The sequence below is a fragment of the Leguminivora glycinivorella genome, chromosome 4 (assembly GCF_023078275.1).
Source record: "Leguminivora glycinivorella isolate SPB_JAAS2020 chromosome 4, LegGlyc_1.1, whole genome shotgun sequence".
NCBI lineage: Eukaryota > Metazoa > Arthropoda > Insecta > Lepidoptera > Tortricidae > Leguminivora > Leguminivora glycinivorella.
Window position 1 is genome coordinate 5,638,638 of NC_062974.1, and position 72,089 is coordinate 5,710,726.

At 37.8% G+C, this 72,089-nt stretch overlaps 4 protein-coding genes across 4 annotated transcripts in view; 2 read left to right on the forward strand and 2 right to left on the reverse strand.

Moving 5' to 3' along the window:
• The window catches only part of LOC125225699, a 6,556-nt gene extending 5,578 nt beyond the window's left edge, over positions 1-978 (forward strand). Inside the window, exon 2 of the mRNA XM_048129529.1 lies at positions 407-978. Coding sequence (XP_047985486.1) covers positions 407-771 — 365 coding nt within the window. The 3' untranslated portion in view covers positions 772-978. The remainder of the gene's footprint in view (positions 1-406) is intronic.
• A 25,642-nt stretch (positions 979-26,620) lies between these two features.
• LOC125225760 (alpha-crystallin B chain-like) lies at positions 26,621-28,035 on the reverse strand. The gene has a single exon (XM_048129604.1). The coding sequence runs from the start codon at positions 27,988-27,990 to the stop codon at positions 27,154-27,156; it is 837 nt and encodes a 278-aa protein (XP_047985561.1). The 5' UTR covers positions 27,991-28,035; the 3' UTR covers positions 26,621-27,153.
• A 2,457-nt stretch (positions 28,036-30,492) lies between these two features.
• On the forward strand, positions 30,493-31,822 carry LOC125225168. Its single transcript, XM_048128745.1, has 2 exons — positions 30,493-30,769; positions 30,867-31,822. The coding sequence occupies exons 1-2, from the start codon at positions 30,586-30,588 to the stop codon at positions 31,820-31,822; spliced, it is 1,140 nt and encodes a 379-aa protein (XP_047984702.1). The 5' UTR covers positions 30,493-30,585.
• LOC125225785 lies at positions 31,799-34,469 on the reverse strand. Its single transcript, XM_048129637.1, has 2 exons — positions 34,220-34,469; positions 31,799-33,947 (listed from the first exon to the last, which is right to left on the reverse strand). Exons 1-2 carry the CDS (start codon positions 34,309-34,311, stop codon positions 33,146-33,148), a joined length of 894 nt encoding a protein of 297 aa, XP_047985594.1. The 5' UTR covers positions 34,312-34,469; the 3' UTR covers positions 31,799-33,145.
• Positions 34,470-72,089: the final 37,620 nt, after the last annotated feature.

The window sequence follows — 72,089 nt, forward strand, 5'->3', positions numbered from 1 at the left end:
CGGCGAGGATATTTTGCCGGTGTCGAAACGCTCCGTGAATGGCACGCAACGGTGATAGAACGGTGCGTGCAGGCGGTCAAACGGGGTATAACCGCGTATGGTGACCGTTTGAAGCACGTTATACACGCGTTGTCATACTTCTTTCAGTCACTATACTCGCCTATGCTACGGGGATGATACGCGGACACTACGGTCACTATACTCGTCTATGCTACGGGGATGATACGCGGACACTACGGTCACTTAACTCGTTATGCCCGGATATGAAATGATGTGGACACGTTGTAGTGGGCATAGCCATCCGTGTCGCGTTACATTCCGTGCCTGACACGTTCATAGCACGGTCATAGCATGATATGGTGTAATGGGTTTCCACCTTTAACATCATCATTTTTTTTGCCCCCAGGTCATTTCGCCTACACCGTGGTAACCAAGCTGGTCATCCTCAAAATAGTCTACGGCTTCATTCTCGCCGCCCTTCTTTTCAAGGGATGGAAGTTCGTTCTCTGGTTCATCCATTATCTCAAGGAAACGAAACGGGACCACCATATAGAGATTGACCATGATTATCATGATTTTGACCACCATGGTCATCATGGTTTTAGTCATCATGATTTTGGTCATCATTACGACCATCATGTTTTTAAGCATCATGAATTGGATTATGATCCTTATCAGGGGTACAGTTCGTACGGTAACGATGAGTATTATCCACAAAAGAAGAAAGGGATGTATGATGCTGATGGGTCCTATTCTGTAAAAGGTAGTTAAATTATTAGAAAGATACTGTTTTAAAGTATGTTTTTAAATTAGGGCCAAAAGGATGACAGGCGACCCATGGAATACTTTTTTGTGCTCCGACCGGAAAGCGTCAAATTTTAGGTCGCTGCGCTAAATAAAGTTACCTATCACTTTCCGGCTCCATCGAACAGAAAAATAGGCTGAAGCGGCCGAAAAATTTAATAATGTTAAATCCATCCAGGGGTCCGAACGCCTTAAAATTTAAAGAAATTTCAGAAAAACTGACAGAGGTCAGCGGAGACCGTAGACGGCTGGCAGCTTTCTCGCCCAAAGAATAAGCCTAGCGATACAAGGAGGAAATGCTGCCAGTGTCTACGGCACCATGCCTAAGCAGTTTACTTAGGTTTTAATATTTGTGAGTGTGTTTAGTAAAACGTCCCACTTTGTCGGTTACCATTAAGGCGTGATTTACTTGTATCTTTATATGAATAAACTGACAAAGCGGCTTTATAGTAATCGACAAAGTAGGACGTTTTCCCGCGCACACTCACATTTTTAGTTTAGTTAGGTATTTATTTTAAGATTAAGGGTTAGTTTATGATTAGTATTATTATTTTTAGTTTAAGAGTGTTGTTATCAAATAAAGTTTTACTATATTTAATATATACTTATGATGATGATAATATAGGTAATTAGAAAATAATTTCATAGCCTGTTATTGCCTCCTCCCACCTGTCTTTTGTTACTCCAGTATCTAATTGCTATTTAATAATTTTATGTTTATAAAAATAAGCAGGATCATCCTAAGTGCGTTTTCACATTATCCGATCCGATATCGGATGTCGGACTGATATCCCATACATTACATAACAGGCGCCATCTTGGATTTTTTCTATTGAAATCCTTCCGACATCCGATATCATGTTTTTTTAATGCGTCTAATTAAAAATAACATTGCATTTTAATTTGTTAATCCTCGATCCTCTTTAACAACACTAATGATTTCCTAGTACTTTGCAATTAGTACGTAGACTTATTTTTGAGATTTTTACTTATTAAGTTCCGACTTACGTTTTTCTAACGGCGTGTCTTGCGTGGGCGACGGTCGCGCGACCGTCGCCGTCGCGTCTCATACTGCCATATCGATAAGGTTTGATTTCGTATGCGTCGCATCGCCATCGCGCGACCATCGCGCGACCGTCGCCCACGCAAGACACGGCGTAAGAGTTTATTTGTCTTTCACGGAATGATATTGTCTTTTTAACCGACTTCAAAAAAGGAGGAGGTTCTCAATTCGACTGAATGTTTTTTTTTTTAACCGACTTCAAAAAGGAGGAGGTTCTCAATTCGACTGAATGTTTTTTTATTTTTTTTTTTATTTTTTTTTTGTATGTATGTTATTCGATATCTCCGAGAATCGTGGACCGATTTTCAAAATTTTTTTTTTGATCGAACCCCGAGATGGTCCCATTGGCACCAAGTCAGGGTCTGATGATGGGATCCTGGAGAAATCGAGGGAACTCTTCAAATGTTATAGGCACATGTAATGTTTTTAGTCTATTTTTCAAAGGTACACCAGTATTTACGTCTGATGGTAATAATTTTATGTGGCTGAGCTGATGATGGAAGGTCAACTCCTCAATGGTTAGGAGTTAAAGGATAATTCTTTCACTACTGTACATGTATTCGGACTGATACATATAATATCACTAGGAACCACTAAAAATCAACAAATAAATAAACTTTTTAACAAAAAATAAAACCGCCTTCAAAAATAAGCGCGTTACAAAACACGGAGAAACTAAAAAGCCAAAAATAATAAACCTTTCAATTCAGATTTCTTATCGTATTGCAATAATAAATAATAAATAAATAAATAAATATTGGGAACACCTTACACAGATCAACTTAGCCCCAAACTAAGCAAAGCTTGTACTATGGGTGCTAAGCGACGATATACATACTTAAATAGATAAATACATACTTATATACATAGAAAACATCCATGACTCAGGAACAAATATCTGTGCTCATCACACACATAAAGGACCAGCGGTTTCGGCTGTGCGTTGATATGTCAGTCAGTCAGTCAATATCTTCTTTTATATATTTTTTGATATTTAAACCCCATTGCACCACAACAGGGGAGAAGGTATTTCACTTCCGCCTCGTTAGATTTTAAAAACGTTGTATTTATCGTGATCAGCGACCCGATAAACCATAAAAACGATACCCATATTGATTTTTTGACTTTATCACCCCCATTTTCACCCTTTTAGGGGTTAAATTTTCAAAAAACCTGAAACACGTATTCAGTCATATGTCTTAAGGAATCTTCCTGTGAAGTTTCGAATAAAATAGTCAAACTAATCTTGTTTCCCCATACAAACTTTGAACCCCCATTTGACCCCCTTAGGAGGTGAATTTTGGAAAATCCTTTCTTAGTGCTCCTCTACACTATATAAGGAACTTACGTGTAAAATTTGAGATCTCTAGGACCAGCGGTTTCGGCTGTGCGTTGATATGTCAGTCAGTCAGTCAGCTTCTTATTTTATATATTTAGATTTCTTTAACGGAATAATTACTAATTTTCACATTATTTTGCCATTCCTTATTTCTTTAACGGAATAATTACTAATTTTCACATTATTTTGCCAAGATAAATTAATAAAATCACAATGCGTTTGGAACGCATCCGTCATTAATGTAAGTTTGGAACGCACCTGTCATTAACGTCACGTCATTGTCAAGTTGTCAGGTAGGAACAATTTGTATGGGAAAAAAGAATCACTGTTTTCTAATTATCATCACAATATTTACGTGTTTTTACACTGCCTAAACCTTCTGCGGTCTAATACAAACATTTCAATACCAAAATTACGTAAATCGGTCCAGCCGTTCTCGAGTTTATAGGTAACTAACAAACGCATTTCATAAAATAAGCTAAACATCCAAATTATAAACAAATCAATTATTTTTGGAGTCGGTACCAGCCTGTGTATGGTTGGGTGGTGCAAACAGGCAATAGCAAGGCGACGAACAGGTCTGGTACCGACTACAAAAATAATTGATTTGTTTATAATTTGGATGTTTAGCTTATTGCAATACGATAAGAAATCTGAATTGAAAGGTTTATTATTTTTGGCTTTTTAGTTTCTCCGTGTTTTGTAACGCGCTTATTTTTGAAGGCGGTTTTATTTTTTGTTAAAAAGTTTATTTATCACATAATAAATATCATCAAAAGAACAGATAATAACTCGTTAAAAATAATAAGGATTCGTGACAAAATATGACGCCTTGGGTAATGGCATCTTCGATCATCATGAGAATACCTCTACCATGTGTTTTTTCTATACGATAGGAGGCAGACGAGCAGACAGATCGACTGAAGGTAAGCGATCACCGACACCCATGGACAACCGAAACACCAATGGGTTAGATGTGTGTTGCTTAACTTCAAACTTTTGTAAATCCATTCTGCTATAAGGTTTATTATCTCTCAAATCATAATTAATACATTTTTTATATATTCAACCTTAAAGCAGAATGGATTTACTTACCCAAGTTTGAAGTTAAGCCTGGTTAAGCGACACATGTGCGGTGCGCTGCGGTCCTTAAGGCACTTGTGAAGGAGAGAGTAGTTCGTCGCCGAGTGATTAAATAAATCATCTTTTACTCGCTTTTTGGCGGGAGCAGGGCCTTAAGATTACATTATACTCTTTTGTTTTTGTTTGAAAGTTTTATAAGCTCGGAAATGTTGCAGACAACAGGTTATCCCACAGTTTAGCTGTGCGAGGCAGGAAGTTTCTGGAGAAACCCAAAGTTGAGGACTGCCATCCATTCAAGTGATAATGATGGAAATGTGGCGTAGCCCTTTACACTCTAGTTGATACGATTTTATGTCATTAAAATTCAAAATTAAGTTAGCAAACCTCGATTTTTTCGGTTGTAAAAGCGATGGCGGAAAGTAGCGAACAATAAAACAATCCACATATAAGTGGCCACGTGTTTCGATAAACTTGAAATAAGAGGCCCATTACGGCAATCTATCTATCAAGCCAGACCCCTCGGGACCCCAGCCCTGTCTAAATCTAGATTTAATGCGCTCTAATGGAGATGGCTGGCCTTCGAACACGTACTGGTGATTATTTTGGGTGTTTAATGTCGTGCAATTTGGTTAGATTTCTATGTGAACGTGGATAATTGGTTTCCAAACACACACACACACACACATATACATACTAGCTTTAGCCCACGGCTTCGCTCGCATTAAATTCGAAAATTGCGGAATGCTCCATACAATCTTCCACCGCCCATTTTAGGGAAGTGGGGGGTTAGAAAGAGACAAAAAGTAGCCTATGTCACTCTGTACCCCTTCAACTATCTCCACTTAAAAATCACGTCAATTCGTCGATCCGGGGCTGATGAGGTGGTGGAGTATGTTCGCCAGAAGACTGGCTACACGCTGTGTTCCAGCTGCAGTCGCGCCACTACGTGCACTTCAGTTCGTTTGTGTTGCGAGTGCCGCGGCGGCTGCAGGACACCATCGCGGGCGCAGACTTCTGGCCGAAAGGCGTCGTGTTTCAGCGGTTCCGGGGCAATCTGCCGAACCCTACGCCGTGTCAGTCGACGCAACGGAGCCACGCTGTTACGTCGTCGCCTAAATAGAATATTGTTTTTTCTTTCGTCTGTTTTTGATGAGTTTATTTTTTCTTACTTTTGTATTTTTATGCTTTTGTGTATTTTTAGTTACACAGTGCTTTAGTTTTTACTCTCTGTTGTATCCGGAATTAAAACTATTTAATTTTATAATAGTATTAATTTATTGGAGCTACACAATATGCAAGGGCTGACAAAGCAGAAGAGAGCGTTCCGATTCACACATACTACACTCTCCCGGACTTATGCTAAAACTAATCTAGTTTTACTTAAGTCTAGATACATCATAAAGGATCATTGAAGAATCCCATTATAGCTAACTGTACAGAAACTACAGTTAACCTAAGCACATATCTTGGCATCTTATAAATAAATGCAAGTTAGACTTGGCCTACGATACAAACTTAACTCTAATTATTATCTACGTCTTCATTACAATGCATCATCTGATCGTTAATACGAATATGACGTTTCCACCGCATACCTTGAACCTCAATTATATACGTTAAATCTGGGACAGAATCTGACACTATTGTGCCCACTATCCAAGGCTTATAACCTTTTCTATAGTCTCTCACCATCACTTTTTGACCTACTATAAAATTAACTTTTCTTTTACCTGCCTTTCTCCCCTCCATTTCAGATACATCTTCCAATATAGGTGGAGGTTTAAGACAGCCAAATCTATTTCTTAATTCTCTCCCCAGCAACAAACAAGCCGGAGTCTCACCTGTTGTTTTATGAGGTGTGGTTCTATAATCAAATAAAAAAAATTGATTGCCGAGTTAATACTGCATACATTTTCTCTTATTTTGGTCACCGCGGACATAAAAGTGTGTACAAAATTTTCTGTGGCTCCGTTCGTCGCTGGGTGGTAAGGTGTATGGTGAAAATATTTGTTTCATGTTATCTTCTTTACAAAAGCTGTTAAATTCCGTACTTGTGAAAGTAGATTGGTTATCTGTGACCAGCTGGTCCAGATATCCAAACCGACTGAATAGCTTATTTAGTACATCAATTGTTTTAGTTGCTGCCATGTTTGACATTTCAAATCCAATGTGCTTTGCACGCGTGGGTCCGGATTCCATCCTCGTCGCCAATGTTGTATCTGGAATTAAAACTATTTAATTTTATAGTATTAATTTATTGGAGCTACACAATATGCAAGGACTGACAAAGCAGAAGAGAGCGTTCCGATTCACCATACTACACTCTCATGCCATGTAACGTATTTGAAATAAATAAATTGCAATGAACGTACCGTATGCGACACATCAAAACCAGATTACTTATCAGCAAATGAAAGTCAGCGTGAATCCGACATCTTTGAAAACCTCAAAGTTTGACACTATAATTTTATTCAAATTAACATACGAGCCTGATTCTGATCACCTTTATTTTAATACTAACTTCTGCCTACGCCATGTAAGTACATATACTATCAGCTGCAAAAGTGGATGGTGAATTCATCAATGAATTCATTCATATTTTCTCCATGCACTTTTGCAGCTGGTAGTACACGGTCCTAAGTCCTAATATGCACGCCCGTTATCAATATGGTCTGACAAAAACTATTTCAAAAAAGTATTAATATTAAGTAAGGTACAGCGGGGCAAATCTAGACTGGGGGGCAAATGTAACTGGTCCATTTTTCCATGTTCTACAATGTTTGCATTATTAAATAGAGTGTCCAACGGTTATATATGGTAGGCGTGTTCAGTAAATACATGTTAAAACTCAACATCATAGTGTAATAATGGAAAAAAAATATTAGTTACAATTGCACCCCAGTCGAGATTTGCCCCGCTGTATCTTAATGATATTTTTTATTGCTCATCACTATAAAATACATGGCATACAAATTAAGCACTTAGGTAACATAAATTAAGTTAGACGATAGGTGGTGTTATCGCGTGACACGTTTTGCAACCGGCATCTGGGTACCTTTACCTTGCCTGCCAAGTTGGCACAAAAGTAATGACACACTCTACAAAACTCTATACATTTCCTTTCTTAAGTTAATTGTTTTCGATAATATTCTAGTATGTTGTAGAACATTCTAGGTACTTCTAATGTGAGAAGGTATATAAAGCTGCCCTCGTGATTGGTTTAGTTAGATTGAAATAAAATGGACGAGCGACAAGTTCGAACACTTTACTTATACGAGTACTTGTTAGCACTGGACAACACTGCATTGGGCGCTGGAAGTACAAGCCATGCCACGGTGTCCAGATGGTTTGACCGTTTTAAATCAGGAGACAGGAGCCTTGAAAGTCAGTCACGCTCAGGGCGACCACCTGCATTCAATGATGACGATTTACGCCGCGAACTACAGTCGAATCCTGATGCTACTACTCGTGAATTAGTGGAAGCACTTAACTGCAGTCACCACGCTGTGGAATACCATCTGCATGAGCTTGGGTATCGAAAAGTTTTGGCTCGATGGGTACCGCACATCCTTACCGACGCCAGTCGTGCAGTCCGTGTCGCCATCTGTCAGTCACTTTTGCTGCGACCCCGACGTAAAAAGTTTTTGACTGATCTGGTTACGGGAGATGAATCATGGATTTATTATGAGAACGATACACGTCGTGCTTTTTGGCTGCCTCGAGAAGAAACGCCACCAACTCAACCGAAGCTGAGTCAAAAGAACCGCTTAAAAGTTTTGCTTTGTTGTTTCTAGGACTCGCAAGGCATGCTGTTTCATGAACTATTACACAATGAAACTGTAAACGCTAACAAATATTCAACACAGCTCACCGAACTCTTCTGCTATCAAGAAAAAACGACGAAGACGAGTCACTGTAATTTTACTACATGATAACGCTCGACCTCATGTCGCATCTACCGTTCGCCAACAGCTGCAGAACTTGGGCTGGGAGACGATACCCCACCCACCTTATTCTCCAGACCTCGCACCATCAGACTTTCATTTGTTTAGAGCCCTGAAATGACATTTGCGGGGTAAACAATTCAATGATTTCCATGATGTACAGGTGGAGTTGAACAAATTTTTCGAGGCACAGCCATCAGAGTTCTGGGCGAAAGGCATCCAAACTTTGCCGGATCGTTGGCAAGAAGTCATAGATGCTAATGGTGATTACATCATCGACTAAGCTTTTTGTATTGTAATAATAATAAAAAATATAAAACGTAAACCAAGTGTCTCATTTGTGCCATCCCAATACTTTGCAAAGTACCTTGCCAAGATCCGCTTACGCATCTTAGGGCCCCCTCTCAGCGTCTCGCGAGCGTAGCTTCGGGCCAACTGTATGGCAAAGCGTCTTTTTCCATACTGTTGGCCCGACGCTGCGCTCGCGAGACGCTGAGAGCCAAGACGCTACAGGAGCGAAAATACTAAAATAGGAAGGAGCCCCCCCCTTTCAATTTGGGAATTTTAGTTAAATATACTAGTGCTAACCAGATTTATCGAAAAATAATTGTCTATTCAGAACAACGCAGTTAAAAGATATTGCGAAAAAATCTTTAAAATCGAGGTTCCACTCTCGATTGTTTCCTCCTTCAGAACTTAATCAATCGTAACGAAATTTGAAAATCTGAATAACAATGAAATAATCTTTGTCGGACCGTTTAGTTTTTCACGCTGCAAATATTCACTTTTGAAGCCTAAGGTTCAAAACCGTAACGAGGTAATAAATTAGAACCAGGCTCCCGTCTCCTTTGAGCGCAAATGACGAAGTTTGCCGAATTTCGTTATAAGTTTTGATTCGAAACTGAAGTTTAGCGACGGCTTCGGGGTGATACGTCACTTAAGTTTACGCTATTGGATTAGGTAAGTTATTGTCGCTCAAACCCAAATTTATCCGGTCTAGAAAGCTTATTGATCTTCTACCTTGGCCCCAAGGTCGTTCAAAAATCATGTGATCAATTTTGGGGCAGGGGCGGGTCAGCAAAATATCACGACTGATCACGATGGAGGAGGAGGAGGAGGAGGAGGAGCGGGGGGGAGGGGGGGGGTTCGAGTAGACATCACGTGATTTCGTGATTTTCACGACACAGAAGATATTGAAGATGGTAGCGGTGCGTCCTCCACCATCTCAACAACCTCTGACGTCTGTCCCATAGTCACCGTCGGGGTCGGTCGGATTCCGATCACCAAATATCACCAAGGCGCCCTTGCTTCCACTATGTATTTATTCGTAGGCATTCGGCTTCTCCATAAAATGAATGTTATTTTCCATAATGTATTCTAAAACAAAAACTCAGTTCACTTCGGGTACAGGTAAAGTTCAAGAGATTCACTCCGCCGAGATCGGAACGGAACTGTAACTGCGTCAGTCGACATGTCGTTTTGTCGGGAAAGTTACCTACGTTCGCTTCTGGCGGTCACATGCGGTGGTGAAAAGCCAAGAAGCAAAATTTTGCAAGCTTTCATTTAACTTTGTACAGACTAGCTCAGGACCGGAACAAGTGACTTACTAGAAGAGAGCAAGGGCTGATTTGATTTCGAACACACAGGAGTTGGATGACAATTTAAGACACCTATAGCATAAAATGAAACATAGGTACTAAAATAAAATTAAAAAAAAAAACTGAATGAGCAATGGCAAATGGGTTCCAGTTCCAGCATAAGATTGGTAGTCTGTCGCTGGTTTTCAATCCGGTCCCTGAGAGAGTGATGGTGATTAAATGTATTTTACTAGTCTAAGACGGTGTAGAGTTAGCTTAGACAAACTGTTTACTGTAGACTAAGGTCTTACCGCCTCTATCCTAACACTATTGCCCACAGCCGGATATCAGCAGGGACTAATCAGTTTAGTCACTTCCTGCCCCGGATCCCGGTCTGGCGACTAATTTTGTTAGCGTGATCTTCCGGCGAGATTCTGAGGTACTTGTAGATTCCGCTGTATAAACTAGGTCCAAGATAAGACTAGGTTTTGGTCATAGAATGTTACTTTAAGTATTTGTGGAATGTTATACGTATAAAGAGATTTTTTTTTTAAATGCAATAAATAAGGTTCAGGGGGACAATTTCGACTAGCGGGTAATTTCTAATTACATTTTTTTCTTCGCAACATGTTCAGGATCTAATTTTAGAATTAAATTGAAATAAAGTGAGAAGTAAAATTCATATTAGTTTTGGTAAGAATCTCTCAGTGCGCTAGTTTATCCAATGAACACAACGACGGTAAATAAATAGGATATTCTTAAACAGATTGACTGAGTCCCGTGGGTAAGCTCAAGAATGCTTGTGTTGTGGGCATTCAGACAACGATATATAGAATACTAGCTTTTGCCCGCGGCTTCGCTCGCGTTAAATCCAAATATTCGGCATGCTCCATACAAAATTCTACCCCCCATTTTAGGGAAGTGGGGTGTTAGAAAGAGACAAAAAGTAGGCTATGTCACTCTCCATCCCTTCAACTATCTCCACTTAAAACATTACGTCAATCCGTCGCTCCGTTTTTTCGTGAAAGACGGACAAACAAACAGACACACACACTTTTTCATTTAGAATATTAAAGTAAGTATGGATAACATATGACTCAGGAACAAATATCAGTTTTCTTCACAAATAAATGCCCTTTCAGGGATTCGAACCCGGGACCATCAGGAGCAGGCAGGGTCACTAAGAACTAGGCCAGACCGGTCGTCAGTCGTAAATCCAGTAAAATGCATTTGTGACGTCTCATTCACCAGTTGCCGGAGAAAGTTCTACGTTTTGGCAGGTTTTTAATTACCAACCTAACGAATCACTAAATGACATAATGAGCGACGGTGGTCCTGGTATTGTGTACCTTATTCTTATGAAGTCTAAGTCGACTTTTCTTTAACATGAAGAGGTGACATGTGTAGTAATGAGTGGGATATATATCGACGACTTTTTCCTGGTGCAACAGGTGCCGTTAAAATGTGATCTGGTTTATAAAATGTGATGTCTGGGTAAAGGGACCTTATTGTCAATGGCGCTTAAGCCTCCGCCACACGGGCGCGTTTCGAGAGCGTTGCGAGCGTTCCTGCCAGCGTCCGGCGGGCGACACGCCGGCCGCCTGCGGGCGTCACGCCGGCGTGTCGCTCCGCTGACGCGACGCCGACGCTCTCGAAACGCGCCCGTGTGGCGGAGGCTTTACGTATGAACCTAACCTATATGTACTGAGAAAAAATAGTGCATGGAGTTCCTCCGCACGGAAGAAGTGAAACTTCGTTATGTGTTTTTCAAATTTCGAGAATTTAAAAAAAAAAAATATTGGACATTCGTGCCTGTCGGCCGAAAAAACGGTTGCCCACGTCATCCTGGAATGCGAGGGAGTGAACACACAACGGGATCAAATCCTCAAAACGACGAGGTCACTCCGAGAAGCCTGTGGAGACACCAGGAGGATCCTGCGCTTCTGGGCGGAGTTAGGCTGGCTAGACCCCTAGCTGGCAAATACAGCACGCACAATGGCCTCTATCTTTGAGGCTAAGTGCGGAAATCGGAGCCCATAACCATAACCATAACCCTTACACAGATTGACTGAGGCCCACGGTAAGCTCAAGAAGGCTTGTGTTGTGGGTACTCAGACAACGATATATATAATATAAATACTTACATACATAGAAAACATCCATGACTCAGGAACAAATAACTATCTGTGCTCATCACACAAATAAATGCCCTTACCGGGATTCGAACCCGGGACCGCGGCGTAGCAGGCAGGGTCACTACCGACTGCGCCAGATCGCAGCCAGCCGGTCGTCTTTGTACACGAACATCATCGACAATAAGGTCCCTTTACCCAGACAATGTCACAAATATGGATTTGGATCTGGATCACTGATAGGTGGGTATACTTAGTGCGCGATTTGAATTTTTTTTACGTAGCCTATTTTATTTCTATTAACTTCTACAGGAGGTCCGTGGAAGAATAGGAAGACACTTTGAATTACTGAATTGTTATTTTATTTATTACAGCTTCATTTATTCAATGATTTTTATAAAAAATAAGTTTTTATGTGTTTGTTGTAATTCTTTGTTTCGCTAATCCCTTATTGGGTAAAAGCCTCCTCGAGTCCCTTCCATTGTTCTCTATCCAGAGCTATTTTCATCCAATTTTTTCCTGATGTTTTGACTATATCATCTGACCAGCGTTTATATGGTCTCTTCTTGAGTCGTTTTCCTGGTGGTCCTGTCCATTCAGTCACAGTTTTTGTCCACCTTTTGTCCGTACATCTTGACACATGTCCTGCCCATTTCCATTTTAGACGCAATGTTTGTTTTAGACCATCCACAAGTTTGGTTTTTTTCCCTAATTGTTATTTATTTCTATTTAATATCCACAATACATGTTTACAAATGGGCTGCTGTCAAAAGAGTAAGCTGTGAAGTCTCAGACACTACACATACAATCTGAGCTTCTAAATTTAAAACTTAGTCAAGCATGAGTCGATTGCATATTCAACCTTCACAATAACAATTTCCATCTGCTGGACATACACCTCCCCTTATTTTTTTATCATGCCGAAACGTCTGCGAGCGATACTACAAGTTTTTAAATTTCATCATCACATATCCGGCAGGATTCGAACTGCAACTCCAGTCGAGGAAGGGCATGGAAAAATTCCCACGCATCCAACAGGCCTCCGTGGCTAAGTTGGTGGCATAGCAACTGCTCCGGAAAAGCAGTTGGTCGCAGGTTCGAGTGAAGGAAAACCTTTACTTTAAACATACCTCTACATATATAGCTTTCTTCGCCATCACGGTTTGCTGCCTGCACCCGTCAGGTGCTACAAAATGCATCTTGGCTGTGTTGCTAATTTGCTATTCCTTTGGTATGCCTATGTAACCTGCGGTGTCCAGTCAGTAGTCAGTTTGGAGCACCGATCAAGTTCAATTTGTGCACACATGTCCTCAAAAGACCCCGCTTGAGTTTGACAGACTACCCACATCTACCAATACCTAAATTAAACAAAACAGTTAACATTTAAATATCCGATCCAAGCACTATACATACAAATACTAGAACACTATATAGAGCAAATTTTTTACATACGAGTAAGTAGGTGTATTAAAGTTCTAATTAAACCGTCAATATTTTGTTGGTGGTAGTGCTTTTTTTAACCGACTTCAAAAAAGGAGGAGGTTCTCAATTCGACTGAATGTTTTTTTTTTCTGGCAAAAGACTAGATGAATTTGAAAAACAACTTAAAGATAATACGAAACTTAAAATTGAGAAATCCAGGAATTTTAACGACGAAACTTTAACGCAGTTTGGAGTCAAGCCTTTGCATTAATTTCGGAAGTAATGTAATGCAAGTTCACCGAAGAATGCCAATGTTATACAAAGTAAAGTTTCTATGACTCAGCCGAAATTACTAGGTAATTCCGGAAATACTAGTTTAATACCTGAAGGATAAGACTAAGCAATGGGCCAAGGAAATAGACTGTACACTCAGTACACTATTAATCTATTCTGGGTCCCAAGAACACAAGACAAAAGAAATGACAGTAATTGGAGAATCTGAAAGAATGCCGAAAGAGAACATAGCGTAGCCTAGACGAATTTAATAGGTGAGACTAAGGGCCTATTTAGACGGTACGAGAACTCGCATACGAGTTTTATTACATTGCGGTATTTGATGGCTGTGCAAAATTGTATGTAACCTCAACAGGCCGCAATGTAACTGAAATCGCATTCGAGTTTGCACGCCGTCTAAATCAGGCCTAAGGCACATCGTCTCCACTGGCTTGGCCATCTCGTAGGGATGGCTGAGGATCGGGCAGCAACTGTATGCCGTCCTATTGCTTATCCTAAATATTGTTGGGCGGATAGAGTGGATGAGGATCTCTGCAAATTCGGCGTCGGCGAGGGCTGCCGTGATATCTCTCTGGCCTGGACCGAGCAAAGGGGCGTGCTCTTGTATTGGAGGCCAAAAGTTTGGGATGCGCCAACAAAGTGTAGTATAGTAGCCTCCAGTGTGGTGATGGATTCACCACCCTCTTTCCTCTTAGCTGACTGACTGACTGTTGAGTTGGCTATGGGTTATAGGGTAATTCTGGTGTAGGTAGGGTGTAGGCGATAGGCTAGCAGTAGCAACCTGTCACTGCAACGCCACAATGTCGCTTTCCTTCTCTCTCCTTAGTTGTTAAGAGATTCACTAAAATTTGCGTAGTTTATGTGTGCCTTCCCCTTTTGGAAATTCAGGCGTGAGTTTAGGTAGTACCTACGTGTATTTGGAGTGTGAGTGCAAAACCTCACACTGCTTCTCCTCAGGCTGTTATGTAACATTAGACACAACTCGCTTGTATCGATTATGGGTTTATTGTGTCTAATGTCATATAGCAGCTGCTTTGTAGGGTGAGGTAAAGCAGTGTGAGTGAGATGTTGCACGCTACAAAGCTTAAACGACCTGACACTTGTCTATGCGCTCTGAAGGCAATTTATTAACGTCTCACTAGTCAAACGGCTGGGTCAAACGTACTATAGTCCTTTAACTTTATGAAATTAATTACATTCCGGGAACTATATGCATTGGATCGAATCTGGCTACCTTAATTCTAGGAAATGCTTCATCCCATTGGTATGAAAATAGCAGATTAATTTGAGCGAAGACTGACTTCATCCTTTATGAGTTTTTGACGGTAAAGAATACGTTTAATCAATAAAAATCGTAAAAAGATGATATATATATATATGTTATATATATATATTAAAGAAAAAATGACGGACGCCACCAGTAGCGAAGGCCGGATTCGAACCGACGTCTTTAGTAATCCGGGCTAACGCTATGAAGCCCTAGGCCACCCCGTCACGCAAACACAGCGTCACAGTGAAAAACTAGATGGCCTGAAAGTGGCATTGTGTCACTAGTGTGTAATGATAGTATTTAATAGGTGGCGCTATATAATCGAGGTACAATTCTTAGTATGAAGTATGTAAATCCTATATAAACAAAGACATATGTAACTCCGTACAGAATGGATAAAGTCTAAGAAAAAAAACGTACTTCAAAGCCCTAGAGAAAAAGGCACGGTGGCCTAGATGGCGTTACACCCTTTGGGGAACGCTCGGCTAGATGGTCCTAATAATGATATTTGACATTTTAACACATACATTTTATCAAGCTAACAATATGGGCCAAATTGTCAAAATGGAGGTTCAAAAGTTTTAAGCTTGTGTCAAGACAAGAGATGGCAGTCTATGATTACAGATTTTACTTTGACAGTAACTCTGTATAATACTTGATCCTCTTTGTATATAAATAATCCTTGATGACAACTATAAGATTCCTCAGCTTTCTCAAAATAATATTGTAGTGTAGCCTGTCTGTCATTTTAATCTACAGGAACATTGTACAGAATAGCATTTTAGTGTCCGTTAAGAAACGATAGAGCTGTAATAGAGTCGTAAAGAGCGAACAAGTGTCCTAACGCATTGGCTATAAAGTGAGCACATTGTAGTTTAACTGTTTCACTGTTTTCAAGTACTATTTATGGTTTTTGGAAACTAATTTATAGAGACTACTTTATTACTCTACGTTGCTGTTATTTAAATGAGCAAAGCGTTAAAAAACGTAGATGCGTTTTTGTTTGCCTTTTGTTGTATGTTATATTAAATGCACAAATCCACGCCTATATTCCTAAGAGGTAGGCAGTTTCTGTCAGTGTCGCATAGGGTTTAATGGATTGACAAAGACTACCTTCCTCCTAGTAAAATCAGCTTATTTTTAAGAACTGAACGATTTAGAACGATTTGATAATATGGAATTAATATAAAATCGAGTTGAGCGCCGTCACGGTCAAATGATTTACTCTATATATTTCTATATTACTTAATATACAGAGTGGGGCCTGTAACAAAGGCGAAGAATTGAACTGTAGGCTATTCTCCTTATACTGATCAACATTTGTTCAGTGACTTTTAAAAATTATGAAGTCTTTAAATTTTTAATTTTTCATACAAAATAAATATTAGCTTCAATGTACGCCATTATTGTTGTCATTGACGTTGTCTGTCTTGTCTGTCACACTTTAGACTTAACAGAATTCGCAATACATTACCTCTTAGAAAAAACTTTCAAGGGTGATAAAAATCAAAATACAAGTTATTTTTAAAAGTCGCCGAACAAATGTTGATCAGTATAAGGAGAATAGCCTATAGTTCAATTCTTCGCCTTTGTTACAGGCCCCACTCTGTATACAATAAATTGGAGTTAAAAATAACTTCTGTTCCTGTTCTTTTATAATTATCTGATGCTTTATTTCGTGCATGGTATAACATATTTTCAGTCAAGTTCCCTTTTGACGAAATAACCATGGAGCACATCATACAGCGGTACTTACCCACTTCACGCATACTCGGTTGGCCCTGATGATCTACACGAGTTTTTTTTAATTTTGCTATTTGTATACATCGCCATGCGATTCAATAAATAGGTAGGGTTTGATGATTCGGTCCAGTCCTAAGGAGGGGTTTAGACCCCCTGAACCTCCCCCCCCCCTTCTCCGTTATACATATACGTCAGTGTACGTTTGAATTGGCCTGTCAGTCTAGTGTAGGTACTCTAGAGATAAGGATTTTTTTATTATAGATTTGAAGGTTGCCGGGTTGCAAATGTATATATTATTATTATTTTCATTAAATTTACCGAAAAGTAAAAACAGGTTGAATTAAAACGAAAACAACTGGTGTCATTTTTCAAACATTAACGAAGCGTAAATAAACTTATTATAATAATCACAATTAAGAAGATATTAGACACCGTTTGTACCTTTTACAAAGGCGAAGTCTTAATTTAAGCCATAAATAATATGAACACCTATGAAAGTCGAACGGATAATATGAACACCTATGTAAGAACGAAACCGCAAGGGCACAATACGCCCGTCAAAGGTATTATTTGTCTCAAAAGAAATTAATATTATGAGATTATCATCGTGTAAAATATTTCGAGTGAAGTGACTGCATTATTATGAAAATAATATTCGTTTAATATGGTATTTAGTTAGGTACTTGAAGAAGAAAAACAGTGCGTGGAGCCCCTCCTCGCGGCAGAAGTGAAACTTCACGACATAACCTCAAAAACATTTTGAATATCACGTTTTTGCGTTTAGTTACGTCCATGTTTTTAGTGTTTTAAATATTTAGCAATGTAAAATTAAAATTGCTCAAATTATTTTGCATTCGATCTAAATATAAAACACAGGCACACACTGGCCGCTAGTTAATGAGTAAAACAAATGAATTAATCACGAGACAAGACCGCTAATATGGCGCTCGAACCAGAAGTCCCACATTCGAAACATTTTGTCATGTGACCATCACGTTTTCGCATCTAGTTACGTCTATCTAAATATAAAACACACACATTCCAACCAACCAACCATTCCACTATTCAAAACCATTCTGGGCATTCTGTTCTGTCACTGACTGAGTGAATAAATGACTGAATGAAATGAGTGAGCCGCGTTGAGCGCAACGACACTGACAGAATGTTACGCGCTGAGTGAGCGGGATTTCGCGCAACGTAACAATAACTGAGTTAAAGGGACTTCCGATTCGAGCGCCATTTTAGCGGTCTCGTGTCGTGAATAATTTATTTTTCTTTTGCTCATTAATGTTGTTTAAAGTGTAATATCGATAGCTTATTATGCAGTAAACTAATGTTGTAGTGAGAAGCTGATGAATAATTAATCTCGAAACGCGTTTAGCCTCTTTTTTGTCGTCAACGGCCGGTACTCCACGTGCTCTTGTAAAATCTAGCTATCAATTTACAAGTGCTAACTCACCGTTCACTGTCGTACTTACCGTAAAAAATCACTAATTATAATTCATATTAGCTCATATCACCTTGACACTGGCAAAATAGTCCCAATAATGGACTGAGGCCATTTAATTAAAAAAAAAACCTAAATATGTAACTGAGTGTTACGAGCTGTCAGTTGAAAGTCGCATTAGAAGTTTCACTTCAAACACTTGGGTTATTACTATTTTGAGAAATAAGATTTGAATCAGTTATATCGGCCACTATAATTCGAAATACTACTTACTATACAAGTGCAGATACATTTTAACACGACCAAATGGAGTACAGATGGCCCTCTGAACTTTCGACCTGACAAGATATAAAACATTTTGAGCACAATATATCTGAAACCAATGAATTATATTTTATTTCGCTCCTTGAAAAACATAGTGTCATTAAATGAAAAACGTCTTTTTTGGGTACAACGGTTTAAAGTTTTGAAATTTTTGAATTGTCAAAAATTGCTATTTTTACAACAAACTTGTAATTTTTTGGCAGATCTTGTTAGTTTTGTGACTAAACCTGATAGATATAATAGTAAATTGTATTTTTTTTATTTTGTTTTTAAGATAATTAAGCTTAAACAAAATGGTAGTGACACTTTTCCATTTATTTTTGTTTAGGGACACATGACATCTTTATATCTTCGTTTTACTTTGTGGAAAAATGACACTATAGCAATTTTTTTTATGAAATTTACCTTTTATTTCAATGAATAATTAGCAATCAAACCACCTTTTATGTATATACATTAAAATGTATTGAATTAAATGACATTCGGTCTCAAACCCTGTATCTATTTAGCATTACTGCCCTTAAAAACTAGTGTAAACACTCCTGGCTTGCCCTCTTAAACAATAAAATATAACTAAAAAAATATTAGAAACAAAAATCACTTTCAGTCTTGACATTTGCGTTAGTAATACAACATTTATTTTAATATCCATTAAATTCATGATATTTTATACAAAAAATTAAAATTGTCAGGAAAAAGTAACCAAAGTGCATTCAGGTTAAAATTAAAAAAAAAACAAACGCAATAAAATCAACAAATATCGAAAAAAATGACTTAAAATTAACCTTCAAACCCAGTGTTCCTCCCTCTGGCCCTTCCTTTCCTTAGCTTCCATGCGATCAGTTATGGACCTGATCAGTGTTACGATCAGTTTTTGAGGAATATTTTCCCATTCCTCAATAACTATAACTACGGCTTCCAGCTCTTTGAGGGTGGCTGGAGCAGGATCCCGTGACCAAACAAGCCGTTTTAACATCCCAGAGATGTTCGATGGGGTTCAGGTCGGGGCTCGTTGCTGCCACTCCATTACGGTGCATTCCGACCTCATGCATCAGGGAGTCCCGCACTATATATCAAGGCAGTATGGCAACAGGCGTAGACGTGCATGAATTGGAAATCAGGTCCAAAAAACTCAGCGTACGAGACCATACGTTCTTCTAAGATCTCCATAATGTAACTGCCTGCAGTTAAGGATCCGTTTTGCCGTCGATGAAAATGCCGCCCCAGAACATGCACGAGCCGCTCCCGTAACTGACTGTTTCTTCGGTGAAGACTGGTGTAAACTGCTCTCCTTAACTCCTGTACACCCTTTTGCGTCTATAGTTGGTGTAAATGATCTCCTTCGTCTCGTTGGGGAACAAAACTTTCCTCTATTGCTGCAACGTCTAATCGTTAAGCCTTATAGCAATTCGATTGGGGTATTGGCTCTGGCTTCAATTGGTAGCCTCTGTCAGCTCTTCGAGGTAACATTTTCTTCTCCCTCAATCTTCTTCTGATCATGGAGACACTCACTACAGTTCTTCGAGCTGTTCTAAGCAGTATCTGCAGCTCAGGAGCGATAAGAAAGCGGTTCCGCAAAGAGGCCGATACAATGTACCGGTCGTCTCTAGCGGTGGTGCAGCGTCTTCTCTCAGATCCTGGCCTACTGATGTAGTTACTGGTCTCCAGAAACCGCATCAAGACTCGTCGCACCCGGAAACGGATTATGCTTAGGCGTTCAGCAACTTGCTACTGCCGTAGTCCGTTTAGGAGCAGTACCACCACTTGAGCTGCTTTTTCTGGTGTTTTACCCCTATTGCCTTCAAGGTTTTTTTTTCTGCAGGCGTTTGTCCTCGGTGACTTTTGGAGTGCAAAAGATCCACATGACACCTTTACAGCTCCTTCTAAAACCGTCTGGGGTAGCACACCTAGAGTCCCATTAAAATCGCATCAATACTTTTTTTTTTAAACCACGGCAGATTGGCGATTATTGTTTTTAAGAAAGTTGTACACCTTTTCTCTTAAAGGGCTTTAATTGTACTTTGAAATGATACAAATATTGATAGATTACAGTCAATAAGATTAGAGATATTTTTGCCTGAAACGATTTTGCGCGAGGTGCGATTTTTTTTTGACGACGTGGTATACCCTAACTTATACGAAGTTTAGTCGGCCGCTTGAAATGTGCATGCTCTTGGCGATGTAGTAAATAGGTGATCTGTAGCAGATGCTGGTGTATTTATACTATTGATGATTGCTTTGAATTTTTGAGCCTTGAATATCGTTGAGCCATTTTTTACTGTAACAAACAAATATACTTATTTATGGCTAATAATTTAGTTATATTAATGCACAAGAAATTTATCCACTAGCAATCATAGTTTTTATATTGTATCTTAAATTAGTAATTGTGTCTTGTAGATCACAAAAATAGAAATTACTTCGTAAAAAATAATTATACAAAAAATAACCTTAATTTTTATTAGCGCTGTTTATAGGTATTTTACAAACAAATAGAGTAAAATATCTTTTTTATAGAATTTCATCAAAATTATGTAGGTTTATGTGCTAAACTTAAATGGAACAATGGTATTAAACGTAATATGTCTAGAAGGTAATTAATCATTAACTATTTTGTAATTTTAATTACCGCATAAGCATGACATAAAACTTAAAGTGACAATAATCAGTCAACGCGCTTAAAGCTACCATTACCAGTTAAAGTGGCTTTAAACTCATAACAGCGGTATTCCATTTCTTTGCAAGCGTAATTACGGTAATTCATACAATCAAAAATGACACTAAACAGATAATGACGATTCATTCATGCAAATTATTTTTAGCGAGTTAAGACCATAACGTCATTTTAAGTAAAAGTACAGTACAACCTTATTTTTAACCTGCATTAAGCCTAATAGTTTAAAGCCAAACCGTCATTACGTGCACAGTGTCACTATACCTATCTCAAAACATTTAGAATTGTTAAAGTACTAGTGTCATTATAGCAAAAATGACACTGTTACTTTAAAATGAAACTCAATATTTAATAGTTATTACAAGTTCAAAGTGACACTTTAAGGATTGATACAATGTTTCATAAGAAAATTGTCATACTTACCATTCAATCTCGCGGAACACCGTCACTAAACACAAAATGACAACTTTCGTCTTAGAGTTCACTACATTTTGATCGGCGTCCAGGTCATTAATGCAAACATGACATTGTTCCCGTCCCCCACGCGTCTATTCCCACTATTCGCCATAGTGACATTAGCGCCCCCTGTCGCTTCTAAGCGAGCTAAATCGATAGGTGTCTTTGCATTGCGTTCGTTATGAACGCGCGACCTAGATGGCGTTGTTAACTAAAAACCTATGTTTTTTGGATAGTGTCACTATGTTTTTCAAGGAGCGATTTGTCATTTTAGGTCGTGCCGTGACAGATACTTAAAACCCTACATACTTGATGTCAGGACAAGTCTATGGTCTATTCCCCAAAAATACATTTCTGTGGGCCTAGTGAAAAAGGGTATAACTCAAATTGACTCGGTGAAAAAGGGCACAAGTCCCACCTCGGACTTGTGACCTTTTTCACCGAGTCAATTTGAGTTATACCCTTTTTCACTAGGCCCACAGATTTATGCATACAAGCAGTACGTTTTAAACTATTTTAAAGGTAAATACCACTTTAAAACACATCACATTGTTACCAACTTAACAACCCAGGAAAAACATGTGAACCATACACATATTTTTTCAAGCTGTCAAACTTTGTGTCAAAATCCAGGAAACAATGTCGTATTTCATGAAAATAGTAGCTCTACATTCTACAAGAAACACAGTAATTACGGTAAAAAACAGTATAAAGGCGAACTTATTCCTTTAATTGATCTCATCCATTTAACCTTTTTGTGAGCGAGAAGAGTAAAAAGAGAAGAGATAGGCACTCTCTATACAGCATTTCGCATACAGCAACATGAAAGTTATTCTAGATTTTGATTATCATAAATTTCCGCAAAGCAGCGCCTGATTCCATCGATCCAAATTACAGTAGCTACACAAGTCGCTTAATAGCATCTCCTATTATTATCCACTGAACCTACGGGTCCTTAAGGCGCAGTACGCCTGTAATACATGTCGTTACACTCATCACTTGCCTTTACGACCGCAGCGCTCACGTTACACCACAGACATATATTTTGACAGATAACGCAGCTGTATATATGATATGACTGAATATATAGTTCCAGTAGCATCCCGTGATAGAATAATTGTAACTTGAAGTGAATGTAGGTTTTAAAATAAACTATAAGTTTTCGGTTAATAACTCTGGAATGGGTAAACGATTAAGATATTATAAATAAGGCCATTGATATAGATATTTCAAAAAAGAGTTTTAAATACGATAATGGTCGGATGTATTAGTTTCAAAAGTTGCGTGAAAGAAGGCCAGTTTTGATTTAACTGAACCATAAATCTCGTCTAGAGCTTTTCGACGTATCTGTAGTTAAATTTGTAAAAATATAATTTGAACAATCAAGCCAATTTACAATGTACACTTGTTTTATGTTTTATTATTTTGCCTATTTAATCTAACCTAACCTTTAATACTCGTATTTATTAGACTTATATTGACCGGAATATACACCGGCATGATTTTTTTTCTTTTTGTTCCCTTTAAGCTCCCTATGCATTTGCATGCACCATAAATAATCACGGCATGTAAATATTCCAATATAAAATGTCTATTATTAAATATATCTTTGCAAAAACCGCAATGAGAAACGCGCAGTAAAATTACACAAACGTACGTTTTGCGGTGTAACATGGCAGAATGTGGTTGAAAAGGATTCTCTATCTTAAAGTAATGGAGTTTAAGGCATTTTTGGGATAATTTTATTTATAGAAATTGAATCTGGTGATGAGTTTACAGAAGTATGGTAAGTTGTAATAATGTTTATAGTTTAGGTAATTCCTTGGCATCGCTGCTTTTAGCTGTTGAAATTCATGGAACTATTATCATTATCATCATCATTTTAACCCGTGTGGTGGTGGGTTAAGAATTTCACCACCCCCTTTCTTCCTGTGGGTGTCGTAGAAGTCGACTGTGGGATATGGGTTAAATCGTGGTAGGCGAGAGGCTGGCAACCTGTCACTGCAATGACACAATTTGGATTTCTTTCAACGCCTTTTTGCCAAGAGTGGCACTGAAACTTAGTAGTTCATGTGCTCTGCCTACCTCTTTACAGGATACTGGGACATACAGGATACAGGCGTGATTATATGTATGTATGTATTGTATCATTTTAACTATAAAACTCCCGTGAGACGTATTGTATCATCATTTCAGCCGTTAATCGTCCACTGCTCTTCGTGTACGCCACTTATCCCGGTTGTGGGCTAGTCTCATCCAAAAGTATCCCGCAGTCTTTCGAATGTCGTCCATCCACCGAGCCAACGGATGCCAAGCGCAGCAGGCGCTTCTTACATCGAAAGTGGCCACCATTCTGTCAACATTTTGGTCCACCTGCCATCGTTCCTTGATAGCATGTCCCGCCCAATTCCGTTTGAGTTTCGATTTCACTTAAATATGCTTTAACTAAGGATTACGAACGGAACAGTACTCAAATGCTATTGCTGTATTATAAACCCTTATTACCTATAAGATAAAAAAGTACCAATGAATGAATGAATGTATTAATTCGGTTCATTATTGTTATTGAATTCATCATTGTTCTGTACTCATTTATGTAATCATTGTTCATCGAGTTGAATTGTATGAGTTACGGTAACTCGTCTTTCTTTATAGCTTAAAGTAAACTTAGATAGGTCACCGGCAATAACGTCGTATTTAAAAGGCTGCATCTCTTATGGCTTTAGAAATAAGATTGTGTTAGATAATTTTACGACCTTCTTCTTGTGCGATGTTTAAATGAAACAAAATCATAACTTACAATAAATAACATTTATTCATCAAACAAAATAACGTTTATAAATCTTAGTTTAGCCTCTAGGAACAGTCTGACTTACAATAAAAAACTTTTAATGACATTGTAAATAAAATGTCACTAAGCGTGTACAAGTGCCTGATCTAAATGGCAATGGAGGCACAAATATACGCTCAAACCAGTTACACAATTCGTTACACATGTACCTTGTCGGATTAACATAGTTTCGCTATTTTGCCAATTCCTCGATTTCACAGTTAAAACAACAGGGTATCGATTTTCGGGCGTATCCAATTGCTCGCAAAGCGTGGGAGAGGTATCTGATATACACCGGCATGATTTTTTTTCGTTTTGTTCCCTTTAAGCTCCCTATGCATTTGTATGCACCATAGATAATCACGGCATGTAAATATTCCAATATAAAATGTCTATTATTAAATATATCTTTGCAAAAACCGCAATGAGAAACGCGCAGTAAAATTACACAAACGTACGTTTTGCGGTGTAACATGGCAGAATGTGGTTGAAAAGGATTCTCTATCTTAAAGTAATGGAGTTTAAGGCGTTTGTGGGATAATTTTATTTATAGAAATTGAATCTGGTGATGAGTTTACAGAAGTATGGTAAGTTGACTAAGTTGTAATAATGTTTATAGTTTAGGTAATTCCTTGGCATCGCTGCTTTTAGCTGTTGAAATTCATGGAACTATTATCATTATCATCATCATTTTAACCCGTGTGGTGGTGGGTTAAGAATTTCACCACCCCCTTTCATCCCGTGGGTGTCGTAGAAGTCGACTGTGGGATATGGGTTAAATCGTGGTAGGCGAGAGGCTGGCAACCTGTCACTGCAATGACACAATTTGGATTTCTTTCAACGCCTTTTTGCCAAGAGTGGCACTGAAACTTAGTAGTTCATGTGCTCTGCCTACCTCTTTACAGGATACTGGGACATACAGGATACAGGCGTGATTATATGTATGTATGTATTGTATCATTTTAACTATAAAACTCCCGTGAGACGTATTGTATCATCATTTCAGCCGTTAATCGTCCACTGCTCTTCGTGTACGCCACTTATCCCGGTTGTGGGCTAGTCTCATCCAAAAGTATCCCGCAGTCTTTCGAATGTCGTCCATCCGCCGAGCCAACGGATGCCAAGCGCAGCAGGCGCTTCTTACATCGAAAGCGGCCACCATTCTGTCAACATTTTGGTCCACCTGCCATCGTTCCTTGATAGCATGTCCCGCCCAATTCCGTTTGAGTTTCGATTTCACTTAAATATGCTTTAACTAAGGATTACGAACGGAACAGTACTCAAATGTTATTGCTGTATTGTAAACCCTTATTACCTATAAGATAAATAATTTTTAAGAAAAAAAAACCGCCTTCCTTTGGGGTTCTGGTGATAAATACTTTCAAATGTTGGATTATGTTATCAATTCGTCTGTATATTTTTTAATGTTTGTTATTCGATATCTCCATCATTTCTGAACCAATTTTGAAATTTGGATGATTCTGAAGTACTTACAGAAGTACTTACACTCTTCATCAGCAGTTCCACTGCACCGAATGTCACTGTTCTGGACGTAATCGTAAGTGCATGCTGTGCACTATAAGTGTGCCGTTCAGATTTGAGGAGTTCCATTCTGACCATCATCAGGAGTTCCACTGCACCAAATGTCACTGTTCCGTACGTAAATGCATGCTGTTCCTTTAAAAACACAAAAATCACCATATGTATGGCTTTCAGATTAGAGGAGTTCCCTCGATTTCTCCAGGATCCCACCACCAGAACCGGGTTCTGAGAAAAATGGGACCAATCTGTATGCATATACATTCAATAAAATAAAAAAATTCAAAATCGGTCCAGTAACGACGGAGATATCGAGGAACAAACATTAAAAAAAATAAAAAAATAAAACATACAGACGAATTGAGAACCCCTTCCCTTGAGATTTGGAAGGCGGTTAAAAAAGTACCAATGAATGAATGAATGTAGTAATTCGGTTCATTATTGTTATTGAATTCATCATTGTTCTGTACTCATTTATGTAATCATTGTTCATCGAGTTGAATTGTATGAGTTACGGTAACTCGTCTTTCTTTATAGCTTAAAATAAACTTTGATAGGTAAAGTCACCGGCAATAACGTCGTATTTAAAAGGCTGCATCTCTTATGGCTTTAGAAATAAGATTGTGTTAGATATTTTTACGACCTTCTTCTTGTGCGATGTTTAAATGAAACAAAATCATAACTTACAATAAATAACATTTATTCATCAAACAAAATAACGTTTATAAATCTTAGTTTAGCCTCTAGGTACAGTCTGACTTACAATAAAAAACTTTTAATGACATCGTAAATAAAATGTCACTAAGCGTGTACAAGTGCCTGATCTAAATGGCAATGGAGGCACAAATATACGCTCAAACCAGTTACACAATTCGTTACACATGTACCTTGTCGGATTAACATAGTTTCGCTATTTTGCCAATTCCTCGATTTCACAGTTAAAACAACAGGGTATCGATTTTCGAAGCAAGGGCGTATCCAATTGCTCGCAAAGCGTGGGATAGGTAGCTGCTTAGAACCTGAGTAAGGAGCACTCTTAAGTTGTATCACACCTCGAGATCCCCTTACAATGGTTCACACTAGAACTATCCACTCACCTACGCTCGCGCATCAATAAGAATACGCCTGTACGTCCGAAACCAAACGAGATTATAGTCTTCACAGCACCACTTTAAAGCTATCAGTCTTTTAAAGTATAAACTACCCTTACGTTCACTCTTCCGCCTCTATGAGAGCGTAATCTAATGCATTGCCGTCCCCTTTAGACACTTCATTGTCTTTTACGTGTTTAGAAGTGTTTTTCAGCTCCTTCTTCCTGATTTTTCCAACGTGGTGCGTCTTATCGGCAAGTCGGAATTCCAATAGCGTGTCGTCTTTTTCTGTGGAAGCCACTTCCATTTCAGGAACCTTTTGCGACGTAGTATCGATTTTTTCCGATGAAGTCGCGATTTGTTCTGATGTGGTCTCCAGTTTTTCAGATGATGTTTCTACCTTTTCTGTAGTAGCATCAGTGGGAGTTTCTGTAGGTTTTTCAGAAGTGGGCGGAGGCGTTCTTACTTCGATGGGGACAATCCTTTCAGGTGGTGGAGGAGGTACTTCGTGTCTGGGCGCGGAAATGCTTAGGATTCCATTCTCCTTCAACACGGCCTTAACTTCTTCCTGTTTGGTTCCAGGGGGTAGATTGAAGCGTTGAACGAAGTGGTTAGCCAGGAATGCTGTATTGTCAGAAGTTACTCTATGTCTTCCTTCTACAATGATGTATTGGTTTTTAACTTTGATCCTGAGTTCGTTGGGCTTGAATCTCTTGACGTTCATGTTGATCTCGAAGCTGTTGGGGTCTGATGTTATCTGTGGTTCTTCGAGATTATCCTCGTCATCCATGGCGGCGGCAGCTTGGACGAGTTGACTCCATGGCCAGAGGTAGTGGAAGGCTAGGGAGTGTGAGAGTTGTTGGTCCAGCGCCGCGAATGGGTCTTGTTGTTTGTGGTGGTGTTTGCGCGCTTGCGCGGCTGCAACAAGCAGCAATGCTAGGGCAACGTATTTGTGCATCGTTCGCGTGTTCTCGTACAGCTTTCGTAATGTTATGCCGGTCGCGGCGTCCGGCGGGCCTTATATAGGCTTCGGCCGTGTGGGGAGAATGTTCCAGAACCGTTCATTGATAACTGCGCGCGCGCCAGCGGTCGCCAACTGCTGGCTCGATGCGTGAAAGCGGTTGACTCATATCATATGTTTATAAAGCTGGTTTTAAGTAAACACTTTACTTTATTGATGAGTAATTTTCTTTGTGAGTGAAGCAGAAAGGTAAATCGTATTGTATTCCAAGTATTCTAAGAATTTATTGAAATGGTATTATGATACTGAAACTACTTATTTGTGTCTCTATTTCGCTGTGTATGTACTGTGTAAGTAGATACCTCTACATGCTAGATGTACGATAAAATTACGCTTGCTTAATACATTTTTCTACACACATTTTGCTTCTATCGTTTTTGCTTAAGGCGATATATTTCCGTAGACGCTGCGCGCACTCGTTTTTTGAAGCCGTTAAAAACATAGCAAAACGCAAAGGAAAAATCTGAAAACGATATATGTTAAATTTCAGGATCTGGTGAGTATGTTATGGATTTGAACAACATGAATATTAAAACTTCGCTCGATAGAAAATGACTCCAAAGTTACCTCTTCTTTTAACAATAAATCGTTCCCATAGCTAGGATAAAAACTTTTTTGACTTGTTTTTTACTTCAATATATAGGTAATAAGATTATCTAGATGAATCTGATGAGTTTCTGCCGGTAGCGTCAACAAAATAATATAATATTTACCAAATACTACCAAATCCGCAAAGGAAAGATGGAATAATTATGAACCCAATTTTAAGACCTGTGACTAAACATGTTTTTGCAAAAAAAAAAAATTGAATTTTTTTTGAAACTCAAAACATTTTCGATGGCACTTATGGCCTCTTCAGTCGCGCGGTGGCGCTTTCAGAGGACGGGTCTGTGTCAGTTTGTTCCGCGTGGTTACGTTCCTTTAAAACAATGGGAAATAGAGCTTTGAGGCGGAAGAAAAAATCATTGCGTCTTAGGAAGAAAATAAATAAAGAAAATTCGAATCAAAGGCATGTGAAAAGGTAAGAAAATGTTAATTTATATTACTCATTATTATTTAATTTTCATATGACGTTATCAAATGACATTTACGGTATGTACACATCATAGATATAGAAACCCTTAGATGTCGCGTCTGTGACGTCATTATAGTACCACTTTTCCACTTCGAAAATATTATGACTGATGTCCGGTAGTGTTATACGTATAATTTTCATAAAAATTATTGAGTTGTTGGAATGTTATATTTTCTGTATCTATGTCAGACATGATGGCCAGCCTGACGGAAATTGTATTTGACAACTGACACTATTTATGTCCACAATAGTTAAAACGTTTCAGTATTTTAACTTCTCAATAAACTTCGATGAAAGTTCATAATCATAGTACATTGATAAAGCTGGACGTTTAATTTTATTTCTCATTATAATAATGGTCGATATGATTACGGTACTTTATATTTACAGATATTTTCCTAATTTGCAAGATCATGAGAATCCTTCAACAAGCTGTCTGACTCCCTTGACAACAGTTGATATGAACATACTTGAGAAATCAAGGTATGCATAGAGTACTTTATCTTGTGCTAGGTTGTATTTTATCTGGAGGTACGGTAGTGGCGGTAGTGCCCCGGCCAACACTAGTCAAGCGAAGGGAAAATCACTATTATCTACCTTTTCTTGAAACATTTTGTCATTCGTCGGTCTGGCTTGAACCAGATAAATATAATTGTCAGGATATGATATCAATGGCAACCTTATTAAATAGACAAAGTTTCAACTGCATAGTTTTGATACTTAAGAGTATTTAAGCTGCTATTAGTAGGTTCATTCATAAACAACAAAAATAAAATTCGAAACCTTGGCATGTAGACTATAGCTTATAAGATTATAAAAAAAACTACGTAGAAGTAAAACGCGCCGAGATGTTAATGTTTCCCTTCCTCCCTCCTCCCACTGGTTATGTCCCCGTTTTCAGTTTTCTTTTCAGCCGTTTTTAGATTGTGTGACGCACGAGGGCCACGAGATCGTGTGTGAGGTGAGTACCGAGCATATGCATTTCTGAAATAAAAAAATGTTCTTCCTTTTATAATCGTGCATGCTAATTGTTTTAAAATTGAACTTTAAGTTCCCCAAATTGTCATTAAAAAAAATACATACCTTTATTGTAAATTTCATCGACATCGCAATACTTTTTTTTAAATTTATGAAATTTATGAAATGTGTCCGAAAAAAGCTCCGACACCGCTGACCAAACACACTGTAACTACCTATAATATATATTAGTATTTACACAGACGATGAAAATTAAATAAAAAAATAAAGGCGGTGATGGCTTACCATCATCTCATCTGCCTCCTATTTCATACTGAACAAGTCCAGTTAAAATACGGCGATCGTTATACTGCGACCCGTTTGTGCTTTGCTACGCGCGAATGGGGTTGGCAACTGTCAAAATGGCGCCAGCGTCGCTGGTTCCCAAAACAAAGAGATATTTATATGAAAGAATAAGTGGTTTTGTCTGCTGATTAAAAATGACGCGATGCTGTGTTCTTAAATGTTCTGAAATTGGAGTTCACCACTTTCCTAAGGACGTGAAAATTCTAAAACTGTGGTTAAAGGCGATTAGGCGTCAGAAATTTGAGCCTAAGGAAACTTCGAGGTTATGTCGACTACATTTTAATGAAAATGATTATACAAATGTTAGCGAATATACAGGTAACGGCTTTTGAATTAGTCTATATTGCACAATATATCAGCATATCCTTTCATGTAGTATTTAAAGTTGAAGCTAACCGTGAATCTTTGTTTTTAGGAGTGAAACATCAGCGAAGGTATTTAAAGAAAACTGCAGTGCCTTCCATTTTTACATGGAATACAAAAAAACTTACAGAAGCAGCAAAAGCCAGAGAAGAACGTATAAGAGCACGTACTTCCCGCAAAGAGTTGTTTCCAGGCCCATCATCATCATCCAAAGAATGTGATATTTTACCACTAAGTGAGAGTACACAAATCTCTCATGAAGTGGAAATAACTATGAAAGAAAATGATGACTCTACTTTATCTGAAAGGAAACCTGAAGAAAAAGTGTGCAATACTAGCAGCACCCAAACTTCAAACATTTTGAGACTATTTTCGACAGAATTGCTTTATGTTGATAATGAGGCTGTAAATTTTTATACAGGACTGGAGAGCTATGCTAAGCTTTCTCTGGTTTTAAGCACGCTTTTGCCAATGGCAAATGAATTAGAATATAGATGGAGTCGTGTGATTGGGTTATCAGTTGAAGATCAATTTGTAATGCTGCTCATGAAATTGAGACGCAATAAACCAGATTTTGAGTTAAGCAGAATGTTTGGTGTAAGTAAAACTCAAGTCTCAAATATATTAGTTACATGGATCAATTTTGTAAGTGATTTATGGAATTTGATTGACATTTGGCCAAGCCGAGAACTTGTCAACTATTATATGCCCGAATGCTTTCGGAATCAATTTCATTCTACAAGAGTTATTATAGATGGTACAGAGATACCTATTCAAAAACCAAGCCAACCTGATTCACAAAAAGTAACATTTAGCTCATATAAACATAAGAACACTATAAAATTTCTAGTTGGGGCTTCACCTGGTGGTTTATTGACTTACTGTTCTGGTGCTTATGGTGGATCAGCTAGCGACCGACAAATTGTGGAACGGAGTAACCTGTTACAGCTTTGTGGTGAAGGGGACAGTATAATGGCAGATAGATGTTCAAGATTTATTTGCCCCTAAGGGAGTGGGCATCAATATACCTACCTTCTTAAAAGGAAAATCTCAGATCCCAGGTCTTCTATTAAAATTAGACCAAAAACTGGCTTCCAAACGAGTACATATTGAGAGGCTTATAGGTTTAACAAAAACTTATAAAATATTAACAACTGATCTGAATCAGTTTTATGTACCACTAGCTTCAAAGATTTTTTTTATTTGTTTGATGTTGTGCAATTTTAGAGAAGGCATAGTTCCAAAATAATATGTATGTTATTTATCTATTACAGTTGTATATTTGAATAAAAGAAATGTATTTTACAGCCAATTGTGTGTTAGACCATACAATTAAACCTAAGGTTTTGCATGTCATTGTAACATATGCCAGGTACAGCTACATTTTGTTTCTGTAATTTATGTGATTAGAGTAGATTAATAAAAGATGAGATTATAAATTATATTGTTTATTTAACTAACAAAGACATGACATGAAATCTTCCATGACACTTACTAAGACATGAGATTTATATACATATACATATAACATTGTAAGTCAAGAAAGTTACCTAAACCAAAACTTTGGTTGGTCTCACCCACTAAGTACTCCTTATTTATTCATTCATTTTATCATAGTCAAGGTACAAGTGTTTCTTTAGTATCTCTTTTTTGAAATGATTTGAAAAAAAGTCATCTAATTTTAAGAGCATTTCCTTTATAAAATGATTGTCCCGGCTTACATATATCACTCTCATGTCTTTGTAAGTGTAGACTATTAAATTGCAGTATGACCGCCCAGTACAATATAACTGTCCTTGTATCTGGTAATAGTATGGTGAACTTTTCTTGAGGGACAATATGTTGTTCACTTTAATCAGGTAAGGCACAGCTGTTTTGTTGACTTGTCTATATCTGCTAGCATATGGGCACTTAATTTCGATGATGGTGTCAGGTCCCAACAACCCATCAGGGGACGCAGCTAAATGGGTAAGGAACAAAAATTTTGACACATTAATGACACCATAGCTTATTCATTAAGTGTATGAGAGTTTCAATCATGCTACAAACATTAACCAATGAGAAGAACTTTAACTAGGTAATTGTTTTCTTTATATGGTTACTCTTTGGTTCTGTTGTGTTACAAAAAATGCAATGCAATGGAGAACATTATCTTTAGTTGGTTAATTTTTGTCACGTGGCAGAGACTTTCATACAAATTTTAATTTAGTGAGTTATTGTGTCATTAATGTGTCACACCCAAATATGGTCTTTCTTCGCTGATGAACAGGCCAGAAGGTTCAACATTCAAATCATTTTCTCTACAATATTTTTCTAGTGCAATTTTTTCATTCATTTTACCATGATTGGTGGCTCTGGATTGAAATTCTGTATCTTTTGTGCCAATTGTTCAGCATATTTTGCCTTTGTGCTAGGTTTTAGATGGCACACTGTATGGAAATTACTTGCTGTAATTCTAATTTTGTGTTGGTAATGCCATTCAGAGCTCAATACTTGATCTCTTGTAGAGATTTCAATATTTTTTATATCCTCTTTTGATATTTTTAATACTTTTAGATTGTTAAGTACAACATCTTCTGGGTTTGGTGTTGTGTACACATGGTCATTTACAATACCATAAGTATTTGCTGGCTCATAAAGTTGTTTCATAGGCATTGTGGAATTCTTGAAATTGAGAACCAGATTTCTTATCCTATGGTTATAATTTTGAAGATCCAACTTTTCAGTAGGATAAGGTTTAAATATAACTCGAACACCACTTCTTTTCTTAGGTAATTTCTCAGCTCTTACTGGAGTGCCCGAATATATTCCAGTGGATTTCAATTTGATCTGCACAACATACATTAACTTTTTCATAGTTTTACGGCAAGATCCCTTTATATATGTAGTGTCACCAACAACTGATGCTCGTGCTGTTACCAGATGCCGTGACTCATATAAATCAAGTGCTGCCTTAAATTTTTTTTCTGTGCAATTCAAATAGAACCTGATCTGCGACTTGTTCACAGGTGGCAGTATAGTGTTGCTATTTATATCTTTAAAAGAATCGTTTGGGGGCAGCGCCATGGGTGGTTCTTCTTCATCCACATATTCAAGTCTGCCAAAATTGAAGTTTTTGTCATAAAGGTTTAGCCTGCAAAAAAATTAAGCTGCGTTTATTTTTATAGTCTGAATATGTCTACCTATTTCTTAAAAGGACAATGACAGAGCATGTGATTTTTAAACAGTTAGAGATAACCTCAAACAATCTCTGTTAATTTCTATGTCAATCGAACTGCTTTGTCGTTTATTATGTTAAAATAAAATAATAATTGGTTCAATCTGACAAGGAATCTACTGAGATCACCGCAAATTACATGAAAATGTTACGATTACGAGTCGGAAATACGACTTGGTTCCTCTTACCTTTCTACGAGGTCTGCCTTTTTACCTCGTAAAGAAGCTCCGCGTCTTTTCAATTCCGCCTTCAGTTCAGTAACTTTCCACGTTGCGTACATGATTTATCACGATCACATCGAATTTGAATTCACGATGAAGCAAAAAATATATCGACACTAATGTCAACAACTTTGACAAGGGACCCAGCGATGCTGTCGCCATCTGTAAAAAGTTTTCACGGGCCGACCCCAGCCGCGCGGGCGGGGCTGCCCGGACGCCGCGCACCTCACCCCCTTGGATTGGTTAGTTTGACGGATCATCTCGCCTTAAAATCATAAGGTCAGCTATCAAACATTTTCCTATTAAGTAATATCACAAATTCTACAATAGGAGAAACTGATGTGATATTTGTTAAATAAATAAAATTACACAGGCATCAGCATCACAATAGTATTGTATATCGTCACTACTTTTAAAAAATCTCGTATCTCACGCTGCTCCTCAAAGTTAAAACGCAGTAAGTCTTAAGCATTCCATACATACTTACTACAATTTTCTTTTCATTGATAGACGAAGATACAAGTTTTTTTTAAAGTAGTGACGATATCTATAAATACGATTTTACGACTGTGTGGTGATAGTAATAGATAAACTAGTGTGATTTTTTTGCATAGGTTTTTTTAACATATGTCATTGTACAAAATGCACATGTATCAACGCATTTCAAAGTTATGTAAAGTCCATCATTAACAATACATATTGACAATACTGACATTTTATCTGTTAGAGACAGTAAACTCTGTTGGCAGCAATTTCGTCAGACCTGCCTAAATGTTATAATTTATTACAAATTTTACATTAAAAATATCATTTTCACCATTAGGGCTATCAAAATCGCTGCTATCTTGGTATGATTGTTGTTATTTGTGAACTTAAGTTATATTATGTACCTACAGTTTATTCTCGCATTAAGGCTTAAAACTTACATGAATATTATTATTTGTTATAATATGGAGCATGTTATGTCCCACTGCTGGGCAAAGGCCTTCCCCTCTTTTTCCAATCTTCCCGATCTCGGGCAGTTACGGCCCAATTATTAAGGAAGCAATCCAAGTCGGCCCGCCATCGCCGGCACGAACACTTATACTTATATTTCAAATTGTAATAAAATTTTAACTGTCGATTTAAAAGTCAAAATGACTATAAAAATACTTTCTATAATAAAATGACCCACGCTTGACCACTCCTGCGGCCAGCGTGTGGGTGTACCGTTAGCAGTAGGTCACACGACTTACGTTTTCCTTGTTTTGTTGACGGTACGCTTCAAAGGCTTCTTTTGAGATGGGATTCCCAATTCTAGAGAAAGTACTTGTTTCGGTTATTGATTACATTTTGATTGACATGTCTTTGTTGATTTAATTAGACTTTCTACGATTTTGGAGTATAAAGAGTTTATTTTGATTGGCCATTCAAAAGTTTGAAAAAAGTAGAGCGTTGACGTGCAGCTTGCAATTCTTCACTTTCATAAAAAGAAATACCAAGTATAAAACAAAATAACAGTACTAGGATAGGTACCTACATAATTATTGTATAGATCGAACTTTTATTCATGTGTACCTAAATTTGCTCAAAACTATAATTTAGAGGTATTTTGGAATGATTTGTAGCTTTCAACAGAATGACAGTAAGATTATTTAAACACTTTGCCCAGTATTGATAAATTTGGTACGTTTTGTCAGCAGGTTGTATGGAAATGGCATAAGATTTGAACATTTTAATTAATTTTCGCAACTTGTTCTGATTTTGAGCAAAGTTTTGTGCTTTGTGCAACTTAAGTGATATATTGGCAAATAAGAAACAGGTTTCATTTTGACGTTTTGATAAAATAAAACTCGTTTCTTGCCGGTAATTTAAAAAAACAAATATTCAAGCGAACCTATATAACGGTAATGACTATTAAAGGCATAATGCCCTCAATTACGAAATTATCTGATTTCATTTGAATTTCAACATTTTAAAATTTATTACTAATAAATTATTAGACTATTTTTGAGGCTAACATTGGATATACCGGAACTTGGCCCTAGCCATGCTGTAAGAAACGAATTTTTGTTCGCACCATTTGCTCGTTCGATCAAAGTGAGCGGTTCCCACAAATTCTAAAATTTACCTTTATCCACCAGGTCAGGTTAACGACACACAAATATTGCATTGTCACGCGATTTACATATTCATGCCAATTTTCGGTCAAATGGAAAATTATCTTCAACTTACAATTTCTACTTGTGAAAGCAGTGAATGGGCATAAATACTCGTCAAGAGAAGGTAGGTACCTACTTATTAAAAAAATAAAATAATGGAAAAGTCACAAATATACAATAATACTAATAACCTACAGTCGAATTTGTTTACATACTTCATCCTCCTTGCGTTATCCCAGCATTTGCCACGGCTCATGGGAGCCTGGGGTCCGCTTTGACAACTAATCCCAAGATTTGGCGTAGGCACTAGTTTTACGAAAGCAAGTGCCATCTGACCTTCCAACCCGAAGGGTAACTAGACCTTATTGGAATTAGTCCGGTTTTCCTCACGATGTTTTCCGTCACCGAAAAGCGACTGGCAAATATCAAATGACATTTCACACATAAGTTCCGAAAAACTCATTGATGCGATGATTTAAAAATATTTTATGTATATTTTTTGTCTAGAAAAAGGTCCTCAGAAATGGATCGAAACATGTCGAGCGTTATATCGACTTAACACGTGAGTAAACCGCTTAAAATATTTTTATTTAAATATCATAAAAGCGAGTTCAGACATATTTTTCTGGTGTGTAGGTTTATAGGAATTTAACTGAACGAAGAAATAGACCATTTAATAGTATTTTATGTAACAGGCGTTTAAAGGAGGTCAAAAAAGACGAGTGGCGTGGGTAACAATTTGAGGCGAAGCCGAAAATTGTCATTAAGACGCCAAGAGTATTTTTTGACTCAGTTAAACACCGTTGCATACAATACTTTTTCTACGACCATGCACTTAGTTTTTAATAGTTTTCTTGAACAACTTTCGTGAAATTCACACTGTTTCCTGTATTTTGACTTGTCGGCCTCCCTTCTGTTCCTGCACTCACCCTGTCGCTCGCACTCCCCCGCGCCGCCGCCAGCCCCCGGCGCCCCGCGCACCCACGCTATATCCATTAAAGGCTACCTAACAATGCTTTAAGAGCTATATCGTATGCGTGGGGGCGCCGGGCGGGGGCGGGCATCTTTTATGTAGGGTTTTAACGATCTATGCACGACACTAAATGACGAATAACAACACGGGAGTAGAAAAAAATATAAAAACATCGGTAATATCTATTATAAACAGTATTTCGGCCTAGTATTAATTATTTGGTACACGAGCGTAACAGTAGGAAATTTTTATTTCCGACATTCTTGTTATAAAACTAGTTTTCAAACCAATGAGCAATATCATATCATTTACTAACATACGTCAGGTTTTATTTAAATAACATAGTTTTCACTTACACGCTAGAGTCTTGGCTTAGTAATTACTATATGATTTAATTACCTATTTCAATTTTCAAAAACAAAAATATGGACTGTTCATAAGAATCTATACTAAAATACAATAAAGTTATTTGATCAAAGAGTGTAATATACATATACAACAATGTAAAGTAGGGATGGAAATGTAAATAGGCTTTTAATCTGATTTAATTTAAATTTTATTTATTGCTGACATTTCTGACATTTTTATACCTTTTTGTATCTTTTTGACATATTTATTTTTTATTCGATGTTTAAGTAGCCTGTTGTAATTAAAACAGAAAAAAAGACATTCATTTAAAATCGTTTTTAATTTATTTATTTTGTAATTGCGATTTATTTATTTTTATTGTACTTGTGATTGGACTTTATGTTGTCTTAAATTAACAAATTTATTATTATTTAGTACAGCGGGTCAAATCTCGACTGGGGGCCAATTGTAACTGATCCATTTTTTCCATTACCATTACACGCCTACCATATATAACCGGTGGACACTCTGTTTAATAATACAAAACATTGTAAAACATGGAAAAAAATGGACCAGTTACATATGTCCCCCAGTCGAGATTTGCCCTAAAAAGTACACTACTAAAATAGCTAATAATTATTGACACATTAAAGATCAATAACCTCTTAGTATAGTCATACAAATCAATACGTTGCGCGTCACCAATGAGTCACATAGACCAAGTCTATGTTATGTAACAATGAAAGTTTGTTTGTCAACATTTTTGTTATGAACGTACATAAGTGGTAGCCAGTCGTAACAGATTGTAGTTTAATATGCTTTTTAAAACATATTGACAACGGAACGTTAAAGACTAGATATCATATTTATCCGCATTACGGTATTTTTCACATAGCTTTGTTTTGACTTAATAGAGTAACCCAGTAACAAAGATGTGAGATTTTTTGGCGCTTTGGCCGTTATAACACATTCGATGCTAACTGTACATTTAGTCAAATACATACATACATACATATAATCACGCTTGTATCCCATAAAGGGCTACAGAGACTAAGCTTCAGTGCCACTCTTGCCAAAAATAAGTTGAAAGAAATCCAAATTGTGACATTGCAGTGACAGGTTGCCAGCCTCTCGCCTATGCCACAAATTAACCTATATCCCACAGTCGACTTCTACGGCACCCACGGGAAGAAAGGTTGTGGTGAAATTCTTAACCCGTCACCACACGGAGTCAAATACCTAATTGAATTTTTGACACATTTTGTACCCATCCACCAATTTTGTGCCCCGTCCTGTGACATAATAGTACATTACGATACAGGTGCGTAAAACAAGAAATTCCAAGCGAGTGCCGATAAATTAAAACACTACCGAAGGGAAAATTTTTCTACTTTGCGCACTAGTGCAGAAAGAAAACACCATGTGTACTGAAAACAATAGGTATAGCCTATCTCTAGTGTCTTTTATATTCATTATCACTATAACAATATACGAAATGACAAAGGAATAAATTGTCTGACTGTACTAATAAGCCTACAACTCCTACAAGTTGCATAATGAATAACTAGGTAGCCGTGGCTATAACGAGTTAACATTCCTATAGCGATAAGGTGGAAAATAATGCCTAGTAGCCTAGGTATTGTAAACAAGAACATATTTTTCACAAATATACGCAGTAATTTGCATTATCGGCCTAAATGTAATTTTATAAATGTTAAAAATTAGTTCTACATTCTACTAACAAATTGTGCACGCTTTAGGTTTGTAAAACGATGACGCCGTTTGTAAACAGCAGAATCTTACAATTTTCCTGCGACTTCAGAGGCAACAGGAGCTGAAATTTAAAAGTAGTGTGAATAATATAGACATTTAAGTACTCTAAATTCTCATAACTTTAATAAAAAAATAGTTAAAATGCTAGAACTGAAAGGAGTCTCTCGTTTGATCTAGGAATTTGTTTTAATTATACCCGATACCCGCGGTACTGACTAGATTTATAGAAAATTGTGCCACAAGTTCAAGTTAGGTCAAAATTACGAAAAAATCTTCAAAATCGAGGTGCCGCTCTCGATCGTTTTTTCTCCAAAACATATCTCTAAAAAAATAAATTTCCTAAATCTAGGAATCTTAATTAAAATAAAATTTATCTGTTTCAGACAATTTAGTTTTTTAGCTAATAATTGAGCATCGCCTTTCTTTGCGGCATAATCAATGAGACCGTGTTTGCAAATTTTTTCAAGATATAAAAACTTAAACCGACCCATTTAAAGGCGAACTTAAAGGGATAAGTTCCCCTTTGTACTAGTGATAAGCTCTTTTTCTTGTGTGTTGTATTATTTTCTGGTACAATAAAGTGTTTTACTACTACTACTATAACAAAAATATCAAACAATCTACATTGTCGTACACAGATATTAATAATAACATTCTGCGTTAAAAAACTTATTGCTCTGGCTTCCAAAACTAGGGAGGAAGTACCTACTTCAGAGCGTTTGTATGGACAATTTACCCCTCCCATTGTGTCTTATAAATAAAGTCCACTTTGTTCCATGGCCTCTGTGTCTAATTTAAAAAGATTGTATCAAACTCACTCACTTAAATCACACCAGACTATAATCCGGCCAATTCAAAACAACAATTACTAAAACATCATAAGTGCATTCAACTCAAGTTTGAACCCAACTCAATCATCAGCATACTAAGGTTGTCTTTCCATCGTAGTACATATAGTACGTACTACAATGTTCTGGAAGGTCGACCGCTTTCGAGTAATGCCGGCAAAATGTAAACAAACTCGTTGCAACAGGTGGGGGAGGGGAGAGTGGGGAGACTGGGGCTTATTGAACGTGGTTAGCTAATATTAGTTGGAAAATTGTATAGATTTATTTATTCGTAAGTTGAGGCTTGATATTGATTTTCTTCTGCAGAGAGGAAGTAAGAGAATACCTATTCTTATTCAGCCTGATAAACAGGTGTTGCTATGATAATTTCATTTCTTTTTTGCCAAGCTGTAATGAATGTTTATTAGTTTAAGTTTTTTAGGTTTGTAAAAAAAAAATAAAACAAAAGTAACAAACATAATATTTATCATAGGTACCACAGATATCTTGTGATAGGTACATTCAAACATTTACATGTAACATGTTTCCGTGCCATTCTTAGCAATAAACGGTTGAAAGGAACATAGTGATTTTGTAACAGGTTTCTAACCCATCGTCCACACTTGAACCCAAATCACACAAAGCATCAAAACCGTTACAATATGTGAAATTTGAATCGCGCTGCCTGTCATTGTGACATTGACATAAGATTTTATTTCACTGATTCATGGGAACGGTTTTGGAGATCAAATTTCTTAATTTGATAACCATGGGAGTGGATGGTGAAATTTATAGGTGGCAATAAATGTTATACATAGCGTTCCGTAAAGTTTTGATGGCTTCTTATATTTTACGGATTATTATGGGAAAAGGGACAGATTTGAGAAAAGGATATAAATTGTGAATGTGTTTAGTAAAACGTCGGTCACTTTGTCGGTTACCATTAAGGTGAAACTTACTTGTATCTTTATATGAATAAACTGACAAAGCGATCGATTTATAGCAATCGACAAAGTGGGACGTTTTCCCGTGCACACTCACAATTAATCAATATTCTGGTTATGCAGAATATGAGTCAATCCAAGATAAGTCAAGGGTGAACAGGCATATTCTGGGCGAGCTTATTGCATCGTAGAGGTCACGTCTTTGCCTTTGGATAGTCTGTGGCCAAGAGTAAGCCTATTAATAATTTAAAGATAGTTGGCAACTATTCTGACAGCTTCGCTCTGGTGCACTTTTTTATAAAACTAAGCCTATCTTCTACCTTAATTTAATTTCATTCTGTTACCAACTACTGGAAGCTGTCGTCGAGCGTCTCCAGTCGGCTACGCTACACATACATATATTACATATAAGGCGTGCAACAGTCAAGCTTTTTATTTTTGTAATTTAATTCATACAGTAAAAAAATTTCATGTGATATTATGATAGAATAAATAATATGTAGTTTATTTTGCATTGATGGCGTCACACTGCTTATTTTCATATAGATATGTGTAATTAATTGAGTTGATGTCCAAATGTCCCCGCTCTCCTCATATAATAGGCGGGAATTGAACGATTGCACAAATTACATGTTACCCGGTGTCTGCAGCCACAACATTCTAGAAACGAGACAGATCTCGATTAGCCAACTGCGCTGAGGTGGGTTATGGTTTTTATGGTGCTTCCACACTGGCTGTTATAAATCCATATTTCCATATTAATATTATAAATTAATATTATAAATGGGAAAGTGTGTGTGTCTGTTTGTTTGTCCGTCTTTCACGGCAAAATGGAGCGACGAATTGACGTGATTTTTTTAAGTGGAGATAGTTGAAGGAATGGAGAGTGACAAAGGCTACTTTTTGTCTCTTTCTAACGCGAGCGAAGCCGCGGGCAAAAACTAGTATAATATAACACGGTGTGACAGGGATAGCGTAATGTCAATGCCATCGCGCTGTCCCTGTTACCCTGATACTTCCTACAAAATCGAAGTTTGACAGCGGTTCAGGGTCGAATCGTGTTTTCCCTTTCTTACTACTGTTTTCCCTTTCTAAGAGTCGAGGACTATTTGACAGACAAACATGCATGGCCCGAACCAGAAACTACAAAAAACGAATAGCAATTAAAATAATTGTATTATGTATAGAGGACACAGTTCAGATAAGAAAGCACATCAAATATTTTATATTTTATGTTGTGTAGGTAAATTACATATTTAATGATATTGAGATTCATATTATCTTTTTCTTCTGTGACAATTTGATATGTTTTCTCTGAAGAAGAAACCGTATTATTAAGCAATAATATAATTTATTGAAATTAATTTCCATAGAGTACAGTCTGTTCTGTTATTCTTTGATGAATACTTTTGCATGTTAAATTGTATCTTGTTATTTAATGCATGTTAATTATAAGATGTAATTTTTTGAAAAGAAGTTGCCCGCCGAGTTTCTTGCCGATCCCATAGTGGATACCCCCCTCCCAACTGAGGGGGGACTGAAATCTTCTCGAGGCTGAGGCGTAGGGTTAGAGCCGGCGTAGCTTTATTTGACGTTCATATGCGCATTGTAATATGCCTACTTGAAAAATAAATATTTCATTTTCATTTTCATTTTCATTTCATTTTCATTACATGGCACTTTTCTTTTCAACTATTTATTTACGGTTGTCAACAATCTTGGCCTACCTTTTTTTATTATAAATGGGCTTACTCTTGGCCACAGACTAGCCAAAGGCAAAGACGTTGGAGTGAGCTCGCCCAGAAGATGCCTGTTCACTCTTGATTTGTTGCCGGGTTATATGAGCTCGGAAATATAGCCGCCGGCAATGAATTCCACTCCTTGGCAGTGCGCATAAGAAAAGAAGAAGCAAAGCGCCTATAATAATATTGGTATAGATTTTCCTCTCCTACATAGAAATGCGTAGAGAAATATCAATGTCCGGTAGACTGTGAAAGCAGACGAGAAAGCCGGTGCCAGTTCGATTCTCGGAACAGGCAGATATTATAAGGAAAATTTATAATAAATACTTACTGAATACATAAAAAGTTTTATTTATGGTTAAAATAAGAAAGTCAGTATTTTATGATCATGATTTGTTTTTATATTAAGTTTTTTAAGAAAACAGAGGAAAGTCCGATATCCGTAAGTATTAAATCAAACATTGTTAGGATATTTCTCATCAAGAATATAGAAGATTCAGGAAGAAGGACCGGAAATGAAATTGAAGTCCCATAAAAACCACGGAATTAGAATTTGCATCTCAGATTGAATCTTCGCACTTGGGTGGTGTCCGCAATTTTATGAGACCTTACTTGACTGAGATTTACACTTTTTATTTGAATATTTCAACTCTGATTATACTTTGAACTTGTTTCATGAAAACTACTAAAAATTAGTTGTGCCATATTGGACTGAGTGAATATAAAAAAAAAATTGGGGGACACCTTACACAGATCAATCTAGCCCCAACCAAACTAAGCAAAGCTGCATCCTTAGGTATATATTGGGTTGGTAAGAAAGTAATGAGCGAATCATAACCAATATTGTAATTTTTATTTAATTTATTATTTTAATCATTTATCAAAAATATAACGGCCTTCGTTATCTACTACTTGTCTCCATCGTTCTGGTAAAGAATGAATAGCATCGGCGAAGAAATTCTTAGGTTTAGATTAAAAAAACTCAGCTATGTACTGTCGTAGATGGGCTTGATCATCGAACTTTTTTCATTCAAGGCATTGCTTAGCGATCTGAACAATGCGTAATCCGTAGGTGCCAAGTCTGGAGAGTACGGTGGATGAGGTATCACTTTCCAACCTAGCTCCAATAGCTTTAGCCGAGTCACTTTTGCAATGTGTGGGCGAGCATTGTCGTGTAAGAAAAAAACTTTAGCATGCTGTGGACGATTCTGACAGATTTTTTGGTTTAAATTTTCAAGCTGATTACAGTATACTGTTGCGGTAACAGTCATTCCACTTGGTAGGAGTTCCCAGTGAATAATACCATGAATATCCCACCAAACGGACAGCATAACTTTTTTCGGGTGAGGCTCTGTTTTTGGTGCCTCTATTCCTTTTTCGTTTGGAGCTAGCCACTGACGTTTGCGTGTGTGATTTATATATAAAACCCATTTTTCATCTTCAGTGATAAGATGGTCCAACCAGTTGAATGTGCGGCAAAAAGACAGAAGTTGTATGCAGATATCGGCACGGCGGTTTAGTTGATCTCTATCAAGTTCGTGCGGTATCCAAACACTGTATTTGTAGTTTTTTCCCAACTCGTGTAAATGTGTTTCTATGGTGAAATGAGAGCAGCCTAACTCGGTAGCAAGAGTACGACTCGTTAGCCTCGGATCTCCTTCAATTAAGGTTTTTAATTTGGCTACATCAATCTTCACCGGTCGACCAGACTTAGGTTGATCTGATAATGAAAAGTCGCCACTACGAAACCGCTGGAACCATCGTTTCGTTGTGGCCTCAGACACAACTTCAGGAGCAACACGCTGACATATATTACGCACTGCTTCGGCGGCTGAATGGCCAGACTGAAATTCATATAGTAAGCAATGCCTTACATGCACTTTAAATTCGTTCATTTTCTTCCTTATATTAGCTCGGCGACAGCTAGTGAATGACTGACGAGAAACTGTGCGACTCGCCCTTTATATACTTTCGACCATAGAAGATACTAGAACTCTCTCAAAAATTTTATGTGGAATTCAATCGATCGCTCATTACTTTCTTACCAACCCAATAGGATAACAACATGTGCTCGGGTAGCATGGTCGCGCGATAGACGATAAAATATCAGGCCGTCCCTATCGAACTATTAGTAAGTGCGATAGGGACGGCCAGATGTTTTATCATTTATCGCGCGACCATAATTGCCTGCGTGGAAAATATCCATTACTCGGAAAAAAAATATTATATATGTTCATTACATAACTAAATGCCCTTACCGGTATTCGAACCCGGGTCCATCGAATATAAAAGGGTTAAAGTGAGTACATTTTTTCTGAAGTATTATTTGGCAGAAGGCAAGTGACGAAATACGTAGATGTATACATTTTGTAGTTTATTTTGATGCAGACGCAATATCGCTCCTGACTGTAAGTAGGTAGAAATAATAAAACCTGTTTAAATAACAATGTCAATAATAATTGCAGTAAATATATACCTACCTGATTAAATATGCATGTACAGGCACGTGACAGTATTAGGTAGTATGGATATAAAATTATAGTCATAAGCGTTTCACATTCTCCGATCGGATATCAGGTATTGGATTTGGATATATTTATTTTATAAAGAGGCAATTGTTGCGTTTTCTAATATAGGCAAAAAACGAGCAGATGAGCCGCCTGATAAGCAACATCAGAGGAACCACTTATTCGTTGCCGACCTTTGAGAATTAAAGGCTTTCACCTGCTTCTTGAAGAACCCCATGTCATAGCACAAGGGAAACACTTCAGAAGGTTTATGTCAAATGTGAGCATTCATATCCTATTCAAAATACCGACGTTTTTTACTTACAAATTCTAGAAAATACAGGCAACATTAATATGGAAAAAAATATTATTATACATACCTAATTGAATTCATTGCTTTACATTTGCATATGAATATGATTTTTCCGATACATTATTTCATTACATCCTTGAATTGGCGGAACATCTGTACAAACACTGGGGCTTCAAAACAAGTCTCGTTTTAAATAACATATTTTTAATTAAGTATTAAACGTTTTCTACACTGGATTTGACATGGTATGACATATTTTCTTAAAATTCATGCTCGAAGCCCTCATCGGGTGACGGGTTAATTTCATCCCCCTTTCCTCCCGTAGATGTGACAGAACTCGACTCGATATATATATCATCATCATCCTCCTTGCGTTATCCCGGCATTCGCCGCGGCTCATGGGAGCCTGGGGTCCGCTTTGACAACTAATCCCAAGATTTGGCATAGGCACTAGTTTTACGAAAGCGACTGCCATTTGACCTTCTAATCCGAAGGGTAACTAGGCGTTATTGGAATTAGTCCGGTTTCACCGAAAAGCGACTGGAAAATATCAAATGAGATTTCGCACATAAGTTCTGAAAAACTCATTGCAGGTACCGGCGTTCGAACCCGCGACCTCCAGATTTAAAGTCGCACGCTCTTACCGCTGGGCCACCAGCGCTTTTTATTGTAGTATGGGCGTATTGTAAAATCTGATGATTTTATGTATGACTAAACAAGCGTTTCATGTTTAATTTGACAAAAACTGGTCCTTTGCAACCAATGTTACAAAATGTTAAATGTGAGTGCAAACCCTGTTACATGGAATAGGCTAGTTTCCTATACTTAAAATAAAATATCTTATGCAGTGCACGAAATAAAGCATCACACAATTAAAAGAAAAATGTGGACAGTAGTCACTTTTAAACATTATTTCTATTTAATAAGTCAAGCAGAAAGTTATAAAGTAAATGAATTGACCGTGACGTCACTCCTCAGTATTTCATAGTAATTCCATATTAACAAATCGTTTTGACAGTTCTTAAAAAGATACTGATTTGACTAGTAGGAAACTAGCCTATTATTCGGAGAAAAGCACATGCACAATCTGGGGTCTGAATTGTACGAATTTAAGACAAACGAAGACAAGTTAAGATGAAGGGGCTTCTTCATACAACCATAGACCCCTTGTTCCTTTCTGGATACAATGCTAGCAGGCCTACGTCACTCGCTCGCGGTCGCGCGTTAAGCTGAGTTTAGACGTGCAATTTATTGCTGCAAGTTTTGCGACAGAAGCATATGCAAGAAAGAGATGTAGATATTTGCCACTCACTCTTACCTATAGTTGCGTCACAAAACTTGCAGCAATAACTTGCTGGTCTAAACTCAGCTTTAAGTACCTACACGCTAGCCTTTTATCCGAATGAACAAGTGGTCGAGGGGCGCCACGCGCCCGCCTGTGTAGTCGTGTGGTACGTACCTACTATTCTTCTGAGTTTTCCGTAGTAACTTATTAGTATTAGTTAAATAAAGCGTAGGTATTTGTCGTTTTGCTGACAAGTGAAGGATTTGTTCGTTAGTAACTTACCTATTAAGAGGATACGGTAGCGAAAATGCTAAAATGGAAAGCCCCTTTCAACTTGGGAATTTTAGTTAAATATACAAGTGTTATTAACTAGATTTATCAAAAAAAAATTGTCCATTAAGAACAACTCAGTCAAAAGATATTTCAAAAAAATCTTTAAAATCGAGGTTCCGCTCTCGATTCTTTCCTCCTTCAAAACTTAATCAATCGGAACGAAATTTGAGAATCTGAATAATAATGAAGTAATCTATGTCGGACCGTTTAGCTTTTCTGGTTACCAATCTTGAGTATCACACCTTTTTTTTTGCGCCACAATGAAAAAGGCCGTTTTTGGAAATTTTTGTTTGGCTCTAGAATCTTTAAAAAGCAGAATATCAAAAAAATCAAAACGGTCCGACACAGATAAAAATAACAATATGTGTTGAAAAAAATATTGCTCTATCTTCAAAAACCAAGGAAATAGTCGAGAGCGTTTGTATGGAGAATTGACCCCTACCGTATCGTCTTAACAATCTGTGATACAAGCCTGGAGGACTAGAGGGTAGCACCATAGTTACGAACTGTCTTTGTGGGTATTGTATTGGATAAAATAAATGGCCCTTTTTAGAGGTCCTCGACAATACGATTCAATTGCTACAAATAAGGGCGCCAATAATTTCTCATGCCGTGGGCCTAGCCGAAGTGACAATCGGTGACGCTACATGACGATCGAAACGTAATTGAGCATTTCTTTTTTTTTGCCACTTTTATGAAGTGTGATATTTTAGAAAAAAATATGCTTTTTCTATTCAGAATTACTAGCCTTTTCAATCCTAGTAGTTAAAAAAATTGTCCCATACGATTTTTTCTTATTTTGTTACCATTTTCCGTACATGTTGTATGGGGTAACAAAAGAGGAAAGTAAGAAAAAATGTATGGAAAGTCTGGGACACTTTTTGTCTCCCAGTGAGATTGAAAGTACTCGTGATTCTGAGTACAATTGACCTAAAATTCCCTAAAACAATAAAAAAAAATTATTGGCAAAAAAAAAGAAATGCTCAATTGACTCTGTCGCGCCAATACGGAAGAGAGATAGAGAGAGCGCACACTACACCTCGGACAATGGCGATCAAATATATGAAAGAGGCGCGTTCCTAGTTCCTAACGCGCACAGTCTAAGTTCGATTAGGCGAACTCGTACCATGCTTGTATGCGTGAGATATGACGTGTTTTTGACAGGCGGAAACTGTGAGGCAGCCGAGAGTGGGTAGACGGCACTTTCAAGGGGGAGCGGGAGTGTCCATACTGTACGATAGTACTTTTTATTATACTGTGCTTACGTGACGTTGGCTAGGTACTCTGGGTGCCAATCCGTAGCGAACGGAAAGTCTCTTTGTAAAACTAATCTGGAAGGGTGACACATGGAGATTTACGTATAGCACTAACAAAATTAATGGCAATTTGGGCACAAAGAACTGACAAGTACGATTTTTATTTCGCTTTGTAGTTCATTTTCAAGTACCTACTTTACATTTTAAAAGTTTTTAACGCCATTTACTTTCAACATGCCTCATAAAATATGTACAAAGAATGCAATATTAAAATATAAAAAAGAAAGACAGCCACAGAAAAGCATTCCAATAATGATATCTCACATGTTGTGCAATAATTCCTAGGGCTTTATTCGACATGCTTAACTGTCAATTTTAGCATTATTTTTAAATCAACTGTGGATAGGTATTATTGATTTTTTCAAGTCTTAATTAGATCTATTGCAAAACTAAAACGTATCAATTGAAAAACAAAATGTAACAAAAATTATTTATTTAACACGGTTTATAGTAGTTGTTTTGGATGTCACACTTGTCACTGCAAATGTAAAATTTTGACTGAAAATTGTATCTATTCGACAACTCGCTACTTTACCCACATCAACGGAGAATCGACATAACGTCAGTTTTGGCGTGTTTAATAAAGCTCCGGCCTCAAAAATTTATCCGATTCAGTCAAATTAATTCAATCAGAGAAATTAAATGATAGCGACAAAGGGCCAGAACGAATTCCATACATTTTGTAGCCTCTTGCCTGGCCTCGTAGCCGAATGGCATTTTTTCGACGCGAGACGCTGCAGAAATGTAATCTATCTCTATCGCTCTTGCGTATTGGCGCGACAGAGCCAGAATGCATTTTTGCGTATTTATAAAGAGTACTATCGTACAGCATGGCCACTCCCGCTCCCCGCTGAAAGTGCCGCCCACCCCCTCTCGGTTACCTTACAGTTACCGCCTGTCAAAAATGCGAACAGTCGACCTGTCATATCTCACTCGTACAAGCATGGTACGCGTTCGCCTACACGAGCTTAGAATGTGTGCTAGGAACGCGCCTCTTTCATATATTTGATCGCCAGTGTCCGAGATGTGGTTTCGCGCCAGAAATGCCATTCGGCTACGGGACCTGTTCAGCTGGCCAAGCTGCACGGGAAGCATGGTCGCGCGATAGACGATAAAATATCAGGCCGTCCCTATCGCACTTACAAATAGTGGGATAGGGAGGGTCGTCTATCGCGCGACCATGCTTCCCGTGCTGAAATACCAATCGTTGACACTACGTGGCCATCGAAACGCAGTCTGGGAAAAGATAAGCATTAGGAAGCGAAGAAGCGAAAGCGATTGTGACGTTGGCTACATACGTTGTGAATTTTTCAGTCCTTATTTTCAGTCTATTTTCATTTTAAAAGTGCCACCAGAAGTTAGAGCTATTAGGCACTTGTGAATTATCTTTTGTTCGTTTTAATCGCTGATAGCTCATCGCTTACTCTCTTTTGATGAGACAAGTGCCTTAGGAATACTCGTAGTAGGCGCATACATATGATCCAAGGCCAAACCAAGGAAGCGGTAACTTCGTTTAGCGCAGCGCCCGTAAATTGGACGCTTTCCGGCCGGAGGACAGAAATATTGATTTCCTAATTTTATCATCCCATTTTGTGTCTTGGAAATTGTTAGTCAATCAAACTCCACAGTCTCTGTAACTAAATAACGTCTTATTGATAATGTCGCTTGGCAACTTCACCAGGGGTATTTATTTGTATATGTTATGAATGTTTAACCACGGAATATACCTATAATAGTTGGTTTAACTTAGTCATCAACATACAAAATATTTACTTTAGTTGTTTTTTCATTTTGTTTATATCGATGTGTACTTTAGTATGTAATCGAGACAATTTTAAAACTCCAAATACGTTTAGATAACGTTATGCTACTCGGAATTCTGTGATATAAGAGTTCCTATGACCATCTACCGTATCCATCATCATCTACCTACTGCTTAATGATACGATAATAATTATGGCAGAGCGACCCAACATAACTATGTAAGTATAAACAATTTCAGCTGGCGTATTATGCTTATAATTTTATCACTTATCTACGACATCTGTCAATCTCACACTGACATACTTGCCGAAGCGTGACTTTTTCCACATGTACCTACGCCGGCAGAAAGGTTAGGCAGTGTTTAAAATTCATTCCTTGATATAAAATCCTTGTTTGCATTTAATTTGCAAGTTGAAATGAAGGCTTTCAAAAGAAGAATCCAAGTGTGGTACCAAATAAAAAAAAAATTAAAAACTAATATTTTGCAAAAATGAAAACCGATATCAAAGTAAGATTTGATTCCTTGTTTTTTTTCCTCTCCACACGTGTACTCGTTAGAGTTTTTTCCTGTCAGCACCTAATAGACCGGCCGAACGATATTGCTCGGAATGGAATTTCCAATTTCGACTGGGAATCAATTGAAGTCTGCCTCCGGCCAGTTTTGAATGCAACGATATAAATTTATGTATATGGATGTCTGACAATCGATCTGCAGGAGAAAATGTGTGAGGAGTATTGGCGTTGTTGGAAAACGCTCGATTTCAAGCGAGTTCTTGAGTGTAACCTAGCATTAAACTTTTGTGAGACATGTTCAAATACATATACGAATCTACTCATGTATATCGCGATTGGCCACCATGTTTCGAGTCATATATGGAAATGGAGACCCATATTTTTTTTATTTTTTTATTTATATACCTAATGTGAAAAAAGTAAATTTTTGGACAGGTTTTATGCTTAATTGTCCTCACAAAACTGACAGCGAGTTAATTTTTGTTAACAACTTACGCTACTTGGGGGGTCCCAAATTCTGAAAATGCCCGTAAGTGAAAATGCTCTTACTAGCCATAATGTGTGATTATCTGATTATTCTGTACTGCCCTAAACGATTGAAACACCAGTGCTAGTCATTTCATCATTCTTAAAATACCTAACCTAACTAAGATTTTTTTTTTACCGGAATTCCGATATTTCGATACTGGTTTCCTCCAATTTTTGAACTAGGCATATCATAGAAGGTGCTCCGATATTTTCATATAAATTCAGGATTTTGACTCCAGTAGACATGCCGTAAAGGCTTATTCGAACGTCTAGAACGAAATCTAAATGATATCAGGGTGCGTAGCCGAATGGCATAATCGCTCACGAAACGTTCACGAAACGAAACGCTAGTAGATATCATCTCTATCGCGCTTGCGTATTGGCGCGACAGAGCCAGCGGCGTTTCGCTTTCGTTTCGCGTCGGAGAAATGCCATTCGGCTACGGGGCCAGATATCATTCCATCACTACATATAGGATAATACATAAATATATAGTATGAAACAAAGTCTCTCTCCGCTGCCTGTCTGTTTTTCCGTATTTATTCTTAGATAGGTACTCGTATTTAAGACCAGGCAACGGATATCGATGCAGTTTTTTTTAAATTGTCGTTTTCAGTTAGGCTGACGTGACGGAGCAACGCAACGCAACGCAAGTAAACGACGCAACGGAGCCGTACGTTACGTCGTCATCTAAATCTAGTTAAACTTTACTTATATTGTTTCTTTTTTTTGTTTGTATTTGTATACTGCATTCAATTTTTGTTTTTAGTTTCACTGGTATGGTATGTAACGTATTTGAATAATTAATAAATTCAGATACCGTTTTGATGGTGCATGTTTGAACCGGCCTGTGTGTATTTTATTCAGGTATAGCGTTACTGACGCTGAATCGTTAGCGTCTGAATTATTCAGCGATGTGAAATCCTGGTATTTTTCCTATAAAAATTCTGCAACCAGTTTTTATTTGTAAACATTTTTGACAAGAATTTCGTAGTTGGTACCTACAAAATATTTCAAATTAAATAGTTGAAAGGTGACAGTTTTGCTATGACCAACATTGCAAAACGGAAAAAATGAGCTTAGAATTGTAATAGTGGAATCTCACGGCCTACCACCACCGCGCTCTGCCATTGTTCCAGTTTCGTCGTATCGTATTCCTGTTTCGTCGTATTGGTGTTTCGTCGGAATAATCTATTAAATATGTAAATAAACTATATAACTGAAAAATACTTTATTAACTGGAAAAAATACAATTTCTATTAGGTATCTTAAAATAAACTAACAAATTAAACTAAATAAGTAAACCTAAATGTATCTAAACTTAAATAAACAGTATAATAACAAATATTGAGAAAAATAATATTACAAATAATCCCGCCAAGGACTACCGACTACCCCCGAATTGTTCCCTACCTGGCCCAAATGTCCCAAATATGCCAGCTGCGTTGCCACGCTGAATGGCAAGGGATATTTGTTGGACCAGATAAGATCCAGCCCGGGGTCACCCCTCTGTCCCTCAACCGGCGCCCAATCTCAGCAACCAGCTTCTTGGCCTCGGTACACCAAGGTCCAGCCGTTTCGACGGCAACCGGCACGAAGTCGTAAACTGGTCCCAGGTTCGCATATTTGGTATGTTTTAATTTGGCAGCGGTCCCGGCCGCGGAACCTGCCTTTTTGCTCGTGTGGCTGACATGCGTGAGAGCAAAGGTACAAACGCATGTGGCATCCCACAACAGGCTCCGACCTTTTGCCCATGGGACCAGTGTTAGGCCGTCCGGCCGCTTGCCATCTGTACGGCTTAAACCAGGTGGCTCTAAAACGCTGGGGATATTAGCTGAGGCCAAGGCCCGTCGAAGAAGCTCGTTGATAGTTTGGTGCCTCGGTATTCGCCCCTTGCACCTAACGCAGTTGAGCCCATGATGTCCATTACACCCGACCATTACGCCACAAGGACACTTGTGAGGCTCACATACCTTACACCCTAGTCGTAAGGCGACACTCACCCTCAAAGTGTCATTGTCTAGTATTCCTATGTGAGGCGAAGTGTTCCTATATGGAAATGGGATTTTAACCATGTGTAAAGTGGCACTGAAACTTGAGTAGTTCATGTGCTCTGTCTACCCCTTTATGGGATACAGGCGTGATTGTATGTGATGTGTGTAAAGTTTAATTATAGTAATTTTATGGATAACTCCGACAAAACAGCAATACGACGAATCAGGAATCCGACAAAACTGGAATACGACGAACGTGGAATAAACCTGCCATCTGAACCACCAAGCTCAAAATTTAGATTAACTCTAGTAAGCTTTACTCTTATTAGCACTTATTTTAGACATTTGATGATAAATAAAAATAAACACTACTATGGATAACTACCAGCGTTGTGAAATATAACGCCGCAAAATTACCGTTTCGTTTTAAAATAACGTTGACAAAAAGCCAAACCGATAAAATATTTTTGAACAAACCCTATACGACAAAAACGTCCATTTGTTACTAACGATGATTTATCGAGCGGTCAGTGGTTTAAGGTTACATCCGGATTACGACAGCATTCGGGCTGCTGAGTTATTGCAGCTAACCTGCTACATGCGGCGTTATATTTCTACTTCTTCTCTCCTTTAAATCCTGTTACACTCTGCCGTAGGGCTCGAATCATATTCCTCCATTGACTGTGATCTTAGGCAGCTTGGGTAACCTCATCCTGTCCCTAACAACCCCTAACACCTTGAGCTCTTGCTGTACAGCCGGCGTTTTTTTTTTTTAATACTACGTCGGTGGCAAACAAGCTTACGGCCCGCCTGATGTAAAGCGGCCACCGTAACCTATGGACGCCTGCAACTCAAACAGTGTCACATGCGCGTTGCCACCCCATTAGAAACTTGTACATTCCCTTTTGCTGTGATAAGTACACAGCAAAAAGGAGTGTACAAGTTCTAAGGAGGGTTCGGGTTGCCGACGAGTCCAAAGGACAATAGACGGAACAAGTTAGTTCCGTAAGTCCTCCTGTCATCAGCACACCGCACCCTCGTTGAGCTCTGGCAGCCTTACTCACCGACAGGAACACAACACTATGAGTAGGGTCTAGTGCTATTTGGCTGCGGTCTTCTGTAAGGCGGCGTATTTTGCTTCCAATTTTGTCACTTATCTACGTGGATAAGACATCTGTCACTCTCACACTAACATACTTGCCTAAGCGTGAAGGATACTTTATTCACATATATGTGATAAAATTGGAAGCACAATACGTCGGCAGACCGACACTTGACAATTGCAAATAAAAAATCTAATGTCTTTACAAAAATATTAAAACTTCAGATAACATTTATTATTTTGGTCATATCAAATCGTATTTTTAACGAGTTTATTTCATGAAATAGTAGGTCTTTTAGAATTCTACTGATAAAAGCGATAATTAAAGAAGAAGCAACGCCACATTTATATTACACTACAGGCCCCGTAGCCGAATGGCATTTCACCGACGCCAAACGAAAACGAAACGTAGTCCGGCTCTGTCGCGCCAATACGCAAGAGCGATAGGGATAGTATCTAACTATCTATTAGCGTTTCGTTTGGTGAGCGTTTGTGCCATTCGGCTACGCACCCTGAAGTTCGAATCAGAATATCACCTTAATCTACCTACACCAGTCCCGCTTGACATCGCGGCCCGCGGTCATCTTTTTCCCATCACTGACTCTTTCTTTTGTGTTGAAAAAATGATAGGATTATAAATTCGGTGACGTAAAATATGATATTTTCTATTTTTTTTTTCCAAAATCTACATTGATGGTTGCGTTGCAATGTTATATTATAGCCCCTAGAGGATAGGTACATTTATAATAATCCCATTTGTCCAGTCACCGACTTGACTGTGACATATGTTTGATATATCGTCCCATGAGTTATCATCAAGAACGATTTAATACTAGATTGACAAATCCCATACAAAAAAGGAGTACCCCTATAATGTATGGACCTTTTAGGCTTAAAACTAGATGGCGCTGTTCGCAGCCTGGAAGTGGCCAAAATCATATTTTCCCCAAATATTTTTGCGTGTTTTTATTTTTTATAACGCCGTGTCTTGCGTGGGCGACGGTCGCGCGACCGTCGTCGTCGCGTCTCATACTTCCATATCGATAATTAAGGTTTGATTTCGTATGCGTCGCATTGCCGTCGCGCGACCATCGCGCGACCGTCGCCCACGCAAGCCACGGCGTAAGAACAAATTACATATTTTTTATTTAAAATCATGATATCACATTTTGTACACTGTCAATAGGTACACATTTTGTAAAATATGTTGGCATCATCAGTGTAGTTATGATAGTATTTAATAGGTGGCGCTAAAAAATCGAGGTACGATTCTTAGTATGAAGTAGGTATGTAAATCCAATATAAATAATCCTTGGTTCTCATATTTTTGAAACGTTGTCGTACACCGCAGCACGCAGAAAATATTAAGTAGTGTTTCCTACAGAAAGTACACTTCCTACAAAACCAAATTATATTGTTCTTTTTTAATTTTGGTGCCCCTTTCGACTATTAACTAGGGTTGTCAAAAAAGTAATTATCTTAAAATTAAGTAGGCCTTATAAGTGGTAGCGCACGCAAAGGGACGCCAAGTTGTACCGACCCTAATAATTGCTACGTAGCAATGCAAGCTGGAATCCTCGATTGCAACAGTGTCTAACCCCTGTTATACGTATGGAAGAGGAAGTCATGTTGTGCCTACCCCATACTAATTGGACAAAGTTGAATAAACCAATTTAATAGCACATATTGAAATAACTAAAAAAATCTGAAACAGAAACAAAACCCTATAAAACACATTTCAACAAAACCCCAGATGACGAAAACCCCAATTTTTCACTAACGATGTAACGATGATATATCGAACGGTCAAAGGATGACAGAGGCCAATTCGAATTTACATTACGATTTCAAAATGATGTATCTAATCTTTGCTTACATCATGCGCGCATATATTGTGGATGAAATTTCACCGATTGGTCAGAAAACTTTAATTTTATTATCTTCACCGGAAAGGAGTTTATTCTTCCCCGCTAATAGTTATCAAAGCAGCCGTTTTCTTTTTTCCTATATATCAGATGAATCAAAGCATATTTTCTGTGGCACAATGTTTTGGAAGGTAACAATTTTGTCACGGTGATGTGAATTGTCTCACATGTCATTTTACCTACCTAATTTCCACCTTGGCTGTTAAGACTTGAATGCTATGCTTGGTTCAGTATGCAGACGCTGTGAATATAACCCAGAAAACGCACATGCATAATCGTATAATCATATACTTATAACAATCGTAAACCGTACTCGCAGTAGGCCAAGAAGGAAAGAATGATCGTGCGATAAATGATAAACATCGGGCAATCGTGGTCGCGCGATAAACGATAAAACATCTGGCCTAGCACATGATTGCAGCGAGAGTATGTCGCCGCGAGATAGATGACAGGTCTTTGTCTAATGGTATTAATGACATAAGGACAGGTAGTCTATCTCGCGGCGACATACTGTCACGTAGGCTTGTGCCGTTTCGTTCGTTGATCGGAGCGCTCCGATCTCGTTCAATCGCTCCCATGAACTAGTTCGCTCTTTTAGGTCTTTTGCTCATTTAGTTCAGCCAGACCAGCGACCACTGCGGTCAGAAAGATCAGAACGAATGGGACCGAATAGTGTCAAAATTATATAAATAGTCCACAGATAGTAACATTCCGGGCCGAAAGGTTGTAAGTAACCGAAGTTTAATATGAAAACTTGACTTTTTTTGTTGCTCTGCTAAGTAGCTCTCGCTCTCGGTCGGCGCAGTCACACATTCGTTCTCGATCCAAACCGCTCGCGCTCGCCGATCCTATACTGAACTAAATGAGCAAAGACCGATTCTCAGACCACGGAAAGATTCAGTTCATTTCGGTCATTGATGGGATTTTATTCCTAACAGTTCATAGTTCGTGAACGACACAAGCCTACTGTCACGGCGATCATGTGATAGCCCTACTGCAAGATACGGACACAGCTTAGTTTGGTAACTGATGTAATATTAAAATATTGTAAAAAACGTGTTGTTAGAAATAAATCATTTTGTATTTTTTTTTGTATATCAAAGACTAGTAATTTCAATAGGCTACTTTAATTCTACATAGTCAAGTCAGCTTATTTTTAAGAACTGAAAACGAATTTCAGTGTTTTGATAATATGGTCTTAATATAATTCGACTTGAGTGACGTCACGGTGAAATCATTTACTTTATATAGTTCTATAATACTTATTAAATAAAAATAAGATTTCAAAATAAGTACCTACCGTTTATGTTTTTTTTTTCAATAATATCTGATGCTTATTTTTTTAAATTATTTCGTGCATGGTTAAAAGTGGCATGTTCCCTATGTGTGTTTGAATCGGCTTTCCGATCGCGTGTCAGCCGTCATCTATTTCCGGTAACCGAACAATCTATTTCCTTTTTTTAGTAAAGCAAATTTTCAAACAAATATTTGGTTCCGGGTAGTGGGAACGGATTTTTAAAAACGTTTGTTACAGTTTTGAACTGGTTTTATTTATTTATTTAAACTTTATTGCACAGTAAATATACAGTTACGAAAGACGGACTTAATACAACATGAAATTCTCTACCACTCAACCTTTAGACTAAACAGAAAAGAACAAAAATGGTGCGGGGTAAGGGAACTTGACTGTAGTTAGAACAAAATATTTTACACCGTGCACGAAATAAAGCATGAGATAATTATAAGAACAACATGGACAGAAGTTATTTTTAAATCCAATTTCTATTTAATAAGTCAGGTAGAAATATATGAAGTAACTGAGTTGACCGTGACGTCACTCAATTCGATTTCATATAAATTCCATATTACCAAGTCGTTCAAATTCGTTTTGACAGTTCTTAAAAAGAAGCTGATTTGACTAGGAGGCAAGTAGCCTAAGGACTTGATTTTAACCTGGCGGGCTAGTTCACTAGTGTGATATAGCCTTCCAGTGAGTCTTTCTCTCACTCACAGAAAGTGCAAAGGAAGCACTGACGTGATAGGCAATATCAGGCGACCGTGCTTGCCCGCCTGATTTTGACCTGCACGGGAAGCATGGTCGCGCGATAGAAGATAAAATATCAGGCCGTCCCTATCGCACTTACTAATAGTACGATAGGGACGGCCTGCTATTTTATCGTCTATCGCGTGACCATGCTTCCCATGCTGAACCGATAGATAGCATGGTCGCGCGATAAACGATAAGACGTCAGGCCGCCCATTTTCGCACTATTTTTAAAAGCGATAGGGACAGCCTGATCTTGAAATCGGACTAAATTGACTTGACCCCACATATCTGGATAGGTTTTCCCATGGATCTGTTTTCGAAGAACGTACCTAAAGTAGGGCTGGTAGGAAAAGATGATCGAGTATTGTAGAAAGTTACTGTCAAAGTAAAATGTGTAATCACAGTGCATAGACTGCCATCTCTCGACACAGGCTTAAAACTTTTGAACGTCAGTTTTGACAATTTGACCCCTCCTTATTCTTAGCTAGCTATGTGTTAGAATGCCAAATATTAATATTAGCGCCATGCGCCGAGCGTCCCCCAAAGGTGTAACGCTATCCAGGCCACCGTACCTTTTTCTGTATGGTACTGAGGTACTTTTTTTTAGACTTTATCTGTCTTTAGTTACTTTAGTGACGTTACGTTTAGTCTTTGTTGGTAGGTAACCTTTAACAATTAAAGCTAGCTATAAATTTATTTTACAAACCTCAATTAGGAAACCCTGCTTTGCATACCTAATTAACTTTAAATGGAAAATAATAACCCGGCCGTATTAGGTCTGAAATAATTAAGAATAAATCACATACAAATATTGATATTTATTATCAGGGATTACAAGGTTGCAAAGAAAAAGGTCAAGTTGGTAAGCGGCATTCGACCTTGAAATTTCGGTTCTATAAGTAAGTAAATAATTATATATATATACTTTCTTAACATCAAAAATACTTCCACTCTCGTTGGTTCAATGAAACACTGAGAGAAAAAACAAACAGTTTTCATGTTCGTTCAACAAGTTTTTTGATTAAAATAGCGCCTAAGTGCTCTTTGGTTCAAACAACAAGCTACTTGTCATTTGAATCGGCAATATATTTGAATCAACAAGTCGATTTTATAAAAACAACCTGACACATATTGTTTTAAACATACGTTTGGCTGATTCAAACGGATAAACCGCAACAAGTCGAACTTGTTAAATTCACAATGCAAATTTCTCTCAGTGAACCTTTGGTAACTCCGCACAACAGAACAATGCAAGTCACCAATTATTTTCAATAACATGCATGGTGCTTTAACTAACCCAACTTGTATTAAATACTACGTTGATCTTTCTTTTATGCGGGGGGCTTCGCCCCCCGAGCTCAACTGGGGTAGTACCTCCGCCTTACAGAAGACCGCAGCCAAATAGCACTAGACCCTACTCATAGTGTTGTGTTCCTGCCGGTGAGTAAAGCCGGGTACTCACTAGCGAGCTGTAACTGTAACCGTTGCATGACCTGTTACCAAAAAACATAGTGTGTACGTGGTTCGCAAACCTCCTGCGAGCGGTACGCGTTGCTGCTCGCAGCGAGCTGATGTTTACAACGTACTCATTTCCGAACCTGTAACGTTACAGGTAACCGTAACCGTTACTGTAACCAAAACCATAGTGTGTACATGGTTCGCGAACCTCCTGCGAGCGGTGCGCGTTGCTGCTCGCAGCGAACCAATGTTTACAACGTACTCATTTCAGAACCTGTAACATTGCATGTAACCGTAACCGTTACTGTAACCAAAAACATAGTGTGTACGTGGTTCACGAGCCTGCAACGAACGCAACACGAGCGGCTCACAGCGAGCCGATAAACACGCGTACACACTAGACCTCATTACTGTATCTGTTCGGTTACAGTTACGGCTCGCTAAATGAGTACGCTCGGGGTACTGGATCCGGCGACGTCGCGAGCCCGAACTGTAACATGCGTACACACTAGAACCTCGTTACAGTACCTGTCCGGTAACAGTTACAGCTCGCTAGTGAGTACCCGGCTTTCGGTTGCCAGAGCTCAACGAGGGTGCGGTGTGCTGATGACGGGAGGACTTACGGAACTGAGGAACTCCTTGGAACTTGTACACTCCTTTTTGCTGTGTATTTAACACAGCAAAAGGGAATGCACAAGTTTCTAATGGGGTGGCAACGCGCATGTGATACTCTTTGAGTTGCAGGCGTCCATAGGTTACGGTGACCGCTTTCCATCAGGCGGGCCGTACGCTTGTTTGCCACCGACGACTTAGTAAAAAAAAAAAACCCCTGTATAACGTTTCTGGAACATCAATGATATACGGAAGCAGGATAATCTCATGACATATGAATATGACCTAAGTGATATATTACTAGTGTAATTTATCATGCTTTTCGTTAGAGGAGTGGTCCGTAATCCATTAATAATCGTAATAAATAAATGATTTCAGGTGATTATCACAATAATCATAGACGATTTGCATTTTTTTGCACGGTCATTACTTTATTTTTAACCAAGTCGAAATAGAAAGTAACATAAGATTTTTAAGGTTCCGTATCAAAATAGTTCAAGGGGAACCCTTACAGTGCGACTCTGTCCATCTGTCCGTCCGCTGCCACAAATCCATTATCCCCAGAACTACATCGATAAGGTTTGAAAGGCATGAATCAGGGGGGCCAAAATTTCAAAGTGTAGGTACTCTAAAATCCGTCATTTACCAATAAAAAAATATTATTAATATAAATACATAACCTTACTACTTAAATTTACTTATCGAAATTTTCCGCCAAAAGTTGTAGCAAAAAAAATTACAAAAAGAGAAATTACAGATTATAATAAACACTGATGGACAAACGTTACACATAATTTGATTAAACATAATTTGATTTGTTCCCTACGTCGATGGACAAACAGTCAGATTTGGCGAAACTATAAGGGCTAAACTATAGGTACTACGACTACGGAACCCTAATACAAGGACAAAACTGCAGCAAAAGTTTTCACTTTTTGCTCGTGCTCATCGCGAATTCTATTAGCATTTTCTCCTTTTTTCTTAAAGGAGCTCTTATTGAATTTATAGAACAGCATCGAGATTAAAAAAAATATTAAGACAGTTACAGATACAGGGCAGTTAATATGTACTTGTACCTATACGGATTTTTAGACTTTATGTTAACTATTAAGTTTGAATTTAATTTAATAACTTTAATTTCTGGTCTTATAAAATTAACACATACGAAATGTGTAGTTGGTAGTTACCGCTATTTACTGTTGGCAACACCACCGCCTCTCCACGCTCCACGCCGCATCGGGGATTCCCCAATAAACGTTTGTATACCTACTGAATGTTAGTCAAATTAAAATGTACGTTATTGTTATTGAAACGTTACAATCCATGAAAAACCGTTATTGTCGAATTTTTTGTTCATTTGAAACAAAAAACATAAATTATTTAGAAAAAAGAAACAATGATAGTCGTTTTTTTTTCAAGTCTTTTTTCATAATTCTGAAAAAAAAAAACATTTTTTCTATTTGTAATCCTAGATTCGCCCGATGTCACTGCTTTTACTACGCACCTCAGAACTTAACCTTCCAAAAACAATCGAAAATCGATCGCCACTCAGCATTCCTCAAACTGAAGTGGCGAAACTCAATTATAACAAAAGTCAATCGACGATCGGCCCGGAAAGGGTTCCAGTTATCCGGAAAGTGTTTGCCTAATTGAATACCACTTGCCTCTTTATCGGGGAAATTAGAAACGTCAATGTCCGTCAGAATTGAAGGGTGATTTTAAAGTGTCTGACTTCGGGATCGATTGGGATAAAGGGACGCGAGATAATGAGTTTGTCAAAGGAAATGTTGGAACGCGACGCAAGATTTTTTATGGCACTCTAAATTTTTCGATCATTAATGAACGAACAGGACTGATATAAAAACTTCTGTAGTCAAAAGCCCGCCACTTCAGTGTATAAGTATATTGACGTTTATTCTGACAGATTTGAATTAAATCTGTCTTGTTGGTTTGTGAGCGGATTATTAGTAAGTTTTGATACTGAATGGTCCTGATTAGGTGGATTTTTCCTAGATGGTATATATATGTCCTTATAAAGTTGTAAGCCAAAAAGTCTTACCAATTAAGGGCTCTACACTACAAGTTAAGTGGTTTAAGTTAAATCTGACTAAACTGAGTGAAATTGGTAAAACTTATTCTTTGAAAAAAATCGATCATTGAAAAAAATGTGGTTGCGGTGCAATCGTCGTGACCCATACAAAACGTATGAGGAGCCGAGGCAATTATACGCAACCGCAAACCATCTCACATTTTATGATAACAATAAGTGGACCGTACAAGGTACAGTCTCATCATCAGATACATATATCGGACTAGCCGTGTAATAATACACGGTTTGACATGAGGAAACCGAAAAAGTTTGACAACGCATTTCTCAGGGCAAAATAGAGATAAAATATTAATATATTACGTCAAGCACCCAATTTTTTTATTTTATTGTATGTATTTTCACGTAAAAAGTAAATATTATTAATAAAACTGGCACTTGTAACAAAAAATTACAATAAAAAAAAAAAAACGTTTTTGCAATGAGTCACTATAGCTACTTTTTGATATCTATTAACAAGGATAGTTAGTTTATGTCCGATAACATCATCATCGCTATCAAAACAGCGTTTTTAACCCCCGACGCAAAAACGAAGGGGTGTTATAAGTTTGACGTGTCTGTCTGTTTGTCTGTCTGTCTGTGTGTGTGTCTGTCTGTGGCATCGTAGCTCTCGAACGGATGAACCGATTTTGATTTAGTTTTTTTTGTCTGAAAGCTGAGTTAATCGGGAGTGTTCTTAGCCATGTTTCATGAAAATCGGTCCACTAGGTCGCGGTCGGGGGTTTTTTCAAAATTTTAATTTTGTGGTTAGGTTATGTTCTGAGAAATAACAAGAAATTGTTATTTTTTTAAAACTCGGAAAGTAGGCCAAATCTAGAAAAGTGTATATGACCTTTAACTCTTCTAATATGATGAGAAAAAAAAAGTATTTTTTGTATCGTTGGTTATGGAATAAATGGACTTTTTATTTTATTTTATTTATTTATATGATGAAGAATACGCTGTTAAACTTATTCGGTTTTCTCATGTTACACCGTGTTTATTACATTGTTTACCACCACTGTAATCAGTTTGACATATACCTACTTGCAAATAAAACACTTTGGACTAAGCCGTTAGAGTGGGTTTTCAGCTATTTTTGAGTACCTCAGCTGCTCCGATATATCCGACGACGACTGTACAGTCAACCAATTGGTACCCTAGGCCACTATAGGACTATGTCATAGTGATGTTATAAATCAGATTGCAAGAGATTTCTTACTGCTTGTCATTTTGACATGGTTGTAGAGTGGCCTAGGGTTCCAATTGGTTGACTGTACGTCCAATATTCACCTGAAAACCGTCCTGTTTTGAACATCGGGTCCACGGTGATGTGAAGCACTCAGCCGATAATCGACTAATTTGAACAGACTTGGGATACGCCATTATAGCAGCGACGCTTAATTGCTCCTAACGCTATAATTCGATTAATGGGGCCATGAAAAGTTGAAAAAGCGGGTGAAGCAGAGGAAAAGTGATCATGGTCGACCGTTGTTAGGACTAATGCAGACGATGCAGGTTTGTACCTTTCGGATACAGTAGGAGCATAGGGTGATCTATGATATCATACTTTTTCGTTTCTTCAAACAAAAACGACATTTATTTAATACTCTTTGATGTTTTGAATGATTCACGGTTATTTTCATTAGACTTATATTGACCGGGATATAGACCGTGATTACCTTTTTGATTTTTGTCGAGCTCCCGATATTTCCGTGATCATGATGCATGCAACTGCGTCGAAATATCGGGAGCTCGACAAAAATCAAAAAGGTAATCACGGTCTATATCCCGGTCAATATAAGTCTAACTCATTGATGTATACTGTATCGAATACTTGACGACTATTAAAGTTTAAGCCTCCCGTGTGGGTTAAGGATTTACCGGCCTTTTTCTTCTATGTGTGTCGCACTCACAGGTCGACTGTCAGAGGGTTACATTGTGTTGTGGGAGATAGGCAAGTAACCTGCAACTGGAATATAACAATTTCATTACCTTTCAACCCCTTCATTGATAAAAATGGCACTGGAAATTGAGCAGTTTCATGTGCTCCGTCTACTACTGTTAGGAATACAAGCTTCAGTTTATATTATGTAATATGTATCTACAGTCAAGTGCAAAAATATGTATCGATATAAGCGTCTCATAAATATGGTACTACGCTCTTATACACCGGACTAAGATGCTACGCAAGATTTGACCCGAACAAAAATGCATTTTAAAAGCATAGGTACAGTCGCTGCAGAGAAAAGGAGACCCCCTGCCATACATATTTGTATGCAGGGGATCTACTTTTCTCTGCAGCTGACTGTACAATCAAATATTGAAATAAATAAAAAAGGCTTGTCCTCTTGTACTGTCAATTAAAATCAAGCTAAAAAAGTTCCCTTGTGTCTGTGAATTTTATCGTAAAACCGCTTATTTACCGGCCCCACACACATGCGGGCTCGCCCCAATTTCCACGGACTGAAGAGAGATCGAGACCGAACCTTAATTCGGTGCTGTGATTTTGCACCCCAAGCATCATTTTGATTGACTTTTTTCTAACCTATAAAATGGGCCACAGTGGACCACTAACTATAGTTACGAGTAATTATTAGTCTGTCATAAACTGAAATACAGCAGCAAAAAAGTATAGAAATGGAACCAATTTTTTTTATCATAAGAAACACTTAACTGCGTGCGTAGCCGAATGGCATTTCTCCGACGCGAAACGAAAACGAAACGCCGCGAAAGGTAGTCTGGCTCGTCGCGCTAATACGCACGAGCGATAGGGAAAGATATCTAATACGAGCGTTTCGTTTCATGAGCGTTTCGTGAGCGTTTTTGCCATTTGGCTACGTACCCTGTTCTCATACAAAAGTTTCAAAATCTGTCAAAATAGTTGCCACATGCAAAACGCGGCTGTCCAAAATCAAAACCTAGCAAGGGACATTTTTTGTCAAAATACGTTTTTTTTATCAATCAGCCTCAAATTTTGAGCTGCGTCTAATGCAAAAACACCTGTATTTCTATCTCAATTAGAATCAAAGTTACGGAACCCTCTAAACCTAGCAAGTGCATATCTTACATGCAAATATCAAAATCAAAATCCTAGTAAGTAACATTTTCAAGTCCAAAAACCTAGTAAGTGCATGCTATACTAGGTTTCTGAGTTTGTAAACGGAACATACTAGGTTTTTGAATATGGAATTGTCCCATACTAGGTTTTAAATTTAAAAAATTGCCGAAGGGTTGAACAAGGAATTCAAATATAACAATAAATAAAACATAGCAAGTCAGTAATGAGTGAAGTTTGAATTCAAACGGTCGCCGTTCCCGCGCCCCCGCCCGCGTTTGTTCCGTTCGGGATCCGAATTTAGGGAACGAGTTTCAACCTGAAGTTTCTAGTTTGTCGTACTTTGCGCTGCTGCGCGGACGCATGATGAATAAAAGTGATCGATGGAGACGAATTTTAGCAGCTGCTTTTAGATAGTCATTCTCATTATGTTCGTTGTTTTAGCCCGTGATATTATACTTATTTAATATTGTGTGTGGCGATCGCAAAAGTGTTTGTGGTGCTGAATTGTGGTTTTTTATTTGTGATGTTTTAATGGGGCTTGGATCGAGGTATTAACAGTCGGAATACTTTTTAACATTATTTTTGCGATCTATTTTACGTAGGTACCTACTTAACCTACTTATATATATTTGACGATGGGAGCAACTTAAAATAGTTCTAACAATTATGCCTTTCCAATCTACCTAAAGGAATAACTGCCAGTAGTACCTAGTGCTTGTAACAGGTTGTTGATGTGCAGTATATGGCGTGTGTTACATATGAAACTATCGTGTTAAAAAAAGAACACTCTAGTTGCAAAATTAGTGCCTTTAATGCCAGAAACAAGGCGTGATTTTTGAAGTCGATTGTCAATTAATGACCTTTCGGATGATCTTTAAACTGGAGGCGAATAGGCTACTAGACTCATATCTAATTTGGCGCAATAAATAATTGTCTTCTGTAATATTTTGGGTACCTATTAAATGTGTACGATGTTTACGTATTTTTAATTCAAAAATGTGAATAAATTTTTTTTGGTCACCGAAAACTCTGTCGGCCGTGTAGTGACCTCATAGAATTCATGTCAAATCAATCGCTGACATTACATATTACCTGCCTCGTACTTAAATTGTCAGAAAGTGTTGTTTTAGCACTGAATTACTTCATTCACAGAAAATTTATAGATGACATGGCTGATGTTGTTTTTGCCTGAAATATTACGTAAACGTATTCTTTAAAAATATTTTTTTGTGGTTTATAAGCCATAATAAAATATAGTGATATTTTTTTTCCGTTAATTGGATAGTAAGTATTTGCTATAAGACAAACTATAAAAAGGGTCAAGTAGCCTATTGTTTACCCGATGACTGATTTTTGTTTTATGCATAAAATTTAATTAATTGTCTAATAATGTTGCCTTTTGTTATTATGATCCCATCAAACAAATATTATAATGTGATCAGACACGAAACGACATTTTGATATTTGCTAGTCCCTTTTCGGTGAAGGAAAAAACGTGAGGAAACCGGACTAAGTCCAATAAGGCCTACTTACCCTTCGGGTTGGAAGGTAAGATGGCAACCGCATTTGTAAAAACTAGTTCCTACGCCAAATCTTGCGATTAGTTGTCAAAGTGGACCTCAGGCTCTCATGAGCCGTGGCAAATGCCGGGATAATGCGAAAATTAACCATTTAAAATACTTAGTAAGACCACTTGCTAGCTTTTTGTTTTGTAATTGACGAAACAATACTATTATTTTTTTGTAATTAATTGTTAGTAAGGCACATAAGAGTTCTAAATAGACACATACATTTAGTTTCAACAGTTTGTCTTGTAAAGCAAGTTATACTTCTTTATATAAAACCAAGTCTTGTGAGAAAAAGGTCTTTGGTACAAATTTTTTTTAACAAAATCTTTGTTTGCCTCTCCTGTAAAATTTCGGTAAATGCACTTGCTAGGCTTTGATTTTGGACAGCCGAACGGTTTACATAGAAAATGATAGTGGCGCCACCGTCCATTATCATTTTCTTCTTTTTTGCCAGGCTGTATCTATACCATATCATACGAGTACACGAAAGAAAACGCGACCAAGCCCACTAGTGTCGAAGCCGGGTATCGAACCTGGGTCTCCACCTCCAGCCATCGCTGCTGACGTGCTTACGGCCCAGCCACGACATTGGTCTAAGCGCGACAGCGGTGAGCGGCAGCCATACGTGCGAATGAAAAGTCCCATCGCTGTGTCTCGCTCAAATGCATGGCCGCCGGCCGCCGCTCACCGCTGTCACACCTCGGACACTGGCGATCAAATAAGGTCAGTGCGGGCAAGACCGGCATAGTTTATTTGAAATAAAGTTTGAGTGGATAAAACTCTATAATTAATGCAGTCTGTCGTAATGCGCATGGTCCTATGGGATAGCAAATATTATATTTTACAAAGCTTTTACAGTATTTTGGTGAAGTAAGGTACTTTTAAGTGATAAAAATCACTTTTTTTAAGGCTCGGCGGGTTGACCGTCCTCCCACGATGAGCACAGAAAGACCGTCTAGTGCTCGTTGTCGCGTAATTTCATATGAGACTAGGTTCCAAAATCATGATCATTGTTATTTTACGTAATAACGGGGCAGAATGTGCTAGATAATTATTAAAATAACGTTGAAATTTTGAACATATAAGCATTTTTCTATTTATAAGGCAAGACGCCGCATATGTCCCGTAGATGGGGTTCATAACCTTTTCTTTTCAGGTCCAGATATTGCATAATACTGTTTTTCCAACGAACACCTGCGAATACAATTTAGTCACGATATTACAGGCTCATATAAATCCAACTACTTATCTGTTTTTGAAACTATGTTAATTAAGAAAACGAGGATATTAAGATACGTGAATTAGTTTGGTAACATTTCTTAGCAATGCTTGGTTTTGCTATAGTCACTACTACAGTATGAATGAATGCGTATTTTTTTTTTCCTCACACTCGCACACTAAATGTGATTTTACACGCAGGCGGAGCGTGAGTTATAGAAAAATCGTTTTCCCAAGGGAGTTATGAAATTTCTAGTACCGTATTCAATTTTTTTATCTTTTTACATATTTTTATGTTGCAAGTGTGATGAAAAACATTGTGTGTAACTCGGGGAGTATGAATATTACAAACTCGAGTGTTGGAGGAGCTGAGTGGTTCTTTTCTGTTCAAGGATTTTATGTTGCCAGTATTATTATTAATTCAATGAAAAGAGTTTTGACATTATATTTCATGATCGTTTATAAATTGTTGTAGATTAAGTTCGTACTACTGATTTGCAGTAGGTATATTCATTATTAATATTTTGGTAATTTCCTCATAGGTGACGTGAAAAATTGTATATGTCACATGGTAGCAAAATTATTTCCACCTTGAGCGTTAATACTTAAATCCCTCACTACGCTCAGGATTCTAATTTTGAATCCCGAGCGTAGCGAGATTAGAGATTCCTTTACTTCGTTCAGGATTCAATAAACACCCTTTGCCCCATTTTGCTCGATTACGACTTCAAAAACTCAGTAGAGATTCAGATGTCATTAATACATAAATATTTACATAAATATTTGTATACTTAATACATAAATATTTGTTTCAGTTATTAAAAATAGCAAACAATATACAAGTCATGTCTATACATCTTCCGAAGAATGTATTGATAGAATCTTTTTTTGATGCACTTCCTAACGCCAGCGTATATATCGACGAGGAAGACGAAATGATTTTGCTTGAGAAGTGCACAGTTTGTGCCACTAGTCATAGTTTCGATATGACCCTCTGTGCCTCCAGGGTTCAGTTTCTGCCGTTTGACGAACAACCTTTATCAAATATTTTATGTTTTGTCAAGGGTGATGAGCAAATATTATGTTTTCTGTTTAAATAAATAATTGGATTCAAAATGCTTACTTTTATTTCTAAAATACATAACTCTCTTTTGAAATATATGTCGCAGCATATGTTGCACAATCTATACAAACACTACCAACTTAAATATGATAATGAGTAATGCAGTGTAAGTAGGCTTAGTTCTGTTCACCACTTATAATTCTTCACAACTATGTCATTTTTATTTAATACTTTCGAATGATATTAGTAACACCATACGAATCATTACCAAAACTGTATTTCGAAGTTAAAATCAAAAACGCTACAACTATCATAAGCAAAAAACGTACTTATATATTGATATTGTTTACACTCGACTTATTTCCAATAAAGCCTAAAAAAGGTTGGCAACTCCTTGTTTATCGTATGCCGGTCTTGCCTTTCTCTTTTATGCCGGACTTTCTGAGTAGGCACAATTTCTAAGTTACTTATTTCAGAACATAAAACAAGAAATTGAACGCGTTTTGAGTAGATTAATAGTACTAGTCAGAAAGAACGGTTATTAAATGACTACGTTACATACATGATATACAAATATTCCGACTGCTTCTATTTTATTTTAATTTTTTGCGGAACCATGTTGAACTCGATGCTCGAGTTCGAAACACGAATCAAGTTTATTGTTAACTAGTGTTCGTCCTAGGGATATGTATTCAAGACCAATGGCTTAAGGATGAAAAACTGGTATACCTTCGGAGGTGTGAGAGGCGTAGATATATAAACACAAAAGTTATTGTCAATAGACGGTCTTTCCGGGTAGACGGTCTTCCCGACACTGTATATTGAAAGAGGCGCATTCCTAGCACAGTCTTAGCTCGTGTAGGTGAACGCGTACTATGCTTGTATGAGTGAAATATGACAGGTCGAATGTTCGTGTTTTTGACAGGCGGTAACTGTGAGGTAACCGAGAGGGGGTGAGCGGCACTTTCAGCGGGGAGCGGGAGTGGCCATACTGTACGATAGTACTCTTTATTATACTGTGCCGCTGTCGCGCTTAGACCAATATCGTGGCCGTGGCTGAGCTGTTACCGTTGCGCCACTTCGGCCGCCGTGGTACCGGTCGAAATATTTCCACGGTATGTAGATATGATGATGACCGGTCTGGCCTAGTCGGTACTGACCCTACCTGCTACGCCGCGGTCCCGGGTTCGAATCCTGGTAAGAGCATTTGTTTGTGTGAGGAACACAGATATTTGTTCCCGAGTCATGGATGTTTTCTATGTATTATATATAAGTACTTGTATATTATATGTAGGTACTAGCTTTTGCCCGCGGCTTCGCTCGCGTTAAATTCGAAAATTGCGGAATGCTCCATACAAACTTCCACCCCCAATTATAGGGAAGTGGGGGGTAAGAAAGAGACAAAAGTAGCCTATGTCACTCTTTATCCCTTCAACTATCTCCACTTAAAATATCACGTCAATTCGTCGCTTCGTTTCGCCGTGAAAGACGGACAAACAAACAGACACACATACTTTATAATATTAGTATGGATATTATATCGTTGTCTGAGTACCCACAAAATAAGCCTTCTTGAGATTACCGTGGGACTCCTTCAGTCTGTTTCAGAATGACGTGTACCTAATATTTATTATAGTGTCACGTAGCGACACCTAGTGAGTATCAGTGTTACTAACGTGGTATGTATTTTGTACTGTTATGATTTTATTTTTTCTAATAAATAATTAATATGTTCTAGTCTTCTAGTTAAATTAATAAAATTACATTCCTATCTTTCAGTCTATTTTATAGTTTCAGCATAAAGGTTTTGTTCATCTAGTTTATTCAGAACTTTTTGGCTAGTTACCTCTATGGTGGGGAATTTGAATTTGGATAGAGAAAGAACAAATGAATGGGAGATGGAAAATTCTGGACGTGAAGAAAAGGCGTTTTCTGATTAAATATGTACAGAAATTAATTTAATAAGATAATAATAATGTTTATTGGCATGGAAAGCATCTCGAGGAAGTTTATAGATGCATAATAAGGAAAAGTTTTAATTTGGTGTTTTGGAAATGCATAGTTCCATCATCGAGGACAGGAGCAATAGGTCCTCAGACTACCGGCACTGCAGCTGTTGCTGATATGCGTTGGCGTTTCGGTGGTTGTGCTGAGACCTAATAATTTTAATGCTTGTCTGCTGAAGTATTTTCCGGTAAGTGTTACCATAGTTCAATCTTAAAAGGAGTAGGGATATTCTTTAGCTTATAAACGTGGTTCTTATTATTCTATTTCTATTGTAGGGGAGGAGAATGTTCATACTTCACTAATGAATCCGGAGCCGGGAACGGAGTGTGTACCTATTGTGTTGGTTTTTATTGGTTTTGTTTATTTGGTTTACCTTTTGGTTTGTTTCT

What these genes read in the sequence shown, in the direction of transcription:
- LOC125225760 (XM_048129604.1), bottom strand. Translation starts at nt 27,990, where the DNA reads ATGCACAAATACGTTGCCCTAGCATTGCTGCTTGTTGCAGCCGCGCAA.
- LOC125225168 (XM_048128745.1), top strand. Translation starts at nt 30,586, where the DNA reads ATGACGCGATGCTGTGTTCTTAAATGTTCTGAAATTGGAGTTCACCAC. An exon ending in AAATGTTAGCGAATATACAG is followed by an intron (nt 30,770 to 30,866) that starts GTAACGGCTTTT and finishes CTTTGTTTTTAG; the next exon opens with GAGTGAAACATCAGCGAAGG.
- LOC125225785 (XM_048129637.1), bottom strand. Translation starts at nt 34,311, where the DNA reads ATGTACGCAACGTGGAAAGTTACTGAACTGAAGGCGGAATTGAAAAGA. An exon ending in AAGGCAGACCTCGTAGAAAG is followed by an intron (nt 33,948 to 34,219) that starts GTAAGAGGAACC and finishes ATTTTTTTGCAG; the next exon opens with GCTAAACCTTTATGACAAAA.